Below are 72,089 nucleotides of genomic sequence, written 5' to 3'. Positions count from 1 at the left end.
CACTAATTAACATCTATAATTAACACACAAAGTACACACATCAATACACAAAGTATAATTAATCTGGCTAGTAATTTCTTGAGTATCAAAATGATTTCCGCTTCAAATATGTGTCTTGAACCTTTTTTGTAAACTTGCATCTGAGATTTGTTATTGAAATTAGTAGTGATGTCGCACCAATCATTCCACATATTGCAATTTGGACAACTATAAAATTGTCTTCCGTAGTTCTTCGCGGTCCATGAACACTTCACAATCGTAGGCTTATGGCATCTCTTGCAAGAAGGGTTTGATGAAGAATAACTATTTTGGCTACTCATTTTGCCTACACAAAAGAAAATTAAGAAAAGTCATGCTTTGGAGAAAAATAAAAAGGAAAGTATAGTAGTCATTATTCCACTTTTGTATTCAATTTAATTTTACCCAGTGTACTAGTTTAGGTTTTGCAATGATTTCAATCTGACTTAATAACATGTTATGTAAAGTACTATAATTAGATTACTAATGTACCTAAGCATGATTCCACTTGCATGAAATTAATCTGACCTAATAACATGTTATTATAATTAGATTACTAAAATTTTCATATTACTAATGAGTGTTTTTTCCACTGTTAGTACTAGATACCTATGTTTAGAGAAAATGGTATTTATGTCAATCACCAATATCCTCTGTTTTGATGGGTAAATTGGCTATTTCAAAAGTTTACATGGGCATAATAGAAAATTTTCCTTAATTGGTATTTTGGTCCCTGTCAATCCAAAGTCGATATCAAAATCCAAACCAAGACTGGTACCGGCCGTTTCCCACAATCCTAGTTAATTTCCGATGATCATACAGTGTGTATCAATTGTAACCAAGGCACATAAAATTCAATATTTAATCAATTTTACAAGTAAAAGGATTAAAATTAACAAACAATTAATAACAGAGTACACAGCATGAACCGAATCATGAAGGCACTAAATTCAGGTCTAGAAATTTCCAACCAAATTCATTATAATCAACTCACATATCATGTTTATTGGTCAAGCACTAATAATATCCAATTTCTAAGAGGTATTGGTGAGTAACCGAATTTTCTACATAAAATTCATGACAAAGCTAATTTAAGAATATGTATATGTGATATCCATGATTGAATAAAGTGTGAAACTTTTTTTAGATCCGAAGGACAAAAATAAAGCCAATAGTAATTTAGTTGATGTACCAACTAGTATGTATTCATGTGAACAACTACAACTTGCAACCATTGTCTAAATATCAATTAAACACACAACACAATTCAACAGAAAGGGAGTAAAATGTATTAAACACGTTTTAAAGAAGGGTGCAAAGTTCAAGAGGGCATTAGCTAGTCAAATGAAGAAAGCACCCAAGAACAAAGAAACTAGAGCTCGGTGCCGCAAGGTACAGTTAAGAATCAAGCTCCAAATTAGAAACAAAGTATATTCATACATTGCTCACCCTAGAAATTAATGTCGCCACTGGGAGAAATTGATGTTGCCGAAACCCTAGAAATTAATGTCGCCGAAATCATAGGTGGCGCTATCGCCGAAGGAGAGGAGATGGCCACTGTCACAGAAGGAGAGGAGATCGACGAAACCCTAGTCGCCGCTGGCTCCGTGAGATTGCCGCTAGGAGTGAAATCGCCAAAGTGAGTGATTTTCGCCTGGTAAGGGAGGAGTCGGGAGGACAAACAAAAGGGTTCAAATTTAAAATGGAGGGTCCATTTAAGTTTTTCAGCAATATTTCATAATCAGATCAGATGAGTTTGCACAAATTTTGAAGGCAATCCAAGAGATAACAATACAAAGCACAATAGCCTTACTATATATATAGAGAGAGAGAGAGAGAGTACGGCTAACACGCTTCCACTAGTATATTAACAATATACTTCCGGTCTCTAAAATCTATTGAATCGGCTTCAAATAACAAATCTGAACCGTTAAAATGACTCTCCTTAACGAGAGCTTCGTTTCCATATAAAAAAAAATAAGTTTCAAATTTATTTATTATTAAGTCAAGTGGTCAAAACAATGAGCAAAATAGTGCATTAAAATACGCACCAAATCCTTCATATTTTGACCACTTGACTTGATAGTAAATAAATTCGAAACTTAATTTTTTATATATGAAAACGAAGCTCTCGTTGAGGAGATTAGTTTGAACGGTTCGGATTTGTCATTTGAAGCCGATTCGATAGATTTTAGAGGCCGGAAGCATATTGTTGATATACTAGTGGAAGCGTGTTAGCCGTACTCTCTCTCTCTCTCTCTATATATATATAGGAGGGATCAAGTTACAACAAGCATTTTCTACATTTTCAAAGTCCAAATCATCGATCCAAACCATTGGATGTGATCTCTACAATAAAATGTGCTTGGAGACCAAATTTTTCATTTTTTGAATTTTTTTTACTATTTATTAAGATGGGTACAAAAACTAGTCAAATTCAGACCATTTAATTTTGTATCCATCTTAATAAATAGTAAAAAAATTCCAAAAAAATGTAAAATTGTTCTTCAAACATATTTTATTGTAGAGATCACATCTAACGGTTTGCATCAACGATTTGGACTTTGAAAATGTACAAAATGCTTGTTGTAACTTGATCCCTCCTCATATATATATATATAGAGAGAGAGAGAGATAGGCTAATATGCTTTCGGTAGCATATGGGCCGAAATACACATGGTCCAAATTTGAAATTTCAAAATTCAAAAAGTCGATTTGAACCGTTCATCTTTTTTCCATATTAATATGTGCTTGGAGACCAAATTTTACATTTTTCTGAATTTTTTTACTATTTATTAAGTCACTTTGAAAATTGCTGATCCAACGGTGGCTTAACAAAACAGTAAAACCGTTGGATCAACGATTTTCAAAGTGGCATAATAAATAGTAAAAAAATTTAGAAAAATGTAAAATTTGGTCTCCAAGCACATATTAATATGGAGAACAAGATGAACGGTTCAGATCGACTTTTTGAATTTTGAAATTTCAAATTTTGACTGTGTGTAATGCCCATATGCTACCTAAAGCACATTAGCATATCTCTCTCTATAATATATATATATATATAGAGTTAGGCTGGGTGCTATGGATAGCATAGTGGCCTCTATGCTACGGCTCAATATTCGAATTTTCAAAATCCAAACGGTCGATCCGAACCGTTCATCTTATTCTCCATATTAATATCTGCTTGGAGACCAAATTTTACATTTTTCTGAATTTTTTTACTATTTATTAAGTATTTTACAAAATTGTTGATCCAACAGTGACTGCACAAAACAGTAAAACCGTTGGATTAGCGATTTTCAAAGTGGCTTAATAAATAGTAAAAAAATTCATAAAATTATAAAATTTGGTCTCCAAGCAGATATTAATATGGAGAATAAGATGAACGGTTCGGATCGACCGTTTGGATTTTGAAAACTCGAATATTGAGCCGTAGCATAGAGGCCACTATGCTATCCATAGCACCCCAGGCTAACTCTATATATATATATATATATATATATATATATTATATCAAGTTTCTGTCATTCTAGATTTGAGTCAACTCATTCGAATATTGGTTTGGATATCATGTAGTTTCAGGATCGAATTCAGTTAGGAATCATTCGAGTTACATATATTTTTTACTGTAAGTAATAACATATTCAAGTCATTTAATTTTTAAATATGGGAGAATAGATTCGGACTACTATGACATCCGTATTATTTCATCTTAGTGACACATATTCCAAAATCAATTAAGTATGCTTCAAATAAGAAATATAAACCGTAAAAACTAATCTACCTTACGAATGATGCATTTACATACACAATTTATATATTTTCAAATTTATTTAGTATAAATTCAAATGGTAAAAAGATAAGGCTTTTAAGATAATTTTAATACATCCATTTTTTCATCATCTTTTGACCACTTAACTTCATACTAAATAAATTTGAAAATTTATTAATTTTGGATGTAAATACGTAAGGTAGATCGATTTGAATAGTTTGAATTCGTTATTTGACACCTATTTAATAGGATTTTGAAGTTAGTATCACTATGTCTAAAATAACACCGATGTCATAGTAACCAACCTCGGAGAATATCATGTATACTCCTCAAAAACTTTGAAATTACGTGTTTCCTCTAGAATTCATAATATCATATTTTTCAAAATTTCAAAATTGCACAAATTTAACCACTTTATTGACTTTTTTTTGTTAAACATGTTTTAAATTTATAAAATACCTATTTTACATTTTATTGAAAAAATATATGATATATTTAAGGAAAATAGTTAGTGTTAATCGATCACTTGTGAGAGAAAAATATTTGACACACACAAGTGTATGTCTATATGTCATTGTATACACAAGTAAATAAATAATTATTTGTTCTTGAAAATCGATTAATTAGAAGATATAATATTTCTTTTAAACATGTTATATATATTTTTATTTTTAATAAAGAATAAAATGGATACTTTATTAATTTAAAATGATTTTCAACAAAAAAATTAATAAATTAGTTATTTTTGCGAGTTTTTGAAATTTAGAAAATAAATTTCATTTTATGAATTTTAGAGGAGAATTACGTAGTTTAAAATTTCTGAGTGATATCCTTGAAACTTTCCATTTAATAAATTTTAGCAGACCTGAAAGGCTGAGACGCAGCCGGGAATTGGGGAAATGCTTTCAACGGAATTAGATTACGTCTGGTCTAGCCGAAAGTATAGCCTATTTTACAGTATGGATCAAAGTTGTTAATGAGGCCTATTAAGCCCCAACTAATAAAATCGGCCCGTCAAATTGGTTTAAAACCCGACCAATAAAAAAGTAAAAAGCCAAATTCAATTTCTCTTCACACCGATCACCGAACATGCAATCTTGTTAATATTTTCTCGGAAGATTTAGGCTGGTGCTAGCTGAGGATGTGTTCAATCAGAGGTACGGGAAACGAAAGATATTGGTTTTTAACGAAATTGATTCTCTTCTGACTTTTAGTTCAACTTTCGTCAAAGTTCCAACTGTTATCGAAGTCATGTGAAAATCTCCTTTAAATTATTCGTGATTTTGTGTATTCCTCCTAGGATTTAAGTAACAATGTAGTTAATTGGTCCACCAGATCCTTTTCACTAGTTATTTTTCCCTAATTTGTTGCTCAAGATGTTCGATTAAATCTTATTCGCCTCGTGATGACTTGGAGTTGATGTTTGATCGCTACCTTTTTTTATTTGTCAAGAAAGAAGGGATTATAAGGCAGGCATTAAAGAAAGCAACTCTTATGATTGCAGGGGGGGGGGGGCGGGGGGGGGGTAGAGTTCATCCAAGTTTGAACAGTTTATTTTTAAACTTCCCAGTACAATTCAGATCATTTATGTTTATAATCATAATTATTTCCAATTCAATACAAACTTGGGTTAAGGATAATTATATGATCCTCACCGGGTTACAAGCCTTCTTTCTTAATTAAAAAGGTGAACTGGTTAATCCAACAAAACTTCTGGTAAACAAACAATGATGTATAAAATAATACACTCTACATATAGCCCAGAATAACCATTATTTCCACTGTTAAGGAGTGAAAGGACTAGGAGGAAATAGGGCATATTTTTACAGTACAAAATAAGCAGTAATCTGAACATGTATCATCCTTTACAAAGTTTACATGGAATTGTATTCCAAATTTCTGGTTCATTTGGTGTTATACGAAACTGTTCTTTGTTTTATTAGGTCTCAGATTTTCCTGATTCTGAGACTATCAATATAGCTCTTATTATTGGTTCCGCTTGATAGTAAAAAGTCCAAAAAGTCCTTGAAGCTGCTCTCCCTATACATCTTTGGGTGTTGTTCATTCACAAGTTCCCCTGCACTCTTCACCTTCTCATCCATGGGAAAACCGTGAATACTTGCAATAGAAACCCTGTTGTTGTCACTATTCAGAATTGCTCTGTGCACCAAACTGTGGAACCTGCCATTGCTAAGTACCTCCAGGTGGTCCCCGACATGCACATGGAGTGCATCTGACGGCTGCAGTACTGCCTTCCAGGCCTTGGTGCGGTGCTCCATTACCTCAAGGCCAGAGCAGCTTGGAAGAAGCAAGGTTATGAAGCCAAAGTCAGAATGTGGGGCCAATCCTTCGTTCACACCTGGCTCTGTTGATTGGGGATAGGAGTTTACTGCTAGAAATTGCATGCCTTCATCCAACTTTTTTCGTAGGTGTCTCTGACGTAGACCGAGGCCATGGAGGATTGCATCTAATATATCTAGGGCTACTCTCCTGACTTCTACTGCATAGTTTCCCATTTTCTCCCTAATAAAGCCAATAATTATAATTAGTTAATGCATGGAAAAATCAATGATAATGCAGAACCAGTCTGTTCTCAGTACAAGGTTCCAGTTACCGGTATGTCATGACTATTGGCTTGTACAGTTGTACAATTGTCAAATTGTTTCCACTATTATTTTGCCTGGACACTTTACAACAACAATATACTAGACAGTATAGTGTACTTTTGTTCCAAGTTTTAATGAAACAGGTGTAGCTTTGCTAAATGCTACCTTTCTTCTTCTTCCAAAAACTTAATAAAACAGTATAGGTGTCAGAATTATTTATAAATGTGAATATACCTATAGTTTGATGGCTCATGAGGCCAGAACTGTTTCCATTCATCTAATGGGTGGGCATAATGCTTCAAAAATGACCTACATTTGTTGATGCCATCACTTGAGCTATTGTATCGAACCGGTCTTGTTATGTCAGATGATATGAACTTGGCCTTTGACTTGGGCGATGATTCAAAAAATTCAGACCCTGCTTCTAATGCTCCTTGCATGACAGATTTTCTAATCCCATGGTTTATCACCTGAAAAATCACATGATGTTTGGTTTAGACCACTATATAGTTTCACAGGGTTGTACATTTTAGTAATTATTTTCCTTTCTCTTATTTTTGTTGTAAAGCTTAAGTATTTTAAAGTGGGGAAAGTAAAAGATAAAAGAAGAAGAATATAGGAAGAACGAGCTATTTAATAGTATCAATACAACAGTTATAGTGGTAGGGATAATAATGCAACATACGGTTTCACTCCATGTGTAAAGTTTATTTGATGCCAATTAATTGCGGACTTCTTCCTTTGTTTCTTTTTCTTTCTATCATTGTTCCTTCACTTGAAGTGCATGCCATTTGGCATAAGAACCTACATATTTGTTATTGTGATTATCCTATTGATTGTCACCTTTGTCACGTGTTCTTTTTTCTGATATATTTCATCACTGCAGTACATAAAGACCTAAATATCCAGATAATGTTTTTTCAGATTATTCCAAATAAAGCAGTAAAACCTATCCACATTGTAGTGAACCTCGGGTTAAAGTGTAACGAACCTGGAAGCAACCTATGTCTCTGCATGCAGTGGCAATCTCTCTTATAACTAGAGACCTGGTCTTGTTTGTCTGATACAACTTGCTTAAATCAATCACTGGCATCTGCATGGGCTCAAGTTGCTTAACTGGTACCAGAGGCGGTACCAAGCTGCGAAATGTGGCAGTACTCATAACTCTCCTTCTTATTCCTAATAACGCTCAATAAAATCAGCTTAACAGTGAATCTTTTATAAAACTGTCACGTTGGTGTATTTATAGTTGCTGTAGATGCAACGTACATGGAGACTTTAATGCAGATGGCGATGTTTCAAGTTGCTATAGGTTGGATGGTCCAAGGGGGGATCCCTGGACCCACTATGGATATCAATTCCTTGTAAGGTCAAGAGATTACTTTTTAGTGATCTCATGCATGAGCCTCTGTATATTTGTTGAGAAGGTTCAAATGCCTGTGCCTCCACCGTATCTCTATTTTTTTAAATTTTAATAACTCAAAAGTTAAAACTTAAAAGTTAAAATAAAACCGTTAAATGTAATATATGCTATTTTTTCTGTGTGTTCATAAAAAATTATGACATTTCAATTTTATTTTTATATGAATCAATAAGTTCAAAAATTAACATCTAGAAATGATCCAAATTAGTACTTTTTTGTAAGCTCTTGATGACAATCAAAATAAAATTGAAATGTCATAATTTTTTACACATGCATAGATAAAATGATATAGATCATATCCAACGATTTTATTTTCACTTTTAAGTTAAAATTTTTTGAATTATTAAAGTTTTAAAAAATGAAGACATAATGAAGACACAAAAAATGGAGGCATTTGAATCCTCCTCGTATTTGTTTATACTTAACTTTTATATATGCCACTGTCACCATTTTTGGAGCAAGCCAACTCGTGGTTTTGTGAATTGGGGTTGTATTGGGTAAACTGTCTTTGGGGCAAGGCAAGCCCACGGTTTTTCACCTATCCGGCTTTCTATAAATAAACAGTTCACAAGCCCGACAAAAATAATTCTTGATTTTCTAATTGCATACAACATATGCTCGAAACTGCAAGGAAAAAATGATGTGCTCGGTCTGTTGTGACTGCGTGTAGGGGTGTTCAAATGGTCGGTTCAGTTCAAATTGAAGTAAAATGTTAAAATCAAACTTTTTTTAGTTTTCAAAATTAGAATCAAACTAATTAAACTTATCAACTTATTAAGAATCGAATCGAACAAACCGAATTAAATTTCAGTTTTATTCGATTCAAACCGAAGTAAATCTATTAGTACCATTATTAACGAAATACATTGCCATACATAACAATTGAAGTTTGGTTTAGTTTAGTATGGTTTGGTTTAATGAAATCATTATAAAACTAATAAAATCAGAGTCGAACCAATATAAATCGGTCGGTACAGTTTAGTCGATTTTGAGAAATCTAAACCGAATCAATCCATTTAAACCTAAATTTTCTGATTCGATTAAAGACCGAACAAACCGAACCGTTTGAACTCCCCTAACTGCGTCCTATCAAAATACCAGACGTGATTTCCTAAATGGAGCTGGTATATATAATATGGTCCTGCTCGGAAACGGGTCCTATCAAAATACCAGACGGGATTTTCTAAATGGAGCTGGTATATATACTATGGTCCTGCTCGGAAACGGATTGCTTCCCTTCAAAAGCAATTGAGAATTCTCCAACCTTTACTCAAATAAACCAATTGAGAATTTTTTTTTTAAAAACCCTTGGTAGTGTCTGAACAATTGAGAATTCTCATTTGAAGAATTCATACGATCGAAAGGAAGACTCGATAAGTGGTGAGTTCATTTTGACGAGAATTGAATCGTAGGATGTAAATAATCGCTACTCTCCTTTCTCCTCTCAAGTGCTTTAAAAACTAATAAATTGAGTGAATGCTTTGCATTTCCATGGACAACCATAAAAATAATTATTTCTTATGGACGAACTGACATAACTATATCCATAGAAATACTTTGACCATTTGAAAATGAGTAATTATAATTTCCCCCACCTATCCATCCCCCAACTAACTTTATATTTTAACTATAACTATAACTATTATTTCTAACAACCTTTATTTCTTTCATCTTTCTCTCTTTCTCTTCCACCTCCATTTTCCTCTTTCACCTTCATCTTCTTCTCCCACCTCCTTCTTCCACCTCCGCCTCCACCTCCCTCTCCCACCTCCACCTCCCTCCTTCTCTCACCTTCGCCTCTCACACCTCACATCACTTCCGCCTCTACCTCCCTCTCCCACCTCCTCCTTCGCCTCCGTTTTTCCATCGATAATCTCCCCTCCCTCTCCCACCTCGAAATGGTAAATACAATAAGCTCCCTTCCTCTTACACTTTTGCCTCAATTTTTTTCCTCTATGCCTACTGCTCCCGCTCCAGCGAACGTTCTGTCGAAAATCATTCGTCATTCCATCTCAATCAAGCACACCTCTGCCAGGAATGAATACTTCAACGTGTATGAATGAATACTTCAATGTGTATGAATGAATACTAGAGCACGTCTCTACTGGATCAGATCCGTCACCGTTGATCATATCAAAATAATTTTGTATATGTATATGCAATTAATCTCTTTCATGTTTATATTCACCTTCCTCATAGAGTAGCGAGTTTTGCAAATAACAAATCTTTATTAATGGTGAATTAGGCTATTGCGTATTAAATAAATGACATAAATTTTTTTTTTTAAAATAGAGATATATGAATGAATACTTGATGTTTTAGACATGAATACTTCAATGTGTATAAATTAATACTTATTATCTTAGATATGAATACTTGCGTGACAAGATATTAATACTTGTGCAACGGACAACTCGAAAGTATGTCATCATGGATCTCATTTGAAAGATAAAATTGTATAGAAAACATCTGTGGTTTTAGATTTGCAAAATTCTTAACAGATCATCAGAAATATTGGTTAGATTGAACGGAGAAAAAAAAACCCATCTCTAAAAATGTGTAAAAGATGGATGAGTGATTTGTCCAGTTTTTATATTTACACTTACACGACGAGGATTAATACTTTCTCGATAAGAGATGAATACTTGTGCAATGGACAACTCGAAAGTATGTCATCATGGATCTCATTTGAAAGATAAAATTGTGTAGAAAACGTTCGTGGTTTTAGATTTGCAAAATTTCTCACAGATCGTTAGAAATATTGGTTAGATTGAACGGAGAAAACAAAACACTTCTAAAAACGTGTAAAAGATGGATGAGTGATGTGTCCAGTTTTTATATTTGCACTTGCACGACGAGGATGAATACTTGTACAATTGACAACTCGAAAGTATATCATCATGGATCTCATTTTAAATATAAAATTATGTCAAAAACATTCGTGGTTTTAGATTTGCAAAATTGCTCACCGATCGTCAGAAATATTGATTAGATTGAACGAATAAAAAAAATCACACCTCTAAAAACGTGTTAGTTTTTTTTTAAAATACTTGATATATTAGGTATGAATACTTGATGTATTATAGATGAATATTTGCGCGCGCCAGTTGTAAAATCTTTCAAATATTATGTGGTTCCCAAATAGTAAGTGGTCCCCTAGGTTGTTAGTAGTTATTGAAGTAGTTAATGACTGGGGATGAAATGGGGGATTGTTACAGCGATAGTTGGGCTTCAAATTAGTAAGCCTACAAAAGATAAAATTTGAGCAGCTTATAAATATCAAATTTCAGCAAGAACTCTAGTTAAACTACATTTGATTCCAAGTATTGCTAGCTGAACAAGAAGTCTATAGAGAACTTTATAATGTTCTTGCCCAAAAGGCTGCATTGATAATATTCACAAAAAAACCAATTATTTCTCTATTTTCTAAATAGACCCTTCAAATAAGGCTACCTCAAAGGCCTGCTTTCACATTTTCTTAAATAAACCCCTTGAATCACATTCACATTCACACTCATACATTACCTACACACAAACATACTAACCAAGACTAACAAAGGGTTTTCCAAGGATGAGATCAGAGTCACTTGAACTAGAGAGATCCTTTGCTGATTTGTTCTTAAAGTTCCTACAAGCACACATGTTTGAAGCTAAAGGAAAATATTTGAGCTTAGTTATGAATTACGTATGTGAGAGATGGGACTGAAATTAACAAGCCTCACAGCTTATAGATATCGAATTTCAGCAACAATCCTGGACTTCCTGACCAGCATGCATGTACCATATAAATCATGCCCTCATTAAGCTAACGCTAAGGTCGATCTACTTTAAAGTTTGAAAACAAGTGACCTGTCTTTTGTAGTTTGCTTCATTCAATTTTGACCAACTATGTTACTTCGTTGATAATGTCCTAGGAGTCTAGAAATATAGCTCTAGTTATTAAAATTATGTGAAATTAAGTTTCTGAAGATGAGGAAGAGTTACAACAAAACACAGCTTAAGCAATGGAGATTATCATCCCTTACTACAATTTTTATAACTTAATCAGTGCTTTGGTTAAAATAAATGAAATTCATGTAACTAATTTGAGAAGGTAGAGTTATTTTACATCATACTAACACGTTAGGATAGATAGCATGGCAAGTTGGTAACCAGATTTTGGTTAAGAAAATCTGGTCTAAGTCATAGTTGCATGTATAACCAAAACACAGATCTTCAGGGATTCATATCGTCTCAGGTACTGTAGAGGATCTCCCTCACTTTACGGTTTGAGATTAAATCTCAACCGGTTTGGGATTCGGGATAGTGCAGGGAGCAGTATTATTGGGCTTTGAGATTCATGCCAAGGTAAAAGGAACGGTTAGGATCCATTAATTGTAAAATATTCCCTTTTCAGGTAATGGAGAGGATGTGAATTTAATCTTCAGGACCGGCTCTCATATGCAGATTGATCGATATTATGTCAATCAAGCTGATCATTTAAATTCCTAATAACAAGAATCTGTCAATTAAAATCAAAATACAAATTTTAACGCATAAACTAGAAAAAGAACAATGTCTGATGCTTGTTATCCCTCATAATTAGTGTATTTCTTGATTTTGTGAATAGTTGGCAAACTTTCCTCTTTCACTTTCATGTGAGTGGGTTAATTGTTTTCATCTCTATGTTTGATGTAGATGGAAGTTTAAAATAAAATAAAATCAACATATATGTTTCTCTTTCTAAATTTTACGAATCAAATTGTTTCTATTTTAACTTTTTGCATGTTTAAATACTAATTTTGTTCTAATAAAAATTTAGAATCCAATCTAAAGAAATTAAAAATGATTTTCATTTAAACTCTGAAATTTTTTTCCTTACTCATACAGCTGGTTATAATGCCAGAAGTCAGTGCATCCTCTAGGTGGTTATTAAAGTAAGAATTCATATGTTTTTTTTTTTTTTTTTGTTTAGATCCCTTTGATAGTTTGATCAGAATTCAGATTTCGTACATTTCACTTCGGACTACAATAGATGGATTCCGATCGGATGGTCTTGATCTAAACAGAAATATTATGTTACCTCAGAGACAAGGATAAGGATTCATTGAAGTTCGTGGAAGTGCAATGAGTCGCTCATTCGGTAATCGGACGGGGCATTATATTGTGGTGGTCAACTTTGTTGACTCGCCACACAATGTGGTCAAAGAGCCTAAATCTTCTTATTTATTTATATTGTGGGCAAATTTATTAAAATTTTACGAGATCGGTACGTAGATTTTTGTTTCTTGAGATAGGAAGGTGAAGTTTTCAAACTTTTATGAGGAGAATTTAAATTTTTTTATTTTTTGTGTTTTATTATGCCATTAATTTCTTGAGTTAGATATTATTTTCTATGTAGTATGTGCGCACGTAGAACATTATGGCCTTACAATTTTTTCTTTATTGTTATCAAGAATTTATAAAAATACACTAACGTGGACAATTTGATTTTTCAACTTATTAATTCATATATAAACAAAATTGAAATATATATATATTTTTTTAAATAAGTGGAGTAATCCATTAATTTCCATGAAAATGAAAACTCATATATTGTTCACCAGTACCAACAAGCTGGTACCAAGTATCAAAACAGAGTGTGTCTAACAGTATTTAGCAATACCTAGAATCACAACTAAGAACAACATAACAACCTGATACAAACAACAAACCATACAAGCATAATAGCACTATTTCAAAATAAAAGCATAACACTCCCAAAACACCTACAATAGACAAAACATTGAAAATAAGTAGTATAACCTTTAGAAATTAAGCAATTGCAAAAATATGCATAGAGTAGATGAAACTATTGTCAAAGTCAGAATCTTCAAATAATCATCACCACCACGGGAGTTGTTCCTTGCTCCAAGCATAGGGATTGAAGCTATCCACCATAGAAACTACCAGTGTAGATCTTATCAGGCCCTTCAAATCACAAGGAAAAATTAAGTTCAATTGAGAAGTAAGATCTTATTTTTTGGTTCAAAGTCCAAAATCTAGCAACAACTAAGATTTTTGCTCCTAAAACATACACATTCTATACCTGTCCCCAGTTAAAAAATATTTTATTTCTATCAAGCCATAAATTTCATAACACAGCCCCTCTAATAATTTCAACAATATTAGGTTCTTTTAATGGAATACAATAATCTAACTCTCAAAGGTCACCTATAGAAACACCATCAAAACAAAAATGATTATACTGAGCTATTTGTTGCCAGATTGCTTGAGCAAATTGACAATTCAAAAAAAAGATGATCAATTGATACTAGTTGAGAATAATATACACACTTAGTGTCACCTGTCCAGTCCATCTTACTCAAACTCAGGGGCTGAACTAGAAAATTAGAATTGGGGGGGGGGGGGGGGGGGGGGGCTAAATAAATTATTGTAGTGTAATTTTATTTATTAGGGGAGCTAATATGTATAGGTACTTATATAAATTATAAAATATGAAGGACCAAAGTGCTAATTTCTAATTTATGGGGTGAAGCCAACTTTCAATTATACTGTGTTCCACCACTGCTCAACCTATCCTTAGTACTTTTTTTTTGCCTTACCAACCATAAAAAAAAAAAAAAAAGTTATCTTCAATAGAATTGTAGCCTTCCAAATGCTTTTAAATGAATTATCAGGATCACCTCCAAACTCTAAAAATGTATATAGAGAATTACAGTGAAGTTCCCATGTAGGTTCCACCTCCATAAAAATTGGTCTAAATTAGAGTCAACCTTACATTAGATAAACGAGTAACAAAAGCAACACATTCCATCTAATATGTACATGTTAATTATCTAGACAATTGAATATTTAACATATTATCATAAAAAGCAACAGCTATGACAATACTCGTATCATAAACATGTTGTTTCAAGCAATTCTCTTTTTCGTCTATTTGACTAATTTGCAAAATATACAATTATTAAATTTAACGATTTCTTCTATTTTAGAAATTATGCAGGTTCAAGACAATTGAAATTGCAATATAGATTGGATGAATCGATGAAATCATCAAGACATTTATCAAAAATTTAAATTGTAAAATTATAGACTTGATAAAGTACTTTTGATGTTGTTTATAGGGAGCAAACGTTGGTAACGTTTTACAAATGTTATAACGATTTATACCAGTAAGAAAGCGATGAGAAATCAATTATCAAAGTCAAAAGAAATCACAAACGTTGTAATTTTTAAAACATTGTAACTTTTGTTACAAAAGTTTTAACATTTTAAATAAATTCAAAACTCAGAAATTTCTATTTTGATCGATTGGTTCCAGGGACAAATCATTGGTAACGTTTATACTGAGTTTATAGAAAAAGAAAAACCCTAATTCGAATTTTGAACTAAACGTTGTAACATTTTAAGTCAAAAAAACTCTTTCTAGAGCTGTCTTTATAAATAGGGTTTTGGGCTTCTCCTCAAAGCAACCAAGCCGCCCCTAACTTTCAAAAAGGCTATTTTTCTGTGAACTTGAGTTCATCTATTGTTGTAAGAGCTTAAAACTTCAAATCCCAAAAATAACCTCAAATTCACTTCACTAATTTTGAGTTAGATTATATTAGAATGAGCTTTTGAGTGTTTCTCTTACGAACATTGATTTAAAGACTTCATTCTCTTCTTGAGTTGGCCGTGTGACTTCCCGTTGTTTGTAAGGACTCACCGATTCTCTTCTTTAGTTGGCCGTGTGACTTCCCTTGGTTGGAAGGGCTCATCCGTTTAGAAGTTGTAAACCTTTCTCGTTGGGTAATAGAAATACGCACCTAGAAGAGGTTGCGGCGCCCCAGAGATGTGGGTTTTTTTGCTGAACTCCGTTAACACCCCCGCGTTTCAAATTTCTCTAAACTCATCTATTTACTTTTAATTACAATTATTTTTCAATTTTAAACAATTAGCAGTTCATTTAGTATGTATAAAAACAATCTCAAACAGATTAGGAAAATCAACACATAATCATGAATCATCACACCATCTATCTAACTAAAATCTGACATTATCACCATTACGTAGTTGCCATGTAGTACTGATCTGTACAATATATCTGAATTTTAATATATCATTCCACAATGTAAACTTTATACGTCTTTCATCTCTATGAGAGTATTTCTCAATAATAATATCTTTTTAAGTATTTGTTACTCTATTATCATAAAACCCAAAGAGCCATTTGGCTACAAAATTGAAACATGTTAATTTTTAATGTACATGTAGAGAGAATAATATTGATCATATCTAACGACTTTGTTTTTACATTTAAAATTTAAATTTTAAGTTACTAAAATTCTAAAATGGAGGCATTTGAACCCTCAACTTTTATTTAATGTCTACAAAAATCTTTCTTTTGAGTTTTGAACATATGATCTTCTACACATAGAAAATTACTCTTTGTCACTAGATTAAATATTGGTTCTTCTGCATACAAATTTATTTTGAATTAAAATTTATCGATTGAAGTGGGGATTCGTATTTACTATTTTAGCAGATTTTTAGTCTGATTCAGGTCATATATCGAACATTTTAATTGAAATTTTTGACTTAATAAAATATGTGAATAACGCGAATGAACATAATTACTTAATATTCTACAAATACAATTTGAAAATAATATTTTTTTTGTATAAGAAAGAGAATAATAATTTTAATTAAACTAATTAATATGATCAATTTAGTTTATTTTTTTTAACATGATATATAGCTTTGACACGTAACATATTTAGTAAATTATATATAACTCATTAAATTCTTAACGAATTTCAAATTTATTCTTTGTTAGATTTAAATACAAATTCATAAATAAAGTGAATCTTTTCAAAATTCACATACGGGTCTAACAATTTATCCAATAAATTTTTGAAATCGATAATTAATTCTACTCATAAAATATAAATTTACATCGAATCAAATTATAAATATTCATCAACAACCCTAATTATAAGCTTCTTATTAGTTTATTTATTTTTCCTTAATAAGAATACCTGTAGGCTTCGCACTTTCTTTAACGTTTACTGTCACAAGATTCATGGAGGCATCCTACGGCACTACTACTGCTGCTATCAAGATCCCAACCAGATTCGATTCAAATTATTAAATGACATAAAATATATATTTCACCCTCTAATATTGGGGCACTCCTTGAGGGGGCTAAAAGGCCACGTCTAGTAATTAATAAGAAAAGAGAGGCGTGCCAGTTTGCGTATACCGGAAATATCAGTGCTTTGTGCTACAGCCAAGATCCAGATTTATAATATGTTTACGAGACTATATACATCCAATTCACCTATGTTCGGTATGATCGGTTTTTAGCACGTTCTAGCCTAGAATTAAAAAAAACCATCTTAAATTATGAAAATGGGAAACTGATCCAATGTTAGCTGTTTCGCACTTTCGCTACCAACCAATATACCGGGTTGATACATGCGAGAGCGGTAAACGGTAAACCGCTCCTAAATATTCTGACGCGTGTCGATCTTCTGTTACTTGTTACAAACCCGCTTTATTGGAATTTCGGATCCCAAGGTACCTGACTGAGAAAAATTAGATCTGGACCATTCTTTACTTCTTTATATACACACTCTTCAGAATATCATGATTTTAATATTCTTTACGTTTGTTTGGAATAAGAATAAATTATTCTTAGAATAAGGTTATTCGAAATAGCCTGTTCTTTGTTTGAATGAGAATGAAGTTAGAATAGTGAATTCAAATTTTTTATTTTATTAGAATAACTTATTTTTATAAAAAGTTGAATTTAATTATTCTAATAAAATAAATGACAAAAGAGTTATTTTAGCTATTATTGTATTGCAACAAAACATATCTTATATATACAATCTTCATAATATCATGATTTTAATACTTATTAATAAGAAAATTTTCAAGTTAGCTATTTTTTTCTTCTAAACTTAGTTATTTTATAATATCATTATTTCTTGATTTTAATCAACAAAGACACATATTAATATTAATAAAATAAATAAAATGACAGTTCTACTCTTCTTTTCAAAATACCTGTGCCGCACCCTTTAACTCTAGCTAGTACTCCTAAATCAGGAAGATTAATGGCTGCAATTATTATATCCCTACTGATTTCTGGATTAATTAATTCATGGATATACAGTTAGGGCCTGTTCAGCAACATGGAAATTTCGTGGAAATGAGAATTTTTAATATGGGAATGGGGATTTCAATTTGTCAAAATCAAAGTTATTTAATCCATGGGAAATTTGTTAGGATGTTGGTTGTTATTTTTATTTTTATAGAAGATGTAATACTACAATTAAACTATATTAAGTGTATTAATACTAATCACTGATTATGATCAATATAATTGTATATATCAGATTCTAAAAAAAAAAAAATATTTAATTAACTAACAATTTTAAATCTTTAATTAATTAACAATTTGTAAATCACTGCTAATTAAAACATTTAGTTAACTAAGGAATGAATTAAATTATGAAGACATACAATAAACTAACACAAAAAATTAAAATTTATTAAATTAAATCCGAAAGGTAAATCGAGACGTTAGATCCGAAATAAATAAGGGGTGACGATATGATGTTAAATGTTTACGTAATTTAAAATACAAATTTTACGACACATTTAGAATTAAGGAAATCAAATTTTAGCTAATTAAAAAGATAAATTAAATATATAATGTTCTTTATTAAACCAATTTAAAACCTACAATTTAATAAAATTAAATTTTACCAATAAGATTTTCATGCAAAAAATAACAATTTACAAAATATTAGAAATAAGTAATTTTATAAAAAATATAAATTAGGTGACTTATTAGAAACGAAAAGTTTTATAACAATAGTGATGCCGCAATTTTATAACAATTTACAAAAAAATTATAACAAAATATTATACACAATTTGCAATGGTGATGCCACAATTTTAATTGATTGTACAAGTTAATTTTAAATAAGCATTGATTAGTACAATTTCATCTTTTAATTTGAGTGCTGCCACAAGTCAATTTGGGAAAAAAAATGGAGGTGTGAGTAAATTTTTTTTTTCAACAAAAGCTAGTGTAAAACAGTAAAAGAGCATGGTGGATTTCAAAATGGATACAATAATGGATATTTTATCAAGCTACCAAATACCATATAGGTAAATATACCATTACTTCTGTTTTTTCTAGAATACCCATGGGAAATGAGGTTGCCAAACAGGCCCTTACCGTTCTACAATATCAACTGGTGTTGAAGGCATTAATTCCTATGCAGAGCTCTGGTCTAGGATCCTCTGGCACTCATGATACAGGCATTGATGAGAACCTAGAGAGTGACATGCTGAGTGCAGCTACTGCTGGTAAACTGATCAAGAGAACTCAAGAGGCAAGAGTTGCGTGGCTGTGCAATTAGCCTGATAAAAGGGGAAAAGCTGATATAAATGGTTGGCTGTGATTTTAGTGTTCAAACTTTGTTGTCTTTTAATTTGTTAATGCAGTATGTTATAAAGTGGTTGCTATAATCTGTTGTTAGTAGTTTTAACTTGGGCCATTTATTGTTATGGGTTTGGAATAGTCATTGTCAATGATGATTCTTTTCTCATTATTGAGGCTGGGGCACCTCTTCTCTTTCGCAGCCATTCAGGCTCAGGAAAGTATATTAATTGGAGGTTTGCTCAGTTGAAAGGTTTTTTTTTTTTTTTTTTTTAAGGTGTACCTTCAAAATCCTCATCTTAAAGACACCTTGTGTCATATGTTGAAGGGGATGGGGAGGAATGCAACACATGTAATACTTGAAGGTAATGGCAGACTGTTATTTTTATCTTTTTTATTAATATTAATTAATATTTTAAAAGATTAACTCAAGAAATGAGATATTAATAAAATAAGTTATTTTAGATTGAAAAATAGCTAATTTGAAAATTTTGATGGTTGTGATGGTTGTGATGGGTGTGTGTGTGTCTATATATATGAACCTGCTACAGTGCTACACGTAGCATAGAGGCCCTCCGTGCAATGGCTCAATATTTGACTTTTCAAAATTCTAACGGTCGATCCGAACCGTTCATCTTGTTCTGCATATTAATATGTGTTTGGAGACCAAATTTTATATTTTTTGGAATTTTTTTACTATTTTTTTAGATTTATTGAAAATCGCTGTTTTTTTGAAAACAACGATTTTCAATAAATCTAAAAAAATAGTAAACAAATTCCAAAAAATATAAAATTTGGTCTCCAAACACATATTAATATGGAGAACAAGATGAACGGTTCGGATTGACCGTTAGGATTTTGAAAAGTCGAATATTGAGCCGTTGCACGGAGGGCCTCTATGCTACGCGTAGCATGCTAGCATATTCCATATATATATATATATATATATATATATAGAGTTAGGCTGGGGTGCTATGGATAGCATAGTGGCCTCTATGCTACGGCTCAATATTCGAGTTTTCAAATTCCAAACGGTCGATCCGAACCGTTCATCTTATTCTCCATATTAATATCTGCTTGGAGACCAAATTTTACATTTTTCTGAATTTTTTTACTATTTATTAAGTATTTTACAAAATTGTTGATCCAACGGTGGCTGCACAAAACAGTAAAACCGTTGGATTAGCGATTTTCAAAGTGGCTTAATAAATAGTAAAAAAATTCAGAAAATTATAAAATTTGGTCTCCAAGCAGATATTAATATGGAGAATAAGATGAACGGTTCGGATCGACCGTTTGGATTTTGAAAACTCGAATATTGAGCCGTAGCATAGAGGCCACTATGCTATCCATAGCACCCCAGCCTAACTCTCTCTCTCTCTCTCTCTCTCTCTCTCTCTCTCTCTCTATATATATATATATATATATATATATATATATATATATATATATATATATATATATATATATATATATCTATTCTATTATTAAGCACGTTGGGTGTCCCATCCGCCAACGGCTACGATTGAGAGATGAAACTTCAGATTTGATCTCAGCTCTCCAATTACATATTTTGTCTTCTTTTGATTAAATGCATATGTTTTATGTATAGAAGTCTAAATTTAGTTAAAAACATACCCACCACATATGCTGCCACACGATACGTTACAATTAAAATTGAATAAATTCTGAAATTTAGCGATATATTTATCCATTTTTTTTTCCATATTTCTCCTCTTCAATTGAGAAGACTCCACCTTCCATTTTCTTATTTATTGTTTCCTTACTTTTTCGTTTCTATACGGATCACAATGGAAAATATTTTTTTTATTTCCTTATTTCTCTTTCTTTGTTTCTATACATATTGGTGTGGGCAATTTAAAATATATTTCTGATATATAATATATCAATGTGTGTGTGTGTGTGTTCTAAATTGGAAACAAAGAAGAATATAAATTGGAATGTGTGTGTAAATATATATTTTTCTTATAATATGTGTGTGTGTGTGTATATCATATACATACACACGATAACACTTTTTATTTATGTTTTTTGATATCATATTATATGTTGATATTGAATTGTTGTATGATATTTGATATTAGATTCGAATCGAGCTATTATTTGATATCATTGGTACTTAAAAATAAAAAATCATCACATCATCAAATTGTTATCAGAGATCACGATTAAAGTTAATTAAAAATACATAATCATATAAATTTTCTATTAACATGTGTTTTATTTTTAGATAATTATTATTTTCATTGATATATTAGTTTCTTATAATATGTCCCCGTTGCAACGCACAGGTATGATACTAGTATATATATATATATATGTTCGCGTGAAAGCGCAACACAAGTTTCGGTACGCTTGGGAGCGTACCTTTTAAAACCGCGGTTACACCTTCCGATTAGGGTTGCAAGTGCACAACCCTATCGAGGAGTATAATCGGGTATCGATCCACAGGGACGGTTTCTTTATCTAGAATCTACTTATCTCGACTAAAAACTAGAAGTGAGAAAGATGGAGTTTTGGTACTTAATCTTCCTAAAGAATCAACTCAAGCAATCAAACAATGCAATAGAATAGTAAGTATGCAAGGAAAGGTATAAACTGTGTTTTGATTTAGGATAAAAGATGTTTCAAGGGTTTCAGACTTCATCTCTGATTTGCCTCTAGTGGTATGGGTCTTACCAAGTTGGTACGGCTAGGCCGCACCAACCTTGTTCCACCAAGCCGTGTGGGCTTGGTATGGGTAGGCCGCACCACTCTTGTAAGACCCGTACTGATTTACCAGAACAGAGGTTACAAGTTCGAGTTGATGCATTTCTTGCTGGTACCTTGTATTAAACTCTTGAGAAAGGTTCAATTGACCATACCTAAGGTTCCTAAACCTCAACTCTCGTTTGTTGGTTCAAGATCTAGGTTTTGGAGTCAATTCTTCACCTTCTAGGGTTTCTAAACCTCAACTCTCGTGTTTTGGTCCAGATCCTCTAGTTGATTGATTGGAGATCTAAGGTATCCTCTAATCTGTCAATTAGGGGAGAATTCAACCTTTCGGCTTCAATTCGAACAAGTCTACCTAAAGGGATTGGTTTGGTTGGGAGAAGGCAATGGTCACACGACCTTGTTAGGGTTGATCTACCACTATAGGCACACCACATGCAATCACAGCAAGACAAAGCAATCAAGACAAGCAAATACACAATCAATACAATCAAAAGAGTTCATACAAGATCCAAATCAAGAAAAGCAACACAAATCAAGAAAATCCATCTACAAACCCTAGAAACAATGATCTACTACTCACAAGTCATAGATCTGTCCAGAAATACAAGTAAAGAGATAAAGAGAGGCATGATAGAACTAGATCGAAGATCGGGAGTGGAGAAGGGGTTGATCCGTCAATTTTCTCCTCTTCCTCTTCCTTCTTCTTCTCTCCTTGCTCCTTTGCTCTCTTTCTCTCTTTCTCTGAGCTCTTAATCTGGAATGGAATGTGAATCCTTCAAAATGGAGAGATCCCTCGCTTTAAATAGCCTCTGCCAAGATTTGAATTATGTCAGGAGGCATCTATGTACGGCCCGTACCAAGGTGGTACGGCCAGGCCGTACAAGATGGGAGAGGCTGGATCGGCTAAGTCTGGTATGGCCCGTACCAAGCCTGGTAAGGGCCGTACCAGAGAGTCCAAAAACGCCGTTTCTTCGTTTATTTTGCTCCAATCCTGCAGAAAACAAACAAACTCTCAGCAGTACCAAATTCTAAGGATATATCAATGAAATGCACATGATTTTGACAATTTAGAACGTGAATTTGGTACGAAATCAAGTCAAATATAGGTTAAATATGCGAGGTATCAATATATATAAGGAGGGATCAAGTTACAACATTTTTTGAGTTACAACAAGTTATAACAAGCATTATTTACATTTTCAAAGTTCAAATTGTCGATCCAAACCGTTAGATGTGATCTCTACAATAAAATGTGCTTGGAGACCAAATTTTACATTTTTTGGAATTTTTTTACTATTTATTAAGGTGGGTACAAAAACTAGTCAAATTCATACCATTGAATTTTGTACCCATCTTAATAAATAGTAAAAAAATTTCAAAAAATATAAAATTTGGTCTCCAAGCACATTTTATTGTAGAGATCACATCTAACGGTTTGGATCGACGATTTGGACTTTGAAAATGTAAATAATGCTTGTTGTAACTTGATCCCTCCTCTCTCTCTCTCTCTCTATATATATATATATATATATATATATATATATATATATAGAGTCCGGCTAAATTGCTGCTAGCAGCAGTTCTGTCCAAGTGCTGCCGGGGCTATATTTAGCCCTGTGATGTCCAAACAACAAATCCAAACCGTTAGATGTTTAATCTATATTATAATATACTTGGAGACCAAATTTTACATTTTTTGGAATTTTTTTTATTATTTATTAAGCTGGTTTGAAAACCGCTGATTTCAATGCTGCAGAAATTTACTGAAATCAACAATTTTCAAACCAGCTTAATAAATAGTAAAAAAAATCCAAAAAATGTAAAATTTGGTCTCCAAGTAGATTATAATATAGATTAAACATCTAACGGTTTGGATTTGTTGTTTGGACATCACACGGCTAAACATAGCCCCGGCAGCACTTGGGCAAAACTGCTGCCAGCAGCAATTTAGCCGGACTATATATATATATATATATATATATACATATGAGTAGAACTAGGATGTTCTTAAGTTCACCAAGCTCCTTGGTGAACTCAAGTCTAAAACCTGTCAAATCGGCTTTAAATGGTGAATCCGAACAGTTGAAACCCGCATACCTTACGAGTGATGCATCTACATGTGAAAGTTTTAAACATTCGAATTAATTTAGTATAATGTTAAGCGGTAAAAAAACATTCAAAAAATGAATGCATTAAAATTAATTTATTAACTTTCTAATTTTGACCGATTGACTTTATACTAAATTAATTCGAATGTTTATAATTTTCACATATAGATGCATCACTGATAAGGTAGACAGGTTTTAACGGTACGAAAGACAAAGCTCTTTTAAAATTTTCAGACCAACATGCTTCACCTTCATGCTAGTTGAGGGCAAATCAAAATACAAAGCTCGTGCAACGTCCATTCAACTTATATAAGTGCGACAACAAGAAAAAAAATAGTCTATAAAGAATGAACAATAAAAAAAAAAGTGCATAGATATATCTTCACTTAAACAGACTTTTCTACATATACACTATTTTGCATACTACACGTTTATTTAATCAAACTTTTAAGGTTTTGTAACACTTAAATTTGACAACAGATTTATTTTAGACAAGCAATCTATAATACATGAACAAACAGGACAGTGGATACCAATTTCAAATTATTAGAATAGTTTATTCGGATTATTAAAACTTAATAATAGGTTTGATTGGCGATAATGGTTATAGACCCAAAAAATTGATGAAAAATGTTCCATTTCTGGGCCGAATAGTTTTATTTTAAAAAATGATCCAAGGAAGAATATAAGATATACGAGTCATATACTCTAATGACAAACTTGTTGAACAAATTTATAACAATGTTCTATTCATTCGTAAATTAGAGTCAGGTGTCATTAATTTCAAAAGAAATAATATCCTAGCTTACAATACTTTACATAGATGCTTATGAATTTGTTTTGAATGATTATAAATTTCTAGTTAGAAAAGAAGGTTAAGAACTTACAGAAAGAGAGGCACAGCGAATAGGCAGACAGATAGAGAGGGAGAGGGAGAGGGAGAGATATCAGGAAGGGAATAGGAAAAGATTGGGAAGGGAATTCTAAGGGATAAAAATGAAGATAACAGAGGAGTCACTTTAAAAATTTTCGCCTGCGTCTGATTTCAGCGCCAAATCAAAATCAGAGGGTTTGTGAGGCTAGCATATGCTAGCCTATATATTTTATATATACAGAGGAGGGATCAAGTTACAACAATTTTTGAGTTACAACAAGTTACAATAAGCATTTTATACATTTTTGAAGTTCAAATCGTCGATCCAAACCGTTAGATGTGATCTCTACAATAAAATGTGCTTGGAGACCAAATTTTATATTTTTTGGAATTTTTTTACTATTTATTAAGATGAGTACAAAAACTAGTTAAATTTATACCATTGAATTTTGTACCCATCTTAATAAATAGTAAAAAAATTCCAAAAAACATAAAATTTGGTCTCCAAGCACATTTTATTGTGGAGATCACATCTAACGGTTTGGATCGACGACTTGGACTTTGAAAATTTAGAAAATGGTTGTGGTAAGGAGGGTTCCAATTCCTCATTTTTTTTATACCTCATCATACCTCATATTTTATATCTTCATTTTCTTCATATTTAAAGTCTAAATTGCCGATCCGAACTGTTCAACATGATATCCATACTAAAATATGGTTAGGGATGAAATTTTATATTTTTTGGAATTTTTTTGCTATTTTTTAAGATGGGTAGAAAATCACTGTTTTTTGAACGGTTCAAAAACAGTGATTTTGTACCTATCTTAAAAAATAGCAAAAAAATTCCAAAAAAATAAAATTTCATCTCCATGCATATTTTAGTATAAATATTTTGTTGAACGGTCCGGATCGACAAATTGGACTTTGAAAACGAAAATATAAAATATGAAATATGATGAGGTATGAAAAAAATGAGGCATTGGAACCCCCCCCCCCCCCCCTCTCTATCTATTTATAATGATGAATATATAATTTTTTCATTATATATATATTTCAGATATGAATAATTAAAACATAAAATCATATCAGTATCCATATTCACACAAATATTTGAATATCAGATATCCAAATTTAATTTGTCAAATACGAATCGAATATAGATGGGATATTATCATACCGTTTTCACCCTTAGACTACATGCATATGTACATAGAATATATTTATTCAAATTGAAATATAGACTTCAATTTTATCGAGTTTTGACTAATTATATCCCAACACCTAGTTTCTTACTAGTTTCATCCTGTCCCAATTAGAAGCAAATGACCTCAATTTTTGAAATAAATGACTTGGACCACAACACTTTGGCGAAGAAAATGAAGTCAGAAATGGCACAATGCTCATGAGTACCAGGTCACAATACCAAATCGTTGCTAATAAAACTCAATTTTAAAATAATCTATTCTTCACATTTTAAATAATAAAACTAATTGATTAGATATATTAATCTGCATATATGATGCAATATGTTATTTTAATTTTATTTTGATATGTATTGTAATTTAACAAAATCAATGTATCAAATTTTGACGATTTAACTCTTTATCTCCTAGTGGCTATCAAAATGAAGTCAAAATATCATGAATTTTATATTTAATTGAAACAATTTATCATATAAACTAATGGTTTATATTTATTGATTTAAATACGAATTTAAAAATTAACACTGTTTGACACTAATTATGTAGACATGAAATTCCTTTAATTACCTATCACCATAGAAAAAGAAGAAGAGAAAATCATAAAAAAAAGTTAGATAAAAGAAAGTTCTGACCTAGAATAACAAGTGAATCTAATTCGAGAAGAGTATATATATATGTTATTGTCGAAATTAAAAAATCATCAATATTCTGTGGAAACCTGTAGTCCCTCACTAATTTTTTTAAAAATGGAACTGTTTTTAAAACTTTTAACAAAACAATCATTCTACGAAGCTATGAAAAAGACTTCACTGATTTTTAAAATTGGTGAAGGCAAAAAATCATTTTCTCCACCGATATAAAATCGGTGGAGCAAAAAATTTCACATTTATCACTATCAATGGTTCAAAAATGGCTCCACCAATTCTAGGGATCGGTGGATAAAATGTTTTTTTGCCTCCACCGATTCCTAGAATCGTTGGAGTCTTTTTTTTTTTTTTAAATTTTACTGCAAACAGTGCTTGTTCCGTTAAAAAGATTAAAAACAGTTCTATTTTAAAAAAAATCCCCTCACTAGACGTCGCTAGCAACAAAACTCTAAAAATCTCCATTTTAAAATAACTGGAGGCAGTACCGCCTGTGAATATATCCTAACTCCTTGTTTGGATGAAGAGTAGATGAAGCAAGGGAATGAAAATAAAAGAAAACTTTCTCATGAATCGTATTTGGTTGACAAAATTATATCGGAGATGAAAGATACAGGAGGTGATAGATTTAATCTTGTATCATTGTAATCAACAGAAATAGTTTTTCTTTCAATTTGAAATATAACGGATAGAAAAAAAAATTGTTACAAATATTTTAAAAAAAATAACACAAAATGGCCAACACTATTATCTTACCTATACAATTCTCATACAAATTTTTTTATCACAATCCTACAACAGTCACTTAATTTCTCATTAACCTTCTAAAGTTTAATCAATCAAACAAAAAATTAGACGAAAAAGAAAGTTAAATTTATTTTTCCCATTAATTATTCAAACACAAAAAAATTAAATATATTAATCTTCATTTATATTCCATTTCATTCCCTTCTATTTTTCACATTCCGTTCCTTTTTCTACTCTCCATCCAAACATGGTGCAAAGTACCTGATCGATATATTACTTGGTTTATGCTTTAAGATTTGTTTCAGATTAAAACAAACGGCATAGATGATAGATCTCATTTTACCCGAGCATAGGGGTGCAAACGGATCGGATAGTGCTCAACCCATATCCGTATTTTTTTTTCGGATACAAATACGGATACAGATCGGATAGTAACCAGAAACGGATACGGATCGGATATTAAACGGATACAGATACGGATCAGATATTTTCGGATACGAATACAGATACGGATATAATTTGGATTTCTAATTCAAAATATATATCTAATTAACTTGTTACACCATTACAAAATATATATCTGATTAACTAAAATTCACCAACATAACTATACCTTTAATTAAAAATACCAACACAAAAGATATTCTAATACAAACGATAAATAGACACAAATTTTTTTTCTCAAATCTTAACATATCCAGATGGAATATGCTAGCATGCTATGCATAGCATAGAACCCCTCCATGCAACGGCTCGGATTTCGAGTTTTCAAAATCCTAATGGTCGATCCGAACCGTTCATCTTGTTCTCCATATTAATATGTGTTTGGAGACCAAATTTTACATTTTTTGAAATTTTTTTACTATTTCTTTAGATTTATTGAAAATTGCTGTTTTTTTATGGTCCAGATTTGCTGAAAACAACAATTTTCAATAAATCTAAAGAAATAGTAAAAAAATTCCAAAAAAATGTAAAATTTGGTCTGCAAACACATATTAATATGGAGAACAAGATGAACGGTTCGGATCGACCATTAGGATTTTGAAAACTCGAAATCCGAGCTGTTGCATGGAGGGGTTCTATGCTATGCATATCATGCTAGCATATTCCTATCCGGATATCCGAAAAATGAAAATATCCGAATCCGGATAATTATCCGTATCCGTATCCATATCCGATTCCGAAACTCAACCCGTATTCGTATCCGAATCCGCAACTATCCGTATCCGAATATCCGAATCCGCAAAAATTCGGATACGGATCCGGATTCGGACGGGTAATATCCGACCCGTTTGCACCCCTACCCGAGCAGGTATTGCCTCGATTTGAATTCGTACCGCAAACCTGCAATACTCTTATTGCCTGCCCCCTCCTTTTGTCTCGATTGGACCCATGTCAGTAGGGGTGAAAATGGGTTGGATATTATTTAACCGTATCTGCATCAGTATTTGAAAATTATGTAATGATGTCAGATATTCGAATATCCATGCAGATACAAATACAGATACAGATATAGTTTTGAATTTTAATTATTTGTATTCGAATAATAAATATATACCATATAATTCATCATAAATTATGAAAAATATTTATGTATATATTTACGGATATTTGATATTCAATCCGTAACCGTATATATTCGTCAAATATCCGATTGCGTATTCATAAGACCGTATCCGAAAATTAAAAAAGGGTACGGATATGATTTAACCACGATCCGTATCCGATCCGTTTGCACCCCTACATGTCAGAGCATCGTCCCGTCGTTATCTGCCTGACAGGCGACAAGTAACGGAGAAACCCGTCTGAGGTTCCTTGTGCCACTCTTGGTACTTGCAATTGAAATGCGGGTATCTGCAAGCACATCAAGTGGAGCCCAAGGTGCTGTGACCCGATATACAATTCATACATAGCAGAAGACGATAAATCATTTGCTTCCGGCGAGAGCCGCGAGACCTAATCGACGCGACCCGTTAAACCATCAGGCGATTCAGGCCTTCCTAGTTGCCTTTTTATTTTCAACTATTGCGGACTATTTCCATGAAGCTAATTGTAACGAGTCTATTTTTGTGGTAACAGTATACTAGTATAGAGAGAATACCCACCTGGAAAGTACTCGCGACATTTATTACATAAAGACCGTACGACAGAAAATTAGAGTAATTATTTATCAACTATTAAGAGAAATGGTTTGAATTTTCTTCGATTCTTCTGCCTGCGAGCCGTGTTGGCGTGTTGGTCGGGAGAGAGCTACCTTGGCAGCCTCTGCCAAAGCTTTCAAAAGAGAGAGATAGAGAGAGATGGGAGAAGAGGTAGCTGTGGTCCGTACAACGGAGTATATCAACGGAGGTTGGGATGTGGTGAGCTCATCGGCCACGGATGCCGACTCGGCGCCGGATCATCTCGTGGTCATGGTGCATGGGATTCTAGGAAGGTAATTAATTTAGTTACTGATACAAGGCATTCACTCTACGAGAAGAGAGAATTATGTTATCTGATGTCCCTGGTTGAATTTTATTATGGTATGGAAAGGGGAAAAAAAAAGAGAGGTGCTTTGGCAGAATCAAGCCCAGAGGACGCTTCTATTCAATTTGGTTGTACCAATTAGTTTTTTGGCAACCTTGTTTAAATGCTTGACCCAATTAATTTACTGATTTGTTTTTTTTTTTATGCAGTAGCGGTGATTGGCAATATGCGGCAAATGAGTTTGTCAAGCAATTGCCTGATAAAGTTGTTGTACACTGTAAGCGATTCTAATTTCAGATTTTCACAAAAGTTCAGCTTTTTTGCTCTAGTTTGGTACCTGTAGTTTGGCAAAGCACACAAATTTGGCTGTGGCTGATTTGTTACAACTAATTTCCCTTTATCTTAGCATCATGGCTGGTTGCTGATATTTTCTGTTGGTATTTTTTTTTTCGTAAATAGGCAGTGAAAGAAACAGGCACCGGTTAAGCCTTCATGGTGTGGACGTCATGGGCGAACGCTTGGCAGAAGAGGTAAGCATTAGTCTTTCTAATTTAATTTCTTTTTTGATTGTTTGTCTATCTAATGTCCTAATGTTCTAATTTAGTTTTTATTCATTCCTATTTTATCTATTAACCAGGTTCTAGAAGTTATTGGCGAAAGACCAGAAATCCAAAAAATATCTTTTATTGCGCATTCAATTGGAGGGTTGGTTGCAAGATATGCCATTGCACGGCTTTATAGGCCTCGCACGGGAAATATATGCGGCTTGGAACCCATTAATTTTATTGCTGTTGCTACACCTCATCTTGGTTCAAGAGGAAACAAACAAGTAAGCCATTGTTTTCCTCCCTTTTGTATTTTTATATAAAGCAAAGAAGGTATGTTTGACAGTGTTCTTTTTTTGAGGAAGTAGGCGATAACCTACTAATTTTTTATTCACCAAATAAAAATAGTACAAAATATTATTTACAAAAAAATTGACCGACTTATGTGTGCTATTTCAATCAAATCTGTAATTGGTGCTGGTTTTAGTCTTTTGTTAGTTTTATTTTGGTAGATTTGTTTTGTTTAGATTCTGTAAAAATGGTCATATTTTTTGATTAATTAGTGAGATATGGCTCTGGTATCAACTGAACTGGCGTGTACTATATTTTGGCATGTTTAAGCCTGAACCCATTTAAGCCTACTTCTTTTCTTTTTCTTTCCTTGAAAGGAGCTCAATTTACCTTTCGGAAAATAGAGAAAAAACTAGCTTTATTTTATTTAACAAAAAGAGGATATAAGACTCCACCCCTTAATGAACAAGCAGGTACCTCTTCTTTTAGGGTTTGTAAGAATGGAAAACTTGGCATCGAGAGTTATACATTGGTTGTTCGGTAGAGCAGGGCGGCATCTTTTTCTGACTGACAGTGAAGAAGGCAAGCCTCCCCTTTTGCTACGCATGATCAGTGATTCTGGCAACCTTCACTTCATGTACATTTATGATAACTATTGTTTATATTTTATTTTTTCTTAGCTTAACTTGGGACTTTTTGCAAATCACATCTGATTTTATTGTTTTTTGCAAGTGGCTCCAAACATTTCTCTTTCTTGCTACTCTGGTTTATGCTAAATGATTCCTATTGCTGAGATTAGGGAGGTGCATATGGTACATTTTATCAAAGTTGACAGTTTTCTTGAGTCTGGATTGGTGCAAATTTAACTGATGTGAACTTTGATTGATTTAGAAGTTCACATTAACTCATTAATGGCAACCTGGTAGAGCTGCATTAAAAAATTAAGGGTTTAATTTAGTCTCTTTTTGTTTCCTTTGAGTTACCCCATGTCTCCATGGTTGGTGGTACATACTCAGTGTGATATGCAAAAATGTGGATTTAATATTATTCAGTTTGAGGAGTTTCTGTGTGTTTTTTGGGGTTTTGTTGGTGCTATGCGCGCTGGCAGGAACACTTGCTTTATTTTAATAGGATACCTTTTTATATATAGATCTGCGTTGAGGGCATTCAAACGTCGTGTGGCATATGCAAATGTGGATTGTGATCGTATCCTTTTGTTGAGTTGACTAAGTGTTTTTTTTTTCATTTCCCACTATTTATTTTTCCATGTTATAAGTAGTAAGGAAATTTTCTTTAACGAGTTATGCTAAGAGGTTGTTGGTTGGAGGACATCATCAATTAGAAGAAAGAATGAATTGCCGCAGGTACTAAGTTTGTATTTATTTAATACTCAACAAAAGAAAAGATTGAAGAAAGAATTTAATACTGGTAATGGACTAGTGTCTGTCTTAGAAAGGTATCATGTTGCTGGTCTAGTAGTTCTTACCAGAAGAGCTTGAGAATGGTTACTTGTCTATTATAAAGACATAATTTGAACAGATCTATTGTAATTTTGATATATATATTTCGTCATTTTTTGTAGTTGGATAGTCACATAAACAAGAAGTATCCCCATATTGTACATGAAGAATACACGGAAGCCAAAGATTCTGGTCCTTGTGAAGATTTAACCTCAGCTGATGATTTTGAAACAATGGAAGGTGCACACCGTATTTCATTGTTTAATGTTCAGTTCTCAAATTAATGACAATTTACGTGTCATATATAAGAGTCTAAGTTAGCATAACAAGGATTAACATACCAGGTCGCAGTATCATTTTTAGTTATAGGCAGAACCAGTTTATAGTGGAATGATTCCTTCTGGCTTTCAGATGGCAAAATAGAGCACTAAATTAGGGTTTCAAAGAATGTTTGAGGCTCAGCATATTTGGTGCTAACCTTCAAATTTGCTCAGTGTACATTTTTTTTAAGCATTTGATTATTAAAGGGGGAACTAAAAATTCAAATTTGCTTGTTCCCCTTAATGCTGAGACTTTGTTGAAGCACAATTGCTGAATTAATGTGATATGAATTTGCTAATTTAGGCTTAGTTTGGCTAAATTTAGATTTGGTCTTCAATTTTGGTGAACTTAAGAGTAGAACTAGGGTGTTCTTAAGTTCCCCAAGGTGTTTGAATAAAAAAAAAATGAATGCACTAAAATTAATTTATAAACCTTCCAATTTTGGCTACTTAATTTTATACTAAAACAATTCGAAAACTTAAAATTTTTGCATGTAAATTCATCACTTGTGAAGTAGATGGATTTCAATGGTTTGGATTTGTCGTTAGAAACTGATATAATATATTTTTGAGTTAAGCTCACCAAACCTTTGGAGTAGAACTAGGGTGTTCTTAAGCTCACCAAACACCTTGGTGAGCTTAACTCCAAAACATATTAGATTTAAACAATAAAATCCAAACCACTGAAACCAATTTACTTTACGAGTGATTAATTTACATGTAAAGTTTTTAGAATTTTGAATTAATTTTGTATAAAGTCAAGTGGTCAAAAAATGTTCAAAAAATGTTCAAAAAATGAATGCATTAAAATTAATTTATAAACCTTCCAATTTTGACCGCTTGACTTTATACTAAAACAATTTGAAAACTTAAAATTTTTGCATGTAAATTCATCACTTGTGAAGTAGATGGAGGTTTGGATTTGTCGGTAGAAACTGATATAATATATTTTGGAGTTAAGCTCACCAAACACCTTGGTGAGCTCAAGAACACCCTAGTTTTACTCCTTTGTTAAATTTGAGTGTAGGAGTTGGTCTTAGGCCAGATTTGCAAATTTATTTTATCTTCAATAGGATATTCCTATTTGTTAATCCTTTTGAGTTTGCTCCTAATATTATTATCACTTTGATTTCTTTGGCTTAGAAAAAATGGTAAATGGTCTGAGCCGTGTCTCATGGGAAAAAGTACATGTTAGCTTTCACAACAGCTTGCAATGGCTAGTTGCACATAGTATAATTCAGGTTCTCTCTCTCTCTCTCACACACACACACAATAGTAATAAATCAACTGTTTTGCAGCCAAGTTTGTGTGTTGGTCATGCTTGTAAAATTCTCTATTTCTCTGGCTTTATGCTGTTATTTATTCTTTCAGGTCAAATTTTCTTTTATGTACGAAGGTGCAGATATCATACAACACCTTATAGATCATTTCCAAACTTGAGAGGGAAATATATGTTTCCGTTCTTAGGAGGGAAATGCAATATATATTACAAAAGAAGTGCATGAATTAGGATTTTTTTTTTTTTTTAACTCCTATTCTTTGGTGGGAGGCTGCCTAGCAATGTCTGTGGCCAATTGATGTAATCTAGGAACTGGAAGACAATTTGAAAAACATTGCCTTCTAGGGAGTTATTTAGTTGTTCTTCCATTTGTATATTTTTGTGTTTTTTACAAAGCTTCTTGTTGAGAAACAAAGAAAGTCTGTATAATTGGTGTAATTGCAACTTTGTGATCATTTGATTAAAAGGATTTTTTTTTTTTTTCCAATGACTGTATGCGGTGTTGGTGGGTGTTAAGAACAATGTGTTGAAAACTTGAGTTATACAATATTTTATTGGTTCAATGTCATAATTAATAGACAGTTTTAAAATATTACTAAAATTTTATTGGTTCAATGTCATAATTATTAGACAGTTTTAAAATATTGCTAAAGAGCAAACATTATTTATCTTTACCAATATAAAAAATAATTTTATAAATTGGTCACCAAGTGTTTACAAATTGGTACCGAAGTTTGCAGAATAAATTGTATGTGTAAACAGCTGCTAATCTCATATGCGGAATTTTCCATATATGAGCCTATGAGCCACGAGGTGCCTAATTATGAGAGAAAAAGTTGTTTATTATTTTCTTGACTGTTGAATTGGTAATTTGACTTGAGAGGTTCTTCAATTTTTAGCTAGTCTCCAATCTCGATTCTCGATAACCAAACAGTTAATCTCACATGCTTTGATACAATGCAAGATCTTGGTGCAACAGAAAATCTTGGTATCGTGGGGTTTCGGCCTATCTCGTAACAGGAAGCCATACTTTTTTGCGTGAGACTTGCTTTTATAGTTTAGGAGAGACTTAAGGCAATTACTAAAGAAAAAAAAAAGGCACAACGATTGAACAACTTCCAATTCATATGAGGCGTTGTGACATTGAGCACAGTAACAAATGAATTATTCGAATTATGTTTGAAGAGGTCAAAAATTTTTGATTCGGAAATAATTCAAGTATAATTCGGAATTATTTAGATCAGATATCTCAGTCTTGCAAAAAAGCAAAAAAAAAAATTGAGAAAAATTTGCAAATAATTCGTAAAATTCGCCAAATTATTTGGGTTTAATTCGGCGTTCGGTTCGACATCACAAAAAAATGAATTATTCAAATTTAATTTGCGAATAATTCCCAAATATTGTGATTCTATTATTATAAATTCCATTGAGTGCTGAGGATTGTGGTCTTGTGGACTCTTGCATCAATACGCTATGACTTTAATCTATATATAGGAATTGTTACGTTTAAATGTTGTCGTCTTGTACAGCCGACCTGAGTGATTCTGTGATTGTTTATAATTTTATTTCAAGAACTTGGGTTCTATTCACATCTAATGTTTTAATTAGGTACAGAATGGAAAAAAAAAAATAGTAAACGGGTGATCAAACATGTTCATTTTGTTATTTCATCATAAAAAGAATCACGCTGATCAACATATTTAAATAAACTGGAAAACAGTATACAACAAAATAGCTAAGGCTTGAAGATAAGTAATTCTCTTACAACAAAATATTCAAAAAGTAGCACCCGAATGTGCTTGATGCAAGGGCTAGCTCTTTGTCTAAGACAACAAAAAGACAAAACCATTAAACCAACATAATCATAATTAAAATGCATATTAAGCCAGCAATCTCACTTGTAGCTTCTTTCTATTTTTTGTTTTTCTTTCTCTTCGTTTCATTTTTGCGGCCTTTAAGCTTTGTCTCCTTGTCGGCAACTTTGAATTTGGGCTTGTTCTTTGTTTCTGTACTGGTAGGCTTTATGAGCATTTCCATTAACTTCACAAACTCTTCCATAGACACAGGCATGCACTTTGGCATCAACTCCTCAATGCACTCGTCCATGCACTTTGACATTAAGTCAGTGTACTTCTTCATTAACTTTACCTTGAACTCCTCCATGCATTCTTCAGGAAAATTCTGTGTGGACCCTCCCATAGAATTAACCATGAAATTTTGAATGGAGCCTTTATTAAAATCTTTCGTGGACATTTCCATGAAGTCATTCTTAGTTGAAGAATTACCTGTGCAAACATTTACATAAATACAACTACATCATAAAGAAAGATATCTCTGATTTAAGAGCACATCAATATTAATTTATTGGATAAATTCTGCCCATAATTTCTTCTTGGGTTATGTTACCTGCAACAAGCAGTTTACAATCTAACATTGATTGAAATATTTACTGTCTATTCCTAGGTTAGGGTGGGTTGTTAATTGCCAGTATAGCTGATCATAGTAATACCAGTGAATTTTGTTCCTTGTTAAACCGTTTGCAGTAAAAAAAAAGAAAAAAGAAAAAAGAAAAAGAAAAAAAGAATCAACGTTTCAGACAAAGTACACATCTTCAATAAGTTTAAAAACCAAATCTAGAAAAAAATGTTCAGAGTACCTATTACCTAATGCTCACCTCACCTACACATTTCTACTATTTTTTTTTCTTTGAATGTTTGAAGGCAAAGTAAAATTATATGTTTTAACTTCAAATTAATTTAATCATCTAATATTTAAAATTAGTTTAATAGAACAATCGACTTCTTTTGCCATTGGATAATAATAATCAAGTGTGAAAAAATTCATGCGCATTGGTTTAATAGACTAATGTGCATTTTAAATTGTGTGAAAAATTCATAAAGAAATGTTCATAGGGTGATTATTGAATACTTCACATAGCTCCGAACTGTTTGCAAAATAGTAATATTTAACCTGTGTTGTGGCGTCTGAACAATTTCTGAATAAACGCCCAGACCTCAGAAAAGAAGTTCCAAATAGCCCGATATAGTCCCTGACAAGCTGACCCCACCGTCTGACAAGCTGACTCCACCGTCTGACAAGCTGACCCCACCATCCTCACAGCATAACTTATTATGGCACCCATTCTTTTGATCAATTCTCTGCCTTTCTTATGTTTAACTGTACTGACGTATAAAATCATGCTGGGTTGTTCTTTTATAGATGGTTCGAGACTCCAAGGGTTCATCTTAAATTTCTTGGTTAGAGAAGTTTAATTGAAATAATTAAATTGTTTGTGGCATACGAAGAGATTTGTTTCATAGGAACTTGGTGATAATGAATTCTTTTTGGTAGATAAAGGTGATAATTAATATTGATCGCCTTGGAGAAGTAAAAGAGATACCCTAGGCCATAGGGGCTGATCTTAATTGTTTTCATTCGATAAAATGTATGGCATTTATTTATCTAAGCATATATGTTTATCTGTCCACAAGCACAAGCGACTTTTCACACTAAAGCATTAGTTAAAACTTAAAAGAATAAATAGTTAATGGGAAAATTGATTAATTAAATTACTTTTTGCATCATTTTCTTATGCTGGCTTTTGAACTGAAGAGAACATGTAACTGCAACAATTGGGGTCTTTTCTCAAAATATTAGTGCTGTGCAATAATTTTAATATTTTATTGAAGTTCTTAATATTTATTGCACAACACTAATATTTTGACACCAATTGAAATTCGAATAACAGTCCTAATTATATATAAGCTCTTTAGAAATACAAAATACGTCCCAGGAGACTGAACAGTTTTCAATCTCTTTTATTCCTTTTTTTACTTTTGATAAATGGTCCAGCATTTATCTATCCAAATTTAAATGTGAAAGGCCAATAGTTAATAATTCCCACTCGCGCATAATCACATGCCACAAAAATCATGACTGTACTTGATAATTAACAAAATGCCATTAATATCGATAAAAAAGCAGTCAACTTATCAAAAGCACAAGTATTCTTTTTTCACATAAAAAAAAAAAAACGAAAAACAAAGAAACAAGGCTAGGATTCAACAGACTCTATTTTATGTGAATAATTCTAACGGACATCGAAGCTTTTATGTATATCATACCTTAACGTATATATAACTTATGCCTAAATATATGGTAACTATCGTTTTTTTATTCAAGGTCGGGTATTTTCGTCAGTTGATTTTTTATTAGTAGATGAAAAAAAAATAGTTTGCACAAAATACATAGATCTAGATATTATGGATTGTCATGAGCGAGGCTAGAGTACAATACATATATAGCGCACACATTCATTCATACTAAGGATTCTTTTTTCTTTTTTTTTGAGCGAAGCTACGGTACTATGCATAGCGCACAGTGCACACATTGATTTATGGATTTTTTTTTTTTTTTTTGAAGTTCAAGTCGTCAATCCAATCCAAATAGCTCAACATGATCTCCACGTAAAAATGTACTTAATGCCAAAACTAACATTTTTTTAATGATAGAAAATCACTTGATCTATCTTTACGGACCATTTGAAAATAGTAATTTGCTACCTATCTAACAAAAAGTAAACAAATTGTATAAAATTACATTTTCTCATGTTCAATAGTTAGGATTGACTATTTGAATATTAAAAATGAAGATATAGATCCATAGTATTGAGCGATGTGCGCTTTGCATAGTATTGTAGCCTCACTCACAATTTTCTTATATAAAAATGCTCAATTTGATTGTCCCTTAAAATTTAATAGTTATAAATCTGAATGTCTGTTGAGATAAAGCTGTACAAAAAAAATAGAATGCGTATTAGAATTATTCATTTTATTTCGATCTTACAAATTTACGATAGTGGTACCATAATATGGACCCCAGTTTCAGTAGTGGAACAACTATATCGACTTTGTTTTTGTCATTGAGACAACTTCTTCAATGGTTACAAAACAGCCTTTTTCAATGGAGAGCTGACCTGCCACACCGATGGCTACAGACAGCAATCCATCGTGCAAGTTAACAGGTGGACCTGAACTGCCTTGACCTCTAATGGCAGCAAGGAAATTCAAGTGCTCTAAATAGCTTGACCCATGGTGAAGCCCATCATACCTGGTAAAAAGTTGAAAGAAACCAATTAAATGTATTATATTATGTTTTTACTTTGTATAATCCGATTGTTAACAATTTGTTAGTAAACATGATAACAATTAAAAATAGGCTCATACTTAATTCTTTCATCCTCGGGTTTTATTGTGGTGACTCCATCTCTCCCAGTTTTTCTCATTCCAACACGGACAATGCTCTCTGGAACAAAGGCTTCACCCTGCCAACAAATGCCAAATTTGTTTTTCAACTTTGTAAAATGCTGATGTTTCTCCTAGAAGGGCAAAAAGGTAACTACGAAGAGCTATGTTATGTTTGTAGTTGTACCTTTCCAATGTCACCGACAACAGAAATCTCTTGCTCGTTTCGGCTTCCCTCAGCAAACATGCAGAGGTCGAGCATTCCACGTGAGCCATTGTCAAATTCCACTATTACATATGCATTGTCTATTATGTCCGGTACCTGATGTTTCCGGTTAAACACAAATTAATGCATTCCTTTTTAAGTTGGTAAAAAAAATCTACTTTATATCTTTTAGGTATTTTATTTCTAGTTTTGAATTTTCAAGCCATAATTTCAATTTCACCCAGTACCTACATGAATTGACTTAACCATTATGATGTAGATAAGAAAAAACTGACAGACTGCCATACACACATCTTGATGTTCTGAATTTAAATGAAACTTAAACTGAAAAATATAGAAGTTGAGAATAAATCAGAAAAACAAAGAGAGAATTTTTGGAAATCTGACCTTGCCGTCATAAACCTCATCCTTATGGTTAACATCAATAGCACCAGAAGCCATTACTCGAACAGGATTTGCACCAGCAAATAGCCGCATCAAATCAAAAAAGTGGCAGCATTTCTCTACCAGTGTTCCCCCACTGTTTATGTTGAACCTATTCCAGTTATTCACCTTTGGGAGAAATATTGAAGCAAAAGGAGTTAACTTATTTAGAACATGACCATCAACAAAGGATTTTTGAAAACAAAGCAAATAAGCAAAAATGTTGCATGCCGGTACCAACTGAAAGGTACAGTATTGTACTTGATAAAAGATATTAAGTGGTACTATCTAATGAAGCAATTTACAATGGTTAATAAGACCAAAATCAAATTGATACCATACCTTGACTAAAAAAGGAAACCGGTGCTCACGAATAGCAACCATTTTAACATGCCCAAGGGTCCCACTTTTAACAACTTTAATGAGCTTCGCAACAGGAGGCATATAGCGGTACTCTAGCCCCACCTGGACAAGTATTTCTGGCCTTTGTTTAGCTGCTTCCACAACCTGTAAAAAGTGAAAATAATCTACTACTTGAATTTTAAATGGAACATTGGACAATGATGGGCTCTTCCCAAATTGGAGTGCAACACCAGTTGGTTGTACCAGCATTTCAACTTCACACTAGCTTACTTGCACAATGGTATTTTTTTGAATGAACAAATAAATAATAGCATAACCTGTCCAACACATTCTGGGATATACAAGTCAATGTACTAAATATGATCTCATCACACTTGATATTGATAGCCAAATTATATGCCTCGCAAGGATTGCTCTTAGCAACAAAAAAATTGTACCTACCTTTTTGCAATCTTGAACAGTTGTGCACAGAGGTTTCTCCACTAGTATGTGGTGAGGCTTTCGATGCTGAATTATGTCCATTAATATTTCAAAATGAGTCATATTAGGAGACGACACAACAACCACATCACATAGCCCACTGTCTAGTAATTCCATATGCCCTGAAAATGCCTACAAAATTGCTTTGACCTGTTAGTACATTTTAGGTTACTACTAATTAATAAGTGTTTGGAAAGTAAATTGCAGCCAAACAGCCGTAATAAGTATTTTATTTGTTATTCTCCTATAGGTATCGTAATTTGTAAGGACCTAACTTCAGCATTACATATAGTTTATTAGCAAATAACACCCTTCATCTTGATAAATTACTTGTCAACAAATATCAAAGATTATCTTTTGAATGATACCTTGACATTTTTTATTGAATATAAAAACTAGATTTCATAAATTTGGGCACGCCATCCTCCTCTTTGTCCTATTAATAATCCATATCTGTTTTTCCCTAAAATAATTGAATTCACAAAGGAATTGTAAGGAAATTTGGGTCATTTTGGTTCATTTAACTCTTAACCGTTGAGGCTTATTTGCAGTCTTGCAGATGAATCTAAAAATTATAAACCAGGAAGCAAATAGTAAGTGCGTTGAGTGGTTTTTTTATTGTCTTCCTGAAACGCACAACATCATAGGTACCCTGTAAAACATGAAATATTATGAATACCCCTTAAAAAACCACCAAAAAATAACACTCCAGAAGAAGGGAGAGGAGAGGAGAGCGGATTGTCCAAGCAAGTTTACTTGCTCCAGCAACTTAAATTTTGGAGGGGAGCCAAAGGAAGGAAAAGGGAGCCAAGAGGAACCAAGACACAAAAATGAATGTCATTCCCCTCCAATCTTTACCCCCAGATAGCTTCCATCCCCTTCTCTTCCTTCCCTCTAAATTTAATGTATATCGGATGAGAGCATCCCAGTATCCCAGCAAACATGTAGCAGCGTTTCCAGAGGTGTGTGGTGACACATGGCTCCTCCTGATTGGAGGAATGGGATCAAAGATAGGAGAGTACCTGCGGCGAAGGGAGACCAAGGGAGCGCGCGAGGTCGAGAGTGAGATCGAGCGAAGGAGGGTGAGGATCGGCGATACATGTCAGGACGACGCCTTCGCTGCGCAGGTGGGCCAGGTTTGCCACGTGTTCCCTCCCCATCATCCCCACCCCAACTATTCCGTACCTCATCATCTCCTCCATCCTATGTTAGCTTCTCTCTCTCCTCTTGTATGGAGGGGGAGTGAGGGAGATTAGACTGACAAGTTAGAACCATTCTTTTCTTTAATTTTACGGATTATTGTATGTAATTATCCTTTCTAAAATCAAAATTTATTTTTCGAAATAATTTAATATGATAGGAATGGAATATAAATCCTTAATTTCTGCGGTTAAAATTTAAATTGACAGAATGTAGTAAAAGCCAGATGTATACCAAAAATGTGCGGAGTACCAGCTGTACCACAATATAAAGATTTTAACATTTTAAGCTTTGATAAATTTTATGAAATTCATCTAATGCAATAGTAAAGTCTATTTTGTTATCGTTCCGAATTACTCTTTCTTCTCTATAGTATTTGGAACCGAATCTCCTGCCCCCTTATGGGCAGGATTTTTCTGCCCTCATGTTGATTTAGCCGCCATATATGCTTTTAGATCCGCGCTGTGATGAAGCTCTTCTTGATGTAACAGAAACGCTGAAAACTCCGTTAAATCTTTGGGAAAATTTACAGTGTACCCATGAAATTTTTTGAAATAGTCAATTTTTCCATAAAAATATCATAATATCCAAAATCTCCATAAAAACTCAATTTTCTTCCTTCTATCCCCTTCTAATTATGTAACCCTTTATTTAATTATTTTAGAATCTAAATTGACCAATTTGTCCTTTAAATTTTACTGGAGGTGTCCTTTTTTCTTTTATTTGTCTTCTTCATCCTCCTCCCTTCTATTTCACGCCTAATTATTTTGTCTCTCTTCCTCTGTACAGAACGCACTGTTGAATTGATCTAATCCAGATAATGGATGCCATAGACTAATGCAGGACATAGATTCTTCTTCCTCTCCCCTGTACTTAATCGATTAGCTAGGTTTATATCTTTTGGTAAGAAATTTGTCAGACCAAGCTTCTTGAATTTGACTTTTCGAAATAAATCATGAAACCTGAAACGATTAGCATGATGCATAGTCTGCAAGAATTTGAAGCACAAACTAATAGAGCACTAGTGATTATGATTATAGGAAACGAAATAACCAAATTGGAACATATATATAGCAAAAACTGTGATTAATGAAACAAATCAAACGATTTTAGTGATCTGACAAATTGAACATTCCAGCTCTCACATGATGAAGCTACTCTGATTAGTACACGGTAGCAGTCCTGAGAAATTTTTATTTATTTATTTTCTAGTTTTCACTGTATTTTGTACTCTCCCTTACAAATATATGCAGCATTTCACTTTTTAAGATTTTAGGTGCACTTAAATAGGTATGGGATTTCATCAACTCTGGGAAAGTACAAAAACCAATTTTCTAGCAGACACTCTTAAAGAACCAGAAGTAGTTTGCTTGTTCGATTAAAAGTGAATGACTGGTTTAGTTATACATTTTGGACATTTAGGTCTGGTATATAAGACATACACTTTCTGTATTTGGTCGCTTAAACTTGCAAGCAAATTTGTGGAATTATTTTAGAGGCAGACTAACAATATAGAAATACGCCCATCCAAATGCGGAGCTGTTACTCAAAATAGAAAATTAACTTTGGCTTATAAAAAAAAAATTGCATAGATTTCTGCCATAACAATTTTTTTGCGTATTGCAAAAGCAAACAAAAAAGCGAGCAAAACTAGTACAACAAGAACAACATTCAAAATGTAAATAATGGTCCACTATATATCATCAAGTAACTAGGTAAGCATTCAAAAAGTCAAAAGAAGAAGAAGAAGAAGAAGAAGAAGAAGAAGAAGAAGAAGAAGAAGGGTTCTACATTAAATATACTACCCTAGCACCGGTCAGCTTTCTTTTATCGGGTCTCCGAGATTCATTTTTTCGCAGCAATTATTGCTTCCTTCACATATCGGTAGACAGGAACTCCACCTACACATAATATATAAATCAGTGAGTTCCCAAGATTTTGTGAAATAGAATTCTAGCTGAATTCACATCATCTCTGGTACCGTAAAAGGGAATTATCAGCCGATACCGATCCAGATCGGCCGATATGTATCGGGATTCGATACTGAACCGATACTCACGAATTTTCTGTTTTTCGTCCAATTTCTACTATTTTGGTCCAATTCTGATCATTATTCGTCTGAAAACTTGAACTCGTGATTGATTAAATAGAGTATAAACTATGCACATGCTGAAAACTCCTCACATTCATTAATTAAATAGAGTATTAAGTATCAACTATAATGAAATAGAGAAATATGAATCCGTGATTAAAGATGTTAATAATTTTTCATTTGGTTCTACAATGTCTTTTTTTTTTATGTTCCGGATAACAATATTCTCATTTTTATCATAATACAAACGACGATGAAGTGATCCAGTCAGCACGACATAGTTTCTGACAGTGAAAGAGTGTGTTTATAATTTTAATGCTTGTATTATATTGTATTAGTGGATTATTTGATTGTAATCTAACTATAAATTATTGACAAATTGATTTTTTATCAATTTTTTCCTCTCTTTTTTAGTGTAAAACAAGTTTCTGGCCAAAAAGTTCAATTTTCCGATCCGAATCGGCCGATACTGGCAGATACCCCAATCCCGTATCAATATCAGTCGGGACCGATCCCGATCCCGATACCGATAATTCCTACTATGTTACTAAGTACTAACCTGTGTAAGGTCTGCTGGCCTCATCTATGACGTGATCAGCAACATACAATGCATCTCTAACAAGAGGCGCATGCACCATGGCCTTCACGGAGTTGTGGGCTGTCGCATGAACTGCAGGGATAGTATTTGCAGCGTGTGAAGCCATGGCCTTCACGGTGTTGTAGGCTGTTGCATGAGCTGCAGGGATGGTATGCGTAGTGTGTTCAGCCACGTCCTTCACGGAGTGGACTGTCGCATGTGCTGCAGCTATTCTTTCTGACAAATTCATTTGTGTTTCCAATTCGATTAGCGCGGCCAGAAATTCTTTAGTCTCTGATTTATTTCTTGAACTTCTATCTGTTGAAATTTGTGTTAAACGCTATATATACCACTGGCTTGTATAGATGATTCAAGGGTTTCTCGTTTTTGGTAATTGGAATTAATTAAATAATTAGATGAAGACGAAGGGGTAATTTATAATGACTAGTTGAAAATTGATAAAGAATCTTGGAAAAGCAAAAGACGTCCTGAATAATTGAATATCTTATATGTCCTTTAATTGTGAATACAATATTTGGATAATTTTAATTGGATCCTCTTTTTGTTTGAAGGTTAATGGGTGAATTTGAATTGGATTCTTATTTAATTTTATGAATATTTTACATATGCGTTCATGCGAAAACTCTTCATTAGCAGGAAAGCCTGGGAGGATTATGATCCGGACGAAAAAAAAGCATTTCCCCCTTTTTGGTAAAAATAAGAAACAAAACGAATTCAAATGATAAGCAATGCCTGGCAAAAGTTTGAAAAATAGGCTGCAAGCTAAGAATATAGAAGCATTCCATGCATTCTATGTTTAATGTCTGCTATTTAGTTTAAGTCTGAATCAATTCATTTATTTGGGACGTTGACATCATAAAAACTCAGACTTTAATCTAATTTAGTGAGGTTTAAAATTTATAATAGAAATATAATTAATTTTTTGTAACTGTTCATGTTGATTTTTTTTTGACAAATTAAATATGTAATCACCATAAAAATTAACGTCATGTATATTTTTCAAAATCATTTTATATTTATTTTATTGAACTTTGGCATTTAAAGCCTAAAGTGACATTTTTTTTCGTATTGCAAAAGAAAACAAAAAAGCGAGCAATATTAGCACAACAAGATCAACAATCAAAATGTAGATAATTAATGATCTGTTATCAAGCTCTAAGCACTCAATTTAAAGGAAAAAATATACAGAAGAAAATAAAAGATAGCCTTAATGAAATATGCAACCATAGCTAGCTAGCAGCCCAGCACTCCTCTGCTTTCTTTTTTCAGGTATCCGAGTATGATTCATTCGCAATGACTACTGCTTTCTTGACATATCGGTGGACTGGAACTCCACCTACACATAACAGTCACTGAAACCTTAGATTTTGTTAGATGGAATTTTCGCACTCAATCGTACTTTGACAGATGATCAGATGGAATTCTCACTAACAAAAGGGGTACACACACACATATATATAATACATAAATTTTATCATCTTCTGAATTATTGCCAGCATTCTATTCAAAAAAAGTACAAAAATTATCAAAATTATTAACTACGTTGAGCATCCAATGGCCAATGGCCAATGCCCCATGCTATTTTTCAATAAAACAGGAAATAAAAGAAGGGAGTACTAACCTGTGTAAGGTCTGCAACAAGCAACACAACCCTTCCAATCTTCGACCGCTCTTCAGGTGTAGACATCGCCTCTGCAGCTGGGGCAACAGCATGACGAGCAGCTCTCGTTGTCTGATCAGCTGCTTCTTGCACCTGCAGCGCCGCATCTCTAACAGGATGTGCATGCACAACAGCAGCCTTTACTGCAATGCCTGCCGCTGCTTGCATTTCTCGAAAGGTATGCGCATGTGCAGCCACAACCTTCAGCGTGTGGTCGGCTGTTGCTTGTCCTGCAAGTATTCTTTCTGGCAAATGCATTTCTCTGATCCTTTGGTTTTCCTGTCAGTTTTTTCAAGTACTCTTTTAAATTTTTTGTGAAGAGTTGGTATAAAGAAAACAGGCCCATTTTTCTTAGTGAATTGTGGCCCAGATAGAGGAAACTTGAGGAATAAAACTGGAATGCGTTACGGACTCCTAAACTCTTTAAATATTTGGGCCTTTCTTTTCTTTTTTATGAGACCTGTTCCACGTGATTCCCTTTTTCATTCCATTTAGTTTTCTCTATAGCCCCACTTGACAATCATTATAGTCTCCCTGGTCATGTTTGGGCGTGGACTAAGCACTGGAATAAGAGCTTTAAGTCTCACTTATTTCACTAAACGTGATTTAATTGAGCTGGACTAAGACGGAATAAGCTGATATTTAGACCGGACTAAATTGGTCTAAACTAAATCACCTCTCTAGATGGTTTAATATTAATTGAGTATGAGGTCTAACTTTTCATTATTTTTATTATTTTTAATCACTTTTTAATAAATATAAAATAAGCAATTTTGTTTTTCATTTACGTATAATAAAACTTATAACTTCATCAATTATAGAATCAATATTTTTTTTTAAATGACATAACTTTCTAAATCAACAAAATATGCAATCTAAAAAATAATTAAATAAAATATTTTTAAATTAAACTACAAAATAATATTATTCATCAACCTAACACATTTTTGACAAATAAATTAGTACACATATAACTTTAATTAAATAAGATTCATTAAATACAATGTGTTTCTCTAAAATATAGAATTAATTTATACATGACTCATTTTCTTGTACAATTTCTTTCAATCAAAATGAAAAGAAAAAAAAATACAAAGAATAGTTTTATTATTGTTATTACAAATTTTGTAGGACAAAATAATTTGTAATATTAAATCATGCCTTAAGCCATCAAATTCTTATCAAACAAGGAATAATTTAAGTCAAGGTATAACTTTAGATATCAATCAAATATGAATAATTTAGATCGACCTAAGTTGAAATAATCAAGTTAGATCTTATTAACTTTAGTTCACAACTAAACATGACCGTAAGTTTAAGGATGTTTTCAACGCGCATTTTTTTTTTTTTTGCGCAAGTCAGATCTTGAAATTTACATATGAGGATTTCCAAACTTGATTTATTTTTTATTCTTTGTATTCAGAATAGGATATTTTGGTCAAGATGGGAAGGAGTAATTGTTTTCAAAAGTGCAGATGATCAATTGTTATAAAATAATCTTCAGATAAAAAAAAGATAAATTGATATTGGGTATTATAAATATTTTTTGCTATTTGAAGATTGACCATTATTATATAGAATGGACGTTACAATTGGATGCACGCAAAATCTTAGATGCACTATAAAAGCACTAAATAAATAAAAAATCAATGTTAAAATAAAATTTTGCACCATCCGCATGTTAATTTTTTTAGGCATCCTAATAAAGTGGGGCATAGTACTTGTGCACCGAATTTTTTATTAATATCCAAATTTTATATTAAATTTAAAAAAATATCCGAATCGGTTGGTTTTTTCGAAATCTACCTATTCCGGAAAAAAAATTTCCGGAATTAAACTCTAAATCCGGAAAAAAAATTTCCGGAAACTCGGTTCTAACTCCGGAAATTTTTTTCCGGATTTAGGAGTTTTTTTTTTTTTTAGGAAATTTTTTTTTCCGAAATTTTTTTTTTCAGTTTTAATTTATAATTAATTTATTTTTTGTATTGAAGTATTACAAATATTTAATATATTTTTTAAAAAAATAGATGGAATACTATATAATTTGATTTATTCGAAAGACTGCTACAAATAATCCGGATCAACATTTTTCATGCCGGATTTTTTACGGCCGTAAAAAAAGTAATATAATATAATATATGTATATGTATATGTATATGTATATGTATATGTATATATAATATAATATATGTATATATATGTATATATATGTATATATAATATAATATATATGAAAATGAAGATATAAAATATGAGGTATAAAAAATATGAGGTATTGGAACCCTCGTTTAGTGCCTCAAAAATTCAGTTTAAGTTTTCGTTCAACGGTAGGCATTCAACGATCGGTATTTTCAAAGTTTTCAAAGTCCAAACAGATCGTTGAATGCCTACCGTTGAAACGAAAACTTAAACTGAATTTTTGAGGCACTAAACGAGGGTTCCAATACCTCATATTTTTTATACCTCATCATACCTCATATTTTATATCTTCATTTTCATATATATTTTATTATATATACATATACATATATTATATTATATATACATATACATATACATATATTATATTATATTTTTTTTTTTACGGCCGTAAAAAATCCGGCATGAAAAATGTTGATCCGGATTATTTGTAGCAGTCTTTCGAATAAATCAAATTATATAGTATTCCATCTATTTTTAAAAAAATATATTAAATATTTGTAACACTTCAATACAAAAAATAAATAAATTATAAATAAAAACTGAAAAAAAAAATTTCCTAAAAAAAAAAAAAATCCTAAATCCGGAAAAAATTTTTCCAGATTTAGCAAAAAAAAAAAAGATATCCTAAATCTGGAAAAAAAATTTCCGGAGTTAGAATCGAGTTTCTGGAAATTTTTTTTCCGGATTTAGAGTTTAATTCCGGAAAAAAAAAATCCAGAATGGGTAGATTTCGAAAAAACCAACCAATTCGGATATTTTTTTAAATTTAATATAAAATTTGAATATTAATAAAAAATTCGGACTTGTGCATGATGTTAGCATAAAGACCAAACGAACAATTATAACATTATATTCCAAGTATAAAATTAAAAATAATTCACAAAAATAATGCTCTCCGAGTGAGAGATTGCAGGTTCGAAATATGAAATAAATAATTATTTGTAGATATTAAATATTTGGATCACTTGACGTATAACTTTTACAATTCAAAAAATAATTCAAGACAAACCTGAAAATTGCGGCCATTTTTATTATTATCCTAAAAAAAAGGAAATTTTAAAAATAACCTTTGTTTTTTTATTATTTATGTCCTGATCGCCTGGGCTTGGGGCGGCCCAGAATTCCCAGTGAGGCGCCAGCCCCTCGGGCGGCCCACATGGCAAGTGAGGCGCCAGCCCCACGGGCGCCCCATATGCCAGCTGATTTAAGCCTTCTGTTTTCTCTTTCGTGCCATTTGCGATTTGAGAATTCTCTCCAGGCGAGAAGTTGAGTATTCAGGTATTTTTTTTTTTAATTATGATAATTAGTCATTACTGTTGCGAATTTACTGTAACTGTTGCACGTACTGTAGCGCACTGTACATTTACTGTAGCCGTAATTATGTCATATAATAATCAGTCATTACTGTTGCAAATTTACTGTAACTGTTGCACAAACTGTAGCGCACTGTACAATTACTATAGCAGTTTACTGTAATGGTTGCAATTACTGTACACTTAATGTAGCAAAATTGTAATTTGTTTTAATTTCTTTTTAAAAATTTCCCAATTAGCCATATATTACTGTACCCGTAATTATGTCCTGTAATACTCATAAAATTATTTTATAAATGTAGTTTGTTAAAGAAAAGATGTTAGTTGCACTGTACACGAGCGGCAAGCTACAAAAGGGTGCAGACGGCATGCAGTACACGAAAGAAGCCACATTTGGCTTCGAGGTTAATGAAAATATCACATTTCAAGAACTTAAGCACCTAATATACGAAAAGACTGCTGTAAACCCCAACAGGTATGAAATAGAATTGACTACACGGATTGACAACTCAGGTGGGGGGGTAGACCTTACTTTGTTAGGTTTCCAATAACAGATGCGAATTTGTGGAGAGTTGTGTACACTCAATTTGTGGCTAGTGGGTCCCGGTAATGGATATATATTCGAAGAGGGTTCCCCGGAATAGGGCTGCACCTTCAAGTTCGGCTGGGGCTGGACCTTCGGGTTATGACAACTAAGGGTACCACCAGCACTCCCCTTATGACAACCAAGGGTACCACTAGCACTCCCCTTATGACAACCAGGGGTACCATCAGCAATCCCCTTATGACAACCAGGGGTACCACCAACACTCCTCTTATGACAACCAGGGGTACCACAGCCCCGGTTATGACAACCAGGGATACCACAACTCCCCAGAAAATACTGAAGAGTTACCACCACCACCGAGACAGACACCCATAATCCCTAGATTTCAAACTATGCCAGAGTCAGGACCGGTACCCGTTAATTGAACTGATATTGATATTGATGTAGATGCTTTGATGCCATACCAGAAAGGGAAATGGAAACGGGGGATGAATACCAAGGGGTTTGGGAAGCTGATGACTTATCAGATGGTGATGCAAATGTACTAGGGTTGTCCAGGGCAGAAAAATTCCCGATTAGAGGTCAGGGGAATAAGCATCCGGTTGCCACATTCAACGACACCACAGCTTTCGAAGAGGCAGACATTAGTTTCTTTGGTCCTCGTGTTGAATATAATAAAGAACTTGTCGCAGGGCAAATTTATACCAACATAGACGAACTTATAAAGAAAATAAATGAGACTCATGTTCATGGCAACTTGGAATGTATAATACACAAAAGGGACCGAACAAGGTTAGTTGTGCTATGTAAAGCTGGCCTGCATATGTCGGTGATAGAATACTCCCTTCAGAAGGATGGATAAGAAAGGGAAGGAGGAGACACAAACGTATTGTAATGACCATGGACGAGATGGGGGGTAGGCGACCGTCGGAAAACCAGGCTCGCCGTTCTGTTTCCGACAGGCGCAGGGCAGGTATGTAGCATTGTACGAAATTTATTTATGCTTTTATTATATTTCTAACTGAATTGCATTGTTATATTCAGATGCCATAAACGAACACAACGAGAGAGAAAATGCTAGAGTTGTTGCTGAAGCAACTAGTAGAACACAACCCCCTCCTCCTGTAAGCTAATCATCTAGTAGCCAAGCCTCTACAAGTAATGCCGCATCTGCCACTGGTACCAGAAGAACTAATCGTTTGTTAGGTTTATTCAGACGTGGTGGCAGATAAACTTGCTATTTTGCTCATGCAAATTGATTTATTTGGTTTGAACTATGTTATGAACTTTAATTGCGCTTTTGATTGTATTGTTGAACTATGTTATACTATTTTAGAACTATACTTATTTCTAGCATATTAAAAAATAATGCAGCCCATGTTCAACATAAATACTACAACAAAAAATTCATAAAATCCAAATACATTACTAAATAATACAGTACCGTCGAGTCCATAAAATAAAGTAACATAAAATTCATATAGCAACAACCAGTTCAAACATAGCAATTATACAAACCGTTACAGTTCAAACATAAAATACTACAACAGCATACAATTGGGGTCTAAGCCTTACAAGTTGAGGAGCTTACTCCCCTCTTTTCCTCAGCCCGACGGACGCACGCAGGACACTCCCACGTAGTGAGACGAGCGTCATTCAGCGGATCTGCATACGGGTCCATGCAATTGGGGTGAACAGCTTTGCCACATTTATAACAGAAGAACATATCCACCATATCTCCCTTCAGCTCACATAAGCAGCATTGTCCCCATCCAGGTGGAGGGACCCTGTCTACCCAGCCTTCCATCAGCATTTTTCTAATTGATGGATCAAGAGTGCTAAGGAATTCTTCATTATTTTTGGGTGAAAATAATATTTCCAAATTTCTCATCGCATAGGCTTCCGCTGTCCAAAATTTATCAACAAGTGTTTGTAACATAGTGAAATTTTAAATTTTTGAAATTTCTAAATTGAATTAAAAATCTGAATTGTCAAATTGAAATTGGTATAAATATATATAAATGTGTATATATATGAAGAGGAAAATGTAATATATTTGATTTCACCCATTTGTTGAATATTGAAAGATTGGAGGGGTTTATGTGCAAATGTTCCATTAAATGACAAAGGAGGCCCAACCTTTTCTTCTCCTCCTTCTTCCTTCTCATTTCACGTCCCCTCCCTTCCTTTCTTTCTTTGAGCCGCCCCCCCAACAGAAGAGAACGAGAGAGATAGAGAGTGAGAGAGAGAGTTATATTTCCCGCGAAATTGCTCGAAAATTGAGAAAATCGAAGAGGAGCCCAAATCTCGCGTTTCTATCTACTTTATTTGGTAATCCCTCTTCTTCTTCTCTCTATATTTGCTCCCCTTGATTTCTAGGGTTTCGGTGAAACTCGAAAGAATTGAACCAAACTTGAGTAATTCATGTCTTTGTTGTTTCTTGAGTGTTAAATTGTTGATTTTCCGTTTCAATTGCAACAAAAACCCGACTTGCGGATTCTTCCCAAAATTGATTAGAGTTGGAAAGATTTGATGATTAAATTTATATCTCTTAGCACCGGTATCGTTCCGTACCAGTGTCTATACTAATTTATGGTATATTTCAAGGTTTAAGGGTTGATAAATAAACTTGATTGTTATGAAATTCGGGACTGCACAGTGGGCAGATTTTAGGGCTGAGTAATGAGTTAAATTAAAAGGGCAATTCAAAATCATTTTGGACAAATGAAGAGTCTATTTGATGCGTCTTGGAGTCTAGTTTCTAATGGTTCCAGTTTCAAGTTGTTTGGAGTTTCCTATAACAAGGTTCTAGTAGTTTTTGTAACCAATGGTCAGAAATTGGGGCTGCTGTCCCAAAATTCTGTTTTTCATTTAATTTGGGTACGAATTTTTAAGGGTTTAAATTAAGGAAAGTGTAAAGACAATAATATTACTCATGTAATCATATTAATCGTCGAACAAAAACTAAGTTAAGTATGTATATTGGTATAGGTGTAGGCTCGGTTGAGCAAGATCTTGCAGGACCGTTCGAGACGTCCGAACCATAGGAGCGCGATACGCTTTTCATAATCAGGTGCGGGGGTTCACGGGATCTGTTTTGAATTCTATTACTTAGAATTAAATAACGGTACTTGTATATATATATATATATGTGTGCTTATATATATATATATACACCTGTTGAATTGCAAACTGACTTATTGTGCATGACCTCATGTTGGATCTCTATTTGTTAGCATTATTTGCCGCATTGCATAAGTAAATGGAAATAGTACAATTGAATTGATATGTTTGTATTGATCTGGCATGTTGGTATGGTTTTATCGCTTGTTGTTCTATCGTTTGATAGCTGAATGGAACCACAGTATTGGATTGGATTGAATGGAACTATATTTGTTATGTGTGGATGAGGAATCATATTGGAAGGGTACAAAGTCTAGCTCGCGACTAAACTTTGTTTTCAGGACCCATATGCGCATACGGTGAATGACCCTTATTGTGTACTATATTTGTTATGGAAGAGCACTATATTTGTTATTGGAGAGTACTATATTTGTGATTGTAGGAATATCGAGACTGTGGATAGTTGATTGTTATTGGTCTCTCTTTTAGAAAGAGTGACACTCCGTTGCATGATCATGAGAGATGCAACCCTCATTGGAATTTGTTAAACTTGATGTGAATGTTTGAATATAAACCGGAATATAGAAATGTTAAGCCAAACGAGATGGATAGTTGATATCCATTACTTATAACCGGACTTGATAATTTCATTGGTTATGCCAAACAATCCTATGAATTCTTCGATTTTATTTGAAGGAAATATGTGTTGGATTTCATTTGTTCCTATTATTGTTGCATATGCATTTATCTTTTAATGAATTACCGAATTGACACTCATTTGCGGTTTATTTAGTTCCGGTAATGGATTTCTTACAAATCCAGTAGCCCTGACTAAATTCCGCACTGAGAAAACGGATGACAAGTTTTCTCACCCCCCATCCCCCTTGGGGAATTTTATTTTATTGCATGTGTTTCAGGTAGGCGCGAATAGAAGGGATTCGAGTGCTCGACAATTGAGGTGTAAGCCAATTAAAGATAGGGTATGCCATCTCAATGTGTCCCTTTTGGTGTCCGATTAACTATTGTATGGTGTTTTTGTTGTATGACCCTTTTTTCGGACCATTTCGTATGATTGTAACCCTAATTATAATTTAAATGTATAATTTGTGTTAATGTTGATTTTATGCTTTAAATGTCTTTATAACGGTATTGGAAATGGGGTGATATTTGTTGCTTTGTAAGCCTTATGAAATATTGTTAAATGTTATTGTAATAATATGTAGGATGTGTATGTAGGAGGTGTAAATATTATTGTTCATATAATGGTTTATTTTGAGATTATGGTATTATAAACATATTGCACTATTTGTATTTAAATGGTAAATTTTGGCGAAATGAAAGTCTTGTTTGGAAATTATATATCGTACTTGCCTTGTGAGTATATAGGCAACTATATATTCACGGCGAAAACTGCACGACCCCATGTTTCGGGGTGTGACAGTGTTCTTTTTTCTTCGCGTTCGGTTTTAGTTCTTCCTCTATTTTTTTCAACTTTGGGTGCCATTGTAACTAGGGTTTCAAATGACAGTAATTGATTACGAAAGCTAATTATCTTAATTAAAGACTAATTGTACAGGAATCAACGGCTAATTAGAAATTAATTAGAAAATTTAAAAAATATTTAATTTTTTTAAAAAATAATTAAAAAAATATTTAAATATTACCTGTAGCTGTAGTCGCCCAGAAAATCGCCCAAGATTGCCTTCAGTTCTTTCTCCCTTCTCTCGGTCTTTGAGATGGGAGGTAGACCGATGTTGGAGTGAGAAGAGAGAGAAAAAACGAATAAATAGGCATCCGCAATGGACCGCCCGTGGCCTAGGCAGTCAGGACTTGAAACTAACATTTTTTTTTAACAAACCATAATTTTATGAGTATTACATAATAAAAAACTAACATCTTTTCTTTTTAACAAACTACATTTAAAAAATAATTTTATGAGTATTACATAATAACATGGCTAATTGAAAATAATTAAAAAAAAAAATTTTAAAAAAATTGGGTAGTGGGCTGCCCGTCCCTGGGGCACCTCACTGGGAATTCTGGGCCGCCCCAAGCCCAGGCGGTCAGGGCATAAATAATAATAAAAAAGGTTATTTTTAAAATTTCCTTTTTTTAAAGGATATTAATAAAAAGGGCCGTGAAAATTGTGGCTGTGTAATCTAGTCATGTCTATAGACAGATTGATATTGTTGCACAGGAATTTCACCGTCCGAGATAGAAATTCGGTATATTTCTTTGTTTTTTTGTTAACTGAGGGGAATTTATAACTTTTCGATTCTAATAATCTACAATATTTCTTTTTTTGAAAATTTTCGCAGAAGCTGCGAAGTCGTGAGGGGGAATCAAACTTTCAACATTTGGATACAACAACTCTATGACTTTTTCCTAGCCAATTGTGCTACCTCTCCTTTCTCAATAATCGACAACATTTCAATAGTGTTGTTCGACAACAAAGGATTAAGTCTCTTAATCTTTTTTGAGAAATTTGGATATATACCCATCACAACTTCTAAAATTAGATATTTACCCATCCAAAATTGAAAATTAGATATTTTCCCATCTAAACATGACCTATTTATTAATATACCCATTTCCATTTTTTTTCACTAAAAACGGTAAATCAATATTCATAAAATATTTAAAGACTATTTTGCCCTTCAAAGAATACTCAGAGATCAAACAGTTCTTTGATTGAATAGTTAGGATTTAACCTCCACTGCTCACATGCCTCTTAGGATATCAAACAATCAAAGCGCTCTTAATCCCTCCGCAAATGTCCGTTGTCTCCTCCCTCTCCGCTACTTATGAGTATCTTTTACTGCTCAAAAATTCAGGGGTAATGCGAGAGTACTAAATAGGTGGCAAACAATCTTTGTGGCAACCTGTTGGTCCATCTGGAAATAGCGGAATGCCAAGATTTTCGAAGACAAGATGCAATCGGTTGATCTGGTCTCATACTGGATAATACATGAAGCATCTCTATGGGAGAATAATTGCAAGAAGATGAAGAGGTTGCGTGTAGTTCAAAATGTAGCTCAAAGCTCAGTTCTTTAGTTTCTTTCTGTTTTGCATTTTTACTTTTTCATTGCTTGTTGGGTTAACGGGTATCCATTAAGCTAGGTGCTGATATATGTTTTAGGAGGTTGTGGATACTGGTTACCACTATGTAAAGATGCTAATTGTACTCTTTTTTTGGTCCCTGATAATATATCACCCGGCAGCCGCTGCCTGGTTTTCAAATAAAAAAAAGAGTATCTTTTATTGCTCTCCTGTATATCAAGTCAACAAGTCTATTGAAGACTGGTTCCTGTAGGGGTGTCAATGGGTACGGTACGGGTCGGGTGGAGGCATTTTCATATCCATACCCATTAAAATTGACTTTATCCATACCCTACCCATACCCATTAAAAATTGACTTTACCCTACCCTACCCTTACCCGTTAATATTATAGGGTAACGAAACGGTAGCGGATAATAACGGATATTACTAATATAATAATTAGTTTTATTATATTTTACAAATTAAACATCAAAAACTCATTAATTTCACATATATATAATTATATTTTTAATAAAAAAAATAAATAAATATGTAATCAATTCCAACTAAATTGTTTTTTATAAAATTAAATTGAATATATATATTTAGGGGTTTGAAAATTGAATTGAATATATATATTTAGATTTTATAATTACCCTATAGGGTAATGGGTACGAAATAGTTATTACCCATACCCTTACCCATTTGGCTAACGAAAATTTTTTCTTACCCATACCCATATCCGATAAGCTAACGAAAAAAAAAACCTTACCCATACTCGCTTTATCAAATACGAAACGGGCCAGGTAAACGGCTAAAAAGGTGCCATTGACATCCCTAGGTACTTGTCTTCGTACCAGTCGTGGCTTCTTTGGATTTGATTCGTTCAGGAATATATGGACTTATACTCTACACATCATCTTCTTTGTTTTTTTTTTTTCTGAAGTTCCAACCAATAATTATTTGTTTTGGTTTGGTCAAATACTGGAGCATGGTATTTTTGCTTTTTTCATTCAAACCAAAGTATCAATATCATTTTCATGAAAAGAGATTAGGTTCACGGTACTAACAAGCACAATATTAAAACTATTTACAAACAGGTCCTTATAACATTCATTTTATTAGGTTCTAATGTAACAAGTCTTGTATTCTCTATTCAAAATGGCTCCATTAACCATTCTAATGACATTATCAAATGACAGATGAAACTGAGAAAACAACAGGAAGGAAGGAGAACATGCAATCAGACCTTAGTATTAGTTAATGACAAGCGCGGAGGGGTTAAGAGCGCTTCGATTGTTTGATATCCTGAGAGGCATGTGAGCATTAATTGGAGGTTAAATCCTAACCATTCAATCAAAGAACGGTTTAATCTCTGAGTATTCTTTGAAGGGCAAAATAGTCTCTTAAATATTTTATTGATATTGATATACATTTTTTAGTGACAAAAAATGGAAATGGGTATATTAATAAATAGGTCTTGTTTAGATGGGGAAATATCTAATTTTCAATTTTGAATGGGTAAATATCTAATTAAAGAAGTTGTGATGGGTATATATCCAAATTTCTCGTCTTTTTTTTTTATCTCCTTTAGTTTCTTTAATTGTTTAATTTTATTGAATATTAGTTTCTTAATGAGAATTAATATCATGTCTTTTAGTTTTCTTTTATCCAGATCTCAAGATATCTCTATCTCTGAATTAAGCTTCTTACAATGTTTTTTAAATTTACTGCAAATCTGATCTAAATGCTCAAATTTTTTTATGCCAACATTATTTTTTAACAGTACCAATAAATGTAGGAACTCCTCCTTGGTTGTTGCTTACTTCTACGCTCTTCTATTATCTTGGTGAGATTTCCAAAATCTATTGCAGTATTTTATTTTATTTTCCTTTTTTCCATAAAAAAATGCATGTTTGCTTACACATTTTATTTTCAGATGTTGACAAAGTGGTGCACTGGTCTATTCCCCTTTTTTTTTGTATCCTTTGCTTAGAAAAATAAATTTAGGTGCAATGCAAAACTCTTATTATTTTCAAATTTTTCCATGAAAATTATGTCCTTGCATTTTAATTTATCTATCTTCATTTACATTCTTTTTACTATCTATATTGTTTCCTTAGTTCATTGCTGATGTGATCCAAATACATTTTTCTTTTCTTTTCTCTTTACCAGGATTAATAAAAGGTAGCCAGCAGTTGTTTTGCAATCCAGCAACAAAGCAAACGTGCTTTCTTAATACATAACTAACTTCTGGTGTACAATTCAGATGTTAATTGCTCAATTACATAAATATTAAATAACGATCCCAGAAAGAAGTTCCATGATTTCCATTTCGTACTTTTTTGGTTATTTTATCCTGCTGAATCTCTTTTCTGAATGGAAAGAATCTCAGCTTCTTCATGAGAAAAATGATACTATGAGTATAACAACAATGAACAGAGAAAGTAAAAGAGGTTATGAGTATAACTAATGCTCATTTATTTCAGTGTATGATTTGGAAATGTTAAGTTAAATCTCAGGCCTTATTTTAAATGAAGGAACTATAAGAGTTTCTCCAAAAAATATGAATTTGTACTGTATTATAACAAAGAATTAAGTTCTTAATTTGTTTCTCTTATTTTACCCCATGTAAGTTCATACAACATACCGCAATTGCCTCTGCCGAAGCAAAGTAAGGCTCATTTGCTAGTGTAATCTATAAATGTAAACCTTTGTTTTTCTAATCAAAATTACCTACGGATTTTTCTAACAAAAAAAAATGGAGTTCATCAGATTCAAAGTTGCAGTGACACACTGACACGAGTCACGACCAACCGAATGTTGCAGCTTCCAGTACAACGTGCGTCACAGGGACCATTAATTAATCGTACCAGATCCCATTCCCACCTTCTCTTCCCGTACCAAGAGACCGACTTTCTCAGATGTTTCTGTTCCCACCTCCTAGATCCTATTCATTTACTCAACTCAGCTTCCGACAATATGATTCACATCTTCTGTTTTTTATCCCCCAAGAAGTAATTAATACAACCTTCCCATTTCCCATAGTATACAAAGTACTTTTTTTTTTCTACCTGACAACCACTGTGTTAGTATTTGTCAAATTTTTACAGTGTAATTAACTCTTTTTTAATAGGGACGTCCTAATTAGTAAGAATGTGGTGAATATTATAATTAGAGATTAAAAATAATCGAAGTACTCCGTCATTTTAACATTCTAAATATCAAACTTATAATAAAAAATTATAATTATCACAGTCGAACAAAATGTTCTTTGTTTGGGATATTGCATGTTCAAAATCCAATGCTCACACCAAAGTGTGATTTGGAGATGTTGACTCTCTCATTGCATGCTAAAAAACACTAGAACTCAATTGGTGCTAAGACAAATTGTCCTTAATTAAATTGATGATATTTGTTTGTAATATATTTGAGATGTACTTAATTATGTCATTGATTAGTATATCACTATATGCAAACTGTTGATGATTTGTGAGAGGTTTGATCATGCATGATTTTATGCTTAATAAATTATATGCAATCACAATTTACACATTGAGTTTTTTTTTTTAATTGTTGACGTCATTTATTATTAGGATTTTATGTAGTAATATATGCTCATTAATTAGTTTCCTAGCTATTCTCAATATCCTTCTTGTAATTTTTCTTTGTATGAATATATATGCATGTATATTTAAGCTGCAATAGACATCAATTCATGAAAACTTAATAAAAAAAAATATATTCCAAATCTTGCAAGCATCCTAAATTTTTCGATGTTTAACTATTTTGGGAGGTTGATTATTAACCTTCAAAACATGAATAACAGTAAAGAGGACGTACTTGATTCACAAATTGTTTTTCATGGGATAAATTTGAGAGACTTTTAGCAGCCGTTCTTTTCTTAAAACACAATGAATTCTCCATGCACCAATACTCTGTCTATAAGAAGCCCAGCAAGTCTTCACGCCACAAACACACGCAATTTTATTACCAACAGGGCATTTTGGTCACGCTTGCATGATCTATTCTGAATTTATCCTCCTACCAAAACGGGCCCCCACAAAAGATGACTCAATGTCATGCGCACCTCCTTCCTTTTTCTCTCTCTTTCCTCACCTTTTGCCTACCAAGGAACATCAAAGAATTAGATCAAAGAAAAAGAACCCATAAAAAAGACTAGGTATAAGTTCTAAAGTGCAATGAAAGGGACAACAGCTGCTCTCACAGTCCAAAAGACCATCATCCAGTAGGAGAGCAGAAAAAATGTTTATTTAGAGAGTTCAAAAATAATTTTAAAAAGGAAAAGTTATTTTAATCAACTTGAAAATTGTAGAACAAGAAAACCAAAATTATATAAAAATTGTCAGAAATAGGCTAGTATATTTATTAATCATATTAGGGATAACAAATTATAACTCAAAAATAGAGATTTACTACTGTCATTTTAAGATGACGGGTTTGTTCACATGCAGAGGCTTTGCAATTTTCTTGTTTTAGAAGCCGATTCGATAGATTTTAGAGACCGGAAGTATATTGTTAATATACTAGAGGAAACGAGTTAGCCGTAATCTATATATATATATATTGAAATCCTGGCAGTGGCTGTCAAGTTGTATTAAAGAAAAAGTTATATATCAGAATATGTTTTCTTAATGCTTGACTTGATTTGTAATTGTTAACAGAATCAGAAGACCTTCTGTTTATTCTTCATGACTAATTAGAAAGCCTTCAAAATGTTTAATTCACTTCAAATTAAGAACATAGAAATAATTAGTAGAAATCAATTTTCTAGATGTTATATAAATTATTACATTTCCCAAGTAACTCTTATCAACAGTTAGCTACCTAGTAGACTTCACGTTCTATATTATTAGCGTGATATGTACCACAGTTTGTATAGAAATGTTGAATTTAAATAAAATGTATCAGGATTGCATAGATAGGCACCACAGCTGCTTAGTGTTTTTTTTAAGGTTAGCGGGCGAGTCGCAGTACAGTTGCTTAGTTATCTTGCATTGTTGTTCTACTGTGATTAGTGGAAACAATTAATTATAAACCAAAGTAATCACATGCTAAATTACTACATGACTACATTAGGGTAAGGCAAGACGTGGAATTAAAGATATCATGTCAGAAAATACGAATTCAAAAATTTGCTGACCAAATATAAAATGCATGGAAATGTAAAAGATCGCATCATGCATGCTCAGACGAAAGAAAGAAAGACAACAAGAGAGAGAAAGAGATCAGAAGAGGGAGAGCTCTTATTTCAACCAAGCCACGCTCAAAGAAAGAAGCCATCATCATCACCACCAACAACCCAAATCCATCATGACTAATGGAAATGCATTCTTTCCCTTCCCTTTTATCACCCCTTTCCCTCTCAATTTTTTTTCTCATCTCTTTCTACCACAACCACACCATGAGCTATCTCTTTTCTCTACTCATCTCCATCTTCTTTGCTATATCACATGCTTCCACAGCACCACTCCCTCTCCTTGCTCTCCTCTCTCTAAAATCCTCTCTCCATGACCCGCTGTTAACCCTCTGCAACTGGACTTATGCATCCATTGAAAACTACTCTTCACCTACACTCGACCCGCCTTGGTGCAAGTGGTCTGGCATAACATGTGATTCTGTTACCGGTGAGGTGACATCGCTTGATTTATCAAACCGCAATCTCTCTGGTACAATTGCACCAGAATTGCGCCTGCTGTCCCGAACCCTAACTCACTTCAATGTTAGCTGTAACAACTTCTCCGGACTCCTCCCGTCAGTCATATTTGACCTTCACAATTTAGTGTCGCTAGATATCGGTCATAACAACTTCAATTCCACCTTCCCTACCACCATTTCTAACTTGAAGCTTCTCAACACACTAAATGCATATAGTAACAGCTTCACTGGACCAATCCCTAATACAATCTCCAATCTGACAAATCTACAGTATCTCAACTTTGGTGGTAGCTTCTTCAATGGAAGTATACCACCTGAGATAGGCAGATTAACCCAATTGCGGTATCTTTATCTTGCCGGTAATTTACTTGGTGGAAATCTACCAGATCAACTCGGTGAACTATCAGTCCTTGAACATTTAGAAATAGGTTACAATAACTTTTATGGTAGCATCCCAGTTTCATTTGGCAAGTTGTCAAAACTCCAATATTTGGATATTTCATCTGCCAATCTCTCAGCGCCGTTAACTCCTGAGCTTGGTAAACTCAAAAGGCTCGAATCACTTTTTCTTTTCAAGAACCAGTTTACCAGTACAATTCCTGTTGAATTTTCAAATTTGAAATCTCTCAAGGTACTCGACTTGTCAGATAACAAATTAAATGGTTCCATCCCTGATAATTTAGATGGATTGGTCAACCTAACCTTAATTAACCTTATGAGCAACCATCTGTCTGGTTCAATACCAGTGGGTTTTGGTGATTTGCCCAATCTCGAAGTCCTAAATCTCTGGAACAACTCACTCACTGGTAAACTTCCCCAGCATTTGGGTTTGAAGCAGAGACTAGAGCGGCTTGACGTGTCAACAAATTCCCTTACTGGTCCGATCCCACCCAATCTTTGTTCCAGAAACCGACTTGTTCGGTTGATACTTTTCTCTAACCGGTTCACCTCAGCCATGCCAAATAACCTCAGAAATTGTTCAACACTCTGGCGGATAAGGGTTGAGAACAACCGGCTAACTGGTCCGATTCCAACCGGTTTTGGTTCATTGCCCAATCTCACTTACATGGATTTGAGTCAAAACTTGATATCAGGTCCATTCCCATCAGATTTATTTGTTAGTATTAGCTTGGAGTATTTGAATGTAACTGGTAACCCATTAGGATGTTTACTTCCAGAGTTGATTTGGAAGGCCCCAAAGCTAGAGGTTCTATCAGCTAGTTATTGCAAATTAGAAGGTGTGTTACCAAATTTTGAGTCCGGCTGTAGGAACGTTTACAAGATTGAGATGGAAGGAAATAGATTAATTGGGAATATTCCAATTGACATTAGCCAATGCAATAAACTTTTGAGCATTAAATTGGATAAGAACCTGCTAACTGGTGAGATTCCCCAAGGAATCGCATCTTTACCTTCTATTACTGAACTCAATCTCTCATGGAACGGTCTAACCGGATTGATTCCATTTCAGTTCAGAAACTGTACAACATTGGAAAGTTTTGATGTGTCATACAACCGGTTAGACGGGCCAGTTCCTTGGTCAGGTCCAATGTTGAAAAACATGCAGCCGTGGGTCCTTTCAGGTAATCCCGGGCTTTGCGGTGAAGCCGTTAATAAACCATGTCCATCTAACAATGAAGGAGGAAACATAGTTACTAAAGCGTCTGCAGGTGCAGCTATTATGTGGGTTGCAGCGGTTGCTGTTGCAGTAGCTGGAATTGTTGTATTAGCACTCGGCACGAGATTTGCACAGCAGAAAGCAGAAATGAAGGAGAAAGGAGGGGAAGAACCATGGCATATGATGACATTTCAGAAACTGAGTTTCACTGCAGAGGATGTGGCCAAGTGTGTTGCAGGTGCCGAGGGAATCATCGGCGTAGGGTCCACCGGCACAGTGTATCGTGCCAAACTGCCGAGCAGTGACGTCATAGCGGTAAAGAAGCTTTGGCAGCCAAAGAAGCAAGAAGACTGTGTGGCTAAAAGAGAAGTCAAAGTGACTGATGGACAGAGGATAATGGCTGAGGTGGAGGTGCTCGGGTCCATACGTCATAGAAACATAGTACGGCTTCTGGGTTGGTGCAGTAACAGTGATACCACAATGTTGCTTTACGAATACATGCCGAACGGCAGCCTTGAGGAGCTTTTACATGGAGGCGGTGAGAAGAAAGGCGCAAAGGTTGTAATTGACTGGGAGACGCGATATAAGATAGCCGTTGGTGTGGCGCAAGGATTGAGCTATTTACACCATGACTGTCGACCAGTGGTGGTGCATCGTGACTTGAAACCTAGCAATATACTGCTCGATGCTGACATGGAGGCGCGAGTGGCAGATTTTGGTGTAGCAAAGATAATCAACGGTGCTGATCAGTACATGTCGGTGATTGCTGGATCTTGTGGATACATCGCACCAGGTATGAATTGATTACATTAGATACGGTGGCTTTCAAGAAAGTTACTCAAATGATTTGATTAATTAACAACGCCAACCCTGAGATATAGAGCTAATTATCCGTCTAGAAAGTTACTTTTTGAAATGCTAATGCCCGAATGATTATTTAGCCTAATAAAATACGGCACCGCTTCTATATATAACATGCCCAAAAGCAGCTTGAATTTGTATTGTATTTCCTTTTTCTTACTTTTTGAACAGTCCTTTTGTTCGGGTTGGGCATGGCGTACAAAAAGAACAACTAATAAAAGAAAAGAGCAAAAGAAAAATACAACAAAATATAAAGCTGGGAAAGTTGATCGATGCTCATTGACTGAGAACTTGTCATTGGCTTTAATCATTTAGCATGGCTTTAGTGAAAATCTTTTTTGCACATTTCAAACTTGAGCAACTTTTTGTCCCTCAAAAAGATTCCTTCAATAATCTCCCTTAAATTAAAGATACTTACCAAATCAGGTGATTTCAGATGCAGTTTGAAATTCTTAATTAGGCTTCTTCAGTTTAGTTAAGAACCATAACTTGTTGATTTTAATTGTTCAACTTGTTATGTTATACCGATTACCAACTCCTTTTATTGCCTCTATGTACAGAGTACGCATACACACTACAAGTGGATGAAAGAAGTGATATATACAGCTACGGGGTGGTACTACTAGAGATACTAACAGGAAAGAGATCGGTGGAAGCAGAATACGGTGAAGGGAACAGCATTGTCGATTGGGTAAGAAGCAGAGTGCTTAGAGCAACTGACGGACGGGCCTGGGAAGTGTTAGACCAGACAGCAGGGGCCCAGTGCAAGGAAGTGAGAAAGGAAATGACACTTATGCTTAGAGTGGCACTTCTCTGCACGAGCAAGAGCCCCGATGATAGGCCGTCAATGCGGGATGTGTTGTTGATGCTTCAAGAGGCAAAACCAAACCGAAAGCAAGCGGATGGATGCAAGGGATCTGAAGTGGGTACTCCTGAAGATATCAAAAAGCCTGTTGTTGATTGTTAATTAAGAAGTTGTGGTGGTGTATTTATTGTTTGTGGTTTATTTTTATTTTCTCTTTTGAAGTATTACTTGGGCTTTGAAGAATCAATGATCGGCTTCTCTGTTTGCTGAATATGTAATATGGTTTTTTTATTATACAGATAATATCTATGGTGCTTTTTTTCTCAAGGAATTGAGTATTGTCCTGGTTGAGAAAATAAACTTAAAATCTAACTATGGTAAATAAAGGTGTTTAACAGATTGTAAAAGTATCTAAAAAGTCCAAAAAGTTTTGTGAAAGTATATAAATTTTAAATTTACTGTTTTATTAAAACATTTAGAGGATTGATGATCCTAGAATAATGAATTATTGAAATGTTGTAGATGTTGGGAATTATTACGATAATTTTCAATTAATGAGGACTTAAAATTCTATAAATTCAATCAAATTATTTGTATAAATAGCTAGATACAAATAAAGTTTAAACAAATTTAGAGAATTTTAGTGCGCCGATGATCGAGTTAGGTCTGCTCTAAGATTAGAATAGCACCCTCTTGTGCAAAGTTATGTTTATCCATCTCCAAAGCGAACGCCTTGATTCCTCTTTAGTAGCACAGTTTTGGATTGAATGACATTCAATTAAAAATAAAAAAAATCAAACCGTGCATCAATTTTTTTCTTGTAAAATAAATAGAAAGATGCTCCTTTTTATATGAATTGGAAAGAGAATATATATGTTTAGATGGTGAAACTTGAGAAGAAAAAACGAAAGCAGTTCGATAAATTACTTGAAGTGAATGATATACATAATTTCATCTCATCCTTGATTTGTATAATCAGATGCATATATGAGAGTGAAGATTATAGGATTTAGAGAACGAGAGAAGAAATGGTGTTTTTTTTTGTCAAACAGAGGGTGCAGAGATATCCTTCTCTGGAATTCGGATCCTCCCTGATACCCTAAAAGGGAATATTTTAGAGTTGTGGATTCAGATCGTTCTTTTAACTTTGCACAAATCTCAAATCGCAAATAATATTGGCCCTGCACTTTCCCAAATAGACACTGTCTTTAAGTTAATATGAAGCCGTAAAGTAGTGGCCCCACTTTACACATACCTGAGAGGATACGCCTTCTCCTTCTATGATGGCCTGGGCTCTGGGCCCTCATTCCTTTCTATTTATCGCCTTACAAAATTACAAAACAGACATGAACTATGTAAAAACTATATATGAACCCCTATAAATAAATAAAAAGAAAAAAAAAAACACAACTATGGTATATCTACTAAAATTAATTTGTCGTCTACTTTGATATCCAAATCACCAAATTAGCACTCTAACATCATAATGACAGGGATTTTTTGTCTTTGTAAATGAATGTCAAAGCTAACAATAATTTTGTATAAATTTTAATTATTTTGGACTGAAACGGAACTCTTTGAAACTCAAGGACCATTTGTTAAAGTGTGATACTTTTAGGACCATTAGTATAATTTAATATAAATATGTATTAATAAAAATATATAACTTAATTATCATATACTTAATTTGTGGAAGATTGCATGCAAGAGATTTTTATGAATATCTAAAATAGGAAAGCTTGATTTATATTATTATCTAAGAAAATATCATATACTTAATTGAGTTCTTTCGAAAATATCATGCAATGTGTCAATCATAACAAAAGTTTTATTTGCAAAAATTAACTGTAAATGAATCATTAATTGATCCCATGAAATTATCTCCTCCATTTTTAGTTAACAGGCAGAAAGATATTTATAGTATATATTCTTTTAGTTCCCTTTATACGTGCATTCCTTATATAGTTATATGGAACTGTATACTTGTACAGAGAAAAATAATGGAATGCTCCAATTTAACCTGATAATTAGCACACAACAAAATATAGCATGACGGAAACTGCCTCACTCCTTTTTTTTTGGGAGGTTGTTTCTATATTTCCATAACTTGGGTAGAGTAATTGTTATATAATATGGCCAAAACCTGGAAAGCTAGATCTTCTTGTGTCCTAAAAATAACAATAAAACAAACAGAGAGAAAGATAGAAGAACAACAAATTGAACCGATCGATTGACAAGGAGAAGCAAGAACCTGAGATTTTTCGAGTTGGTGCAGATACAGCACCGATGGACTTATCCCTATATTTAACTATTGGTCTCTCCGGCACTAACTTTGGTACCGGTGCTGGTGTTTCCAATGACAACTTTGGCTCCTTCCACAGAAGTGAAAGATGTTTGACAACAAACAATGCCAAAAATCCTGGTGCTGGTACGGATTTCTGGCTGGTCCCTAGGAATCCACCTTTTGTGACTGCCAGTTGACCCAGCTTCTGATCTTAACCTAGAGTTAACCTTGAGCAGCGTAAATTATGCTACTGATGGCAAAGGTTCAGGTGCAAGTGAAAGAGGTACTGGTGCTTCTAATGACGCTTTCTCTTTTTTGAAAAGCATGGTAGAAGCTACCAGCATTTCTAATGAGCCTTTCAGCAACAATTTATCTGTGTTGAAAAAATTAACACTTCTGAAGGTGATGCAAATCATACAATCATATTGTTTCTAATATTGCTACAAATTTTGTTGGAGGTATTAATGGTAATATGCTAGTGCAGGTGTTAGGAGCAGATCAAGCATAAAATCCACTTCATATGGGGAAGAAAATCAACGCTCTCATAGGAAGAAATGTTAGATTGTAGAGTCAACAATACAATGGCATATCATACAGTTATAATTGACCTCCTGTTGTTCTTTTGCTGGTGTTGTTTAGGGTTTCTGGCTTTCTGGCTTTCTGCTGTTGTTTCTGATTGATAAGTCAAACTGAAGGATTGAATTGCAAAATAGAACTTAAATAGGTATATTATCAAAATTGATTGTTGGTTCTAGAAGATTATCCTGACAATATCTCCAAAATATAATATGGTATTATGGTGTGTGTTCTAAATCTGATTAGGCGATGCTCCAACACACAAAAATAGATTAATGCTTCTGATGAAAATGTTGCGGTTCCAAGTACCAACTTGGAGGAATAGTTAATTTGCAGTTTAACCTAAGAAAAATTTAGATGTTATTCTTTCCAACCAATATATGTTCATCAAAATATACCTCTAAAGTACTATTTCTTACCCTTTTTGCAGTATGTACCAGTTTCTCGCAAGCACAAGGAAACATAGAGTGCTTTACAGATAACTCACCCAGTGAGAACCAGTATGGTAAAAGAAAACTTCGACCAATTTTTTTCTCCATTAATATATTATTCTAGTTTCCTTTTCAGTGGGTGTACATGGGAATATCAGTCTAGGTGTCTGTGTGTGATGGGCGTCTAACACACCGAGAAAGGCATACCCTCATTCACATCACACTTCTTTCATTGTAATCTTCACCATGTCCATTAGACTGGGACGATAGTTTTCAAACCTATGACGGTGACAAAACTGACAAATTCAAATGCGAGTTCAAATTTATCTATTAAGAACATTCTTATTTCAAAAATTATAATTTTTGGAGAATGTTAGGGAGCTATGTGCATAGCTATTCAAAACCAGGATATTTCACCATCTGGTTTGGCGTACATTGCATTAGTAAGGTCTGCAAGTCCATTTTTCTACTAATCATCAGTTCATGAGCCCTTACTTTTAACTCATCTGGAAACCACTTCAACATTCCTTGACTGGTGGTCTCACAGGGAGGCCTTGTCGATTGCTATGATCACACTATGGGACATAATCTGTGCTGCAGATTGCTGGACAATCTGGCGAGAGAGGAATAGAAAGCTGTTTTTGGACAAGAGCTAAGCTGCAACAGTGGAGCAATAACTGTTAGAAAAAATGGCCTTATGCGAGATTAGGCCTAGGGAGGAGATTTGCAAGCTACTGTAGTGCCTTTTTCTGGTTGTACTGTTTTGTTTATAATGGATCTTTACTTTAGACCATCATTGTAAACTTTCCTTTATTAACATAATTTGTTAGTGTGCATTTCACCCACTGACCTTAAAAAGAAAAGTTCAATTACAGATTTTGCACCGTATATATGCAGTGCACAGGCTTCTTTACAGCATATAAAATACATTCTACACAGAAGAAATAAAAATGCAAGATATATTAGGCAATGCATGCCTCTTTTTCTTAATAGTTTGTTATGCTCCACAATTTATGCAATTTGGATTTCAGTAACTTCAATTCTTCCTGCAGCTTTGTGCTCCTGATATCAGAAATCAATATAATCCTGATAACAGTACTGGTGCTAATTCCTGGTCCCTATTAGAAGTTTCTCAATTTAGCATACCACTCTATCACAAACTATATAGTGTTCTTTCCCATTTTAGTGATTGAATGCCTGCTGAAATTTCTATTATTATTTTCCCCCTTTTCCAAGTATATCATTCTTTCACAAAATATATACTGGTCTTTCTAAATTTGGTGATTGAGTGCCTGTGGAAATTTTATTTATTTTATGTATCCTTTCTCCAAGTAATACTTTTAACTAACATGAAAAAATTGTACTTTCACATAGTTCCATTATTTTATTTTATTTTCTTAAAAGCTCTTTAATTTAAGAAACTTACTTGTTTGTCCTAGATTATACTTGTTGATTAGCAATTTTATGAATCTTAGATAGTAACAGTGGCAGAACACAGTATAGTTAAAGGGTAGCTTAGCCACCCCCATAAATTAGAAATTAGCACTTTAGTCCTTCATATTTAATAATTTATACAAGTACTTATACATATTAGCCACCCTATAAAACAAAATTACACTACAATAATTTATTTAGCCCCCCAAATCTTAATTTTCTACTTCTGCCCCTGGATAGTAACTCGAATACAAAAGCCATCATAATGGTTTACAGGGAAAAGTGCGTTGAGGCATTGTGGCATTGTGCCTCAATGTGATCAAATGTGTTCACAGTTGATTAAGCAGAAGACACAAAATAGTGAAACTTTGTTTTATTTTTTATTTATTTATTTTAGTTAAGTTTTACATATGCCATGTATTGATCATTTTACTCAGAGTTGGCCCATGCGAGATATTACAAGTTCAATCTTTAGCAATAAACAACTTAAAGTTCTAGTTCCTCGTAGAAAAATGCAGTTGAGAGTTCAATTGATGACACGAGTATAATCGAGCGACTTCCTACTCGATTTATCCTTAACAATGCAAACTTAAGGAAGATGCATATATATTATTTTTCATAGAAAAGACAAAATGCATCTAAATTACTTTTAAATTATAAATAACAAAAAAAATATTGAATAAGTATAAGTTGTCAATATTAAAATTATATAGTAAAATTTATAAAGAAATGCAGGTACAAATAAAATTATTTAGGGCATTATAATCATTTTACACTCAAAATTAATAATATTAGTAAGATTAAGAGTTAGGATGATTGTCATAAATAAAAGATTGAGAGTACCATTTCTCATAAATGAAAAGTGGAGAGGGTCTCATGAATTTATCCCTTTCTTCAAATGAGTGATAGGCAGGACATTCTATCTTGATTTTTAAAATTAATGATAACAATATGTGCATTTTTAAATGTTCCACAACTCTATACATAATTTCTAAATAACATATGTTTACCTGTATTTTTAAATGCATGTGTTTAGGTCTTTTCATCCCATCAAATGTCTCGATTTTGTTTATGCATTGAATCCTTTTTAAGCGCTCACAGAATGCTTCTAGCAATAAACTGAACTGACGGTTCATCGAACGGAAGAAGAAGTACTGTAGATTACTATTGCAGAAAACAGTGCCGTCAAAAGATGAACGGCTGAGATTAAGAGTTTGCTGATAATGGACGGTCCACAACATAAATGAGGCTCTATCTATCTTTGATAGGGAGTCTAGATCTCTTAAGTAACTCAAATTTTGAATTTAGATCTGGACCGTCCTATCAAAATCCGGACCAATACGGTCCGAGGTGAAAATGTATGCGTCCCTTTAATATTCGTGCCAAACGAGATCCGACGGTCCGGACCTAAACTCAAAATTTGAGTTATGATTTATTTATTTTAGAGTTATCTAAAGTGAAATGAATTCCCAATAAATAAAGGTAAGTGGAAAAAAAAATAACAAAAATTAAAAATGAAACTCACTCTTAAGTCGTTCTCTTCCGTGAATTACATTCCTCCTTTCCATCAAAAAGGAAAAAAAAATTCATGAGTAGCGACAAGAGAAATAAAAAACTGACCGACGGTGTCGCCGGCGGCGACGAAGCGGCGGTGGAAGAGCTCCTCCGGGCGGCCCAGGATGATGTCCTCCTCAAGGTCCGCCTGAATTCCCACTCCATCTCCTCTGATTCTCATTTTTCCTCTCTGGATCCTGATTTGGCTCGCCGATTTGATGCCCTTAGATCCAAACCGTCGGTCCCTTCTCCATCTAATTCTGATGTTGATGATCTGGAGTCGAGATTTGCAAAGCTCAAAGGAGGCGTTGGATCGGACCATGGTATTGGATCTGTGGATAGTGGGGGCATAAGTGATGAGGGAACGGAGGATGAGGTGGAGAAGCTGATGAAGTGGGCCATGGATGCTGCTCGGTTGGATCAG

At 33.5% G+C, this 72,089-nt stretch overlaps 5 protein-coding genes, 1 long non-coding RNA gene and 1 pseudogene across 7 annotated transcripts in view; 4 read left to right on the top strand and 3 right to left on the bottom strand.

Annotated features, from left to right (window-relative positions):
- Nucleotides 1-5,416: 5,416 nt before the first annotated feature.
- LOC144567561 (2-oxoglutarate-dependent dioxygenase 21, chloroplastic pseudogene) lies at nt 5,417-7,618 on the bottom strand (annotated as a pseudogene).
- On the bottom strand, nt 6,404-7,561 carry LOC144567690 (2-oxoglutarate-dependent dioxygenase 21, chloroplastic-like). Its single transcript, XM_078317856.1, has 4 exons — nt 7,391-7,561; nt 7,243-7,296; nt 6,634-6,869; nt 6,404-6,473 (listed from the first exon to the last, which is right to left on the bottom strand). Exons 1-4 carry the CDS (start codon nt 7,559-7,561, stop codon nt 6,404-6,406), a joined length of 531 nt encoding a protein of 176 aa, XP_078173982.1.
- A 22,069-nt stretch (nt 7,619-29,687) lies between the features above and the next one.
- Nucleotides 29,688-34,308, top strand: LOC144567253 (putative lipase ROG1). Its single transcript, XM_078317345.1, has 10 exons — nt 29,688-29,986; nt 30,228-30,295; nt 30,478-30,548; nt 30,656-30,847; nt 31,328-31,491; nt 32,005-32,060; nt 32,166-32,218; nt 32,437-32,554; nt 33,778-33,875; nt 34,006-34,308. Exons 1-10 carry the CDS (start codon nt 29,853-29,855, stop codon nt 34,072-34,074), a joined length of 1,023 nt encoding a protein of 340 aa, XP_078173471.1. The 5' UTR covers nt 29,688-29,852; the 3' UTR covers nt 34,075-34,308.
- Nucleotides 34,309-38,710: 4,402 nt separating this feature from the next.
- On the bottom strand, nt 38,711-41,902 carry LOC144567252 (Oxidoreductase family protein). Of its 2 annotated transcripts, XM_078317343.1 has the most exons (7): nt 41,671-41,899; nt 40,610-40,780; nt 40,148-40,312; nt 39,770-39,934; nt 39,344-39,478; nt 39,139-39,236; nt 38,711-39,022 (listed from the first exon to the last, which is right to left on the bottom strand). In XM_078317343.1, the coding sequence occupies exons 1-7, from the start codon at nt 41,848-41,850 to the stop codon at nt 38,812-38,814; spliced, it is 1,125 nt and encodes a 374-aa protein (XP_078173469.1). In that variant the 5' UTR covers nt 41,851-41,899; the 3' UTR covers nt 38,711-38,811. The 2 variants fall into 2 exon arrangements, with proteins under 2 accessions (XP_078173469.1, XP_078173470.1); XM_078317344.1 differs by lacking the exon at nt 40,610-40,780 and having other exon boundaries at nt 41,671-41,902.
- A 10,526-nt stretch (nt 41,903-52,428) lies between these two features.
- Nucleotides 52,429-54,664, top strand: LOC144567808 (uncharacterized). The gene is made up of 3 exons (XR_013515508.1): nt 52,429-52,591; nt 53,252-53,333; nt 54,301-54,664. It is a non-coding gene; the product is annotated as an uncharacterized LOC144567808 (long non-coding RNA).
- A 6,988-nt stretch (nt 54,665-61,652) lies between these two features.
- On the top strand, nt 61,653-65,713 carry PXY (Leucine-rich repeat protein kinase family protein). The gene is made up of 2 exons (XM_078317664.1): nt 61,653-64,513; nt 65,142-65,713. The coding sequence occupies exons 1-2, from the start codon at nt 61,765-61,767 to the stop codon at nt 65,546-65,548; spliced, it is 3,156 nt and encodes a 1,051-aa protein (XP_078173790.1). The 5' UTR covers nt 61,653-61,764; the 3' UTR covers nt 65,549-65,713.
- Nucleotides 65,714-71,649: 5,936 nt separating this feature from the next.
- The window catches only part of LOC144567718 (uncharacterized), a 677-nt gene continuing 237 nt past the window's right edge, over nt 71,650-72,089 (top strand). Inside the window, exon 1 of the mRNA XM_078317881.1 lies at nt 71,650-72,089. This exon is cut by the window's right edge and continues 237 nt beyond it. Within this exon, the coding sequence (XP_078174007.1) occupies nt 71,700-72,089 (390 nt within the window). The 5' untranslated portion in view covers nt 71,650-71,699.

The sequence above is a fragment of the Carex rostrata genome, chromosome 16 (genome assembly GCF_964058835.1).
Source record: "Carex rostrata chromosome 16, lpCarRost1.2, whole genome shotgun sequence".
NCBI lineage: Eukaryota > Viridiplantae > Streptophyta > Magnoliopsida > Poales > Cyperaceae > Carex > Carex rostrata.
Note: the sequence above shows the minus strand (reverse complement) of the source record. Positions and strands in the feature narration are given on the sequence as shown.

What these genes read in the sequence shown, in the direction of transcription:
- LOC144567690 (XM_078317856.1), bottom strand. Translation starts at nt 7,561, where the DNA reads ATGAGTACTGCCACATTTCGCAGCTTGGTACCGCCTCTGGTACCAGTT. An exon ending in GAGACATAGGTTGCTTCCAG is followed by an intron (nt 7,297 to 7,390) that starts GTTCGTTACACT and finishes CTGGATATTTAG; the next exon opens with GTCTTTATGTACTGCAGTGA. An exon ending in AAAAAGAACACGTGACAAAG is followed by an intron (nt 6,870 to 7,242) that starts GTGACAATCAAT and finishes GTGATTTTTCAG; the next exon opens with GTGATAAACCATGGGATTAG.
- LOC144567253 (XM_078317345.1), top strand. Translation starts at nt 29,853, where the DNA reads ATGGGAGAAGAGGTAGCTGTGGTCCGTACAACGGAGTATATCAACGGA. An exon ending in GCGAACGCTTGGCAGAAGAG is followed by an intron (nt 30,549 to 30,655) that starts GTAAGCATTAGT and finishes TCTATTAACCAG; the next exon opens with GTTCTAGAAGTTATTGGCGA. An exon ending in TTGCACATAGTATAATTCAG is followed by an intron (nt 33,876 to 34,005) that starts GTTCTCTCTCTC and finishes TTATTCTTTCAG; the next exon opens with GTCAAATTTTCTTTTATGTA.
- LOC144567252 (XM_078317343.1), bottom strand. Translation starts at nt 41,850, where the DNA reads ATGGAGGAGATGATGAGGTACGGAATAGTTGGGGTGGGGATGATGGGG. An exon ending in ATGAGGTTTATGACGGCAAG is followed by an intron (nt 39,479 to 39,769) that starts GTCAGATTTCCA and finishes CGGAAACATCAG; the next exon opens with GTACCGGACATAATAGACAA. An exon ending in CCCGAGGATGAAAGAATTAA is followed by an intron (nt 39,023 to 39,138) that starts GTATGAGCCTAT and finishes ACTTTTTACCAG; the next exon opens with GTATGATGGGCTTCACCATG.
- PXY (XM_078317664.1), top strand. Translation starts at nt 61,765, where the DNA reads ATGGAAATGCATTCTTTCCCTTCCCTTTTATCACCCCTTTCCCTCTCA. An exon ending in TTGTGGATACATCGCACCAG is followed by an intron (nt 64,514 to 65,141) that starts GTATGAATTGAT and finishes CTCTATGTACAG; the next exon opens with AGTACGCATACACACTACAA.